This window comes from Chaetodon auriga, chromosome 18 (assembly GCF_051107435.1).
Source record: "Chaetodon auriga isolate fChaAug3 chromosome 18, fChaAug3.hap1, whole genome shotgun sequence".
Taxonomy (NCBI): Eukaryota; Metazoa; Chordata; class Actinopteri; order Chaetodontiformes; family Chaetodontidae; genus Chaetodon; species Chaetodon auriga.
This window is the reverse complement of record NC_135091.1, coordinates 13137093-13201216: the sequence shown is the minus strand read 5'-3', so window position 1 is coordinate 13201216 and position 64124 is coordinate 13137093. Positions and strand designations below refer to the sequence as shown.

Here is a 64124-nt window from a genome sequence, read left to right as displayed (position 1 = left end):
GCATTTCTCCCTCCAGTTCATGCCTTATGGGTCTGATGGCTATCTGCACTCCTACAATAACTAGCAGTGTTATTGGCAAACTGATGGTTTACTTGGAGCCTCTAACCAGTTGTGAGAAGGCCTACAATCTAGTTGTCCTCCCACCTCTCTAGACAAACTTAATGTTGTAATTTTAGCTGTGTATTTTAGGTTTTGGGTTTGTGGGCGCAGGACGGATCACGGTGTGGATCGTTGATAATATCTGTGGAGCGCCAGCGGGCAGATAGGATCAGCCACCCTCAGGGCGATGACGTGTGTGACCATGGTACAGCAGCATTGCAGGATATATCATCAGACCGTGGATCCTCACAGAGGACTATTCAGTATTTGTGCTCACGGGCAGCGCGCCATGACAGTGAGGTACACCATCACCCATCCATGTGGTAATGCTGGTCGTACTTTCAGTCTGCCACATTACCATTCCCGCAAGGCAGTGTGTACCCATGTGCAGGAGAGGGCGATGTGATGATATATAGTGTTAGATGATACACTACAAAATTAGCTATTCTGTAGAAGAATGGTCTGACATTACGGGAATTACTCCGAGTCGATTTCATGCCAAGACTTAAATTAGAGGAGTGATACCAGTCTCATGCCTGAGCTTTAACGATGGAGCTTGAGCCAGGAGGCGATTAGCTTAGCTTAGCATAAAGACTGGAGGGGGAAATGTGTAGCCAGGCTCTGAGTACAGCTTAAAAATGCACCTACCAGTACCTCTAAAGCTCGTTGCTTAAGACGATTGTTTAATACGTACACAAACAGAAATGCAAAAACGACACTTTGTGGTTTTGACTTCCCAGAGAGCACAGAGCTCTGCAGACAGATAAACTATTGTTCACCAAGAAATAGTTACACTACATAACTCCCTCTAAAACCACTAATTAGTGTTAATTAGTGAGCTTTAGAGGTGTTGGCTGGCAGATTTTTTTTCACCTTTGGACACTTTCTCCACTTCCAGCTTAGTTAGTCGTCTTCTGGGTTTAGCTCCATCTGAACGCAGAAAACACAGAGCAGTATCGACCTTCTCTCCAACTCTCAGCAAGACAGAGAAATGTCAAACCCTTTCTTCAAGTCAAGTTTGTTTAAAATGCAGATATGCCCATGATATTAGGCCATTTCGGGCAATGCTGCAAATCGATCACTATGATTTCTTAGCAAACTTAATAGCAAACTTTTTGGACGTGTGATAAATTACATTGATTTTTTTTTCAGGCATTTAAACCATTCTTTAATTCCCAACTAATTATTTAATGTATGAATAGTTTCTCAGTTGGATTTCAAGAGAATGTGACACCATATATCATATCGTGATATGAAATTTTACCTGTGACAGCAGGAGACAGTGTGTGTTTTCGTCTGAGCAAATGAAGACGTGCTGCCATCCAACAAAATCTGTTTAAATAAATGTGAGGAAGGGAGGGAAAAAAGGTTTAATCCTCCCTCACACATTCATCTGCCTTTATCTGCACTAGGAGACACACTTGTTTCAAAGCAGAAAAATCAAGGAGCCAAAGAAGCAAAAGCTCTCAGAAAGAACCAAGTGACCTAACTTTTTTTTTTTTTACATGTACAGTAAGTTCTTCCATGCAGCTCTGAAATGTCATATGTATACAAGGGGCCTTATTCAAACATCCATCTCCACGTGTGGGTGGGCAGGCCGTCAGCGAGCTTGAGGTCACACCCTGCTCGTCCTCGTACTTTTGTGACCTTCCTGTCTCCAGTTCATATATTCCACATTAATAAAGGTCATAAAAAGAAGGAAACTCCGCTGTGTGGCATGCAGTATAAATAGTGTTGACACAACAAATGACTAAAAGGGGCAGTGTTGCTGGGGTATGATGTCAGCCTTGTACCTTCTCGATAAAATCAAGCAGAAATCTCTTCCTTCTCTTCTGAGCTAAAGTGTTTAAATAATAAAAGTAGCATCTGATGATGATGTGGTTAGATAAGAGTGAAGAGAGTGATACTTTTATGTCATCCTCTCAGCTGGATTTTGCATTATTGGATAGTATTTCCAGGGATCTATGTGCTAATGAACCTGTAGTAGCAGGAAAAAGTCATGACAGAAACTTTAACAACCAATCTATGCCAAGGATCAGTCATTAGAGAACAATGAGATCATCAGGGAATCAGTCAAATGGGAGCTGCTCTCTGAGCACTGGCCTGAAGTCAGGATGATCTCATAACAGAGCTGCTTGGAGGCAACTTTATCTCTATTTATGCCAACAAGATGTTTAATGCGGTCATTTATTCAGACCGAGAGTTTAGATCAGCAAATCTCAGCTTTTTTCATTCTACTCTGTGTCCTCAAGTTGATTAAATCACAATAAACACTATTGGGACACTCGGATCACAAACTCAGCTTTTTACTTTAGTTCTTCTTCTTCTTCTTCTTCTTCTTCTTCTTCTTCTTCTTCTTAACTCCTCTGCTCCTTTCTTAAATCCTTCTGGGCCTTCTGGTTCACTACAGGAGTCAGTGTTTGTATGCAGCAATGCTACCACCATGTGGCCAACAGGGGTACATACAATCCTCTTTTTAATTATATATTATTGAAATAAAATGACCCACAGGTGTGATTCAGATCCTTTACTGAAGCGAAAGTGCCAACACGTCCATGCAAAAGTAATCCATTACAAGTAAAAGTCCTGCGTTCGAAAGTATTTTACTGTTGTAGTTCAAACTACCTCATAAACAGCTAGTTTTATCCCAGTGATTCTAACTTCGGGGTCTGGCCCCTCCAAAGGGTCACAATAAATCTAAGGGGCCATGAGATCTTTTTGTGAAATATGGGATGCTCTTTGAGCCTCAGACAATTATTTAAATGAGATCGTCTGAGAGACTCAGAGGGGAAATGAGCTGCCAACAACATCAGCAACCCACGACAAGGGGCCCCGAGTAGATACTGCTCCTCTGTGAGGGTTCAATTCTTTTAGGGTTATTATATTTTTCAAATGTAAAATCTGTATCTATGAAATCAACATAATCTATAGATAAATATAGCGGGGAAAAGGACGGCATTTCTCTGTCAGATGTAATGACTGAAATGTGATCCACACCCGCTGGCCAGTTTATCTGTTCTTTATGGAACAAGAGAAACAGACAGTTGAAGCTACAGACTACTCCTATAAAACCTGCATGTACCCTTATCTTGGGATCAGTATGTCTTGTTGTTATAAGCTGAGAGATAACTGCAGCGTGTGCAAAGATCTGACCTGCTGAAACATAACGCATGTATCATAAAACATGTCCGATATTGTAATCAGCCGTTATCAGTGTCGTGATAACAGAGTGATAAAAGTCTGTATCTCATTCAGTGTAGTATGTCTCTGATCCCGGCTTGTCTTGGGTGTTGCGCAGCTTTCAGTCAGTCTCATCATGAGATATCAGGAATGTAAAGCATGACACCAAAAGAAGAAAATAAACTTCATACAACAGTTTTATTTCATGTTAAATAAGTAAACATGAACGGTGTGTCATCAGTATTTTATATTTTAGGGTATTTCTATTGTGAACTGCCATGCATTAGAGACCATTAATATGCTGCTGCTGTATAAATTATTTCAGTCTTAAAGATCTTCTATCAAAATCGTTCATAAAAACATGGATCGTGTATTTACATGGATAGCTGTATGCAATGACAACATTAGTGTTCATAGCATTCATACGATACATGATCAACTGTACACTTTTAAAATACTGACCGCTAGACGTACTGAGGTACAAACATGTCACAGATTTGTCTTGCAGATTTAGTGAGAGCTTTTAATTTACACTTCCAGACATAAAAAAATATTTCTCACCAGTGAATTTTTAGGCTCAGACGTGTGTATTAAATATCAGATTTAATTCAACATTTTAGCTTTTTTCTCTTTTTTTCTCTTTTTATAAATAGTTAACACAACACTGTACATCTAACTCTTCTTTGAAGGGAAGTGGGTCTAAAGATGTCCAGACTTCCTGTGTGGCTCTATCTCAGTTCAGTACAGTTACAGGATGGGGGTCATGGTCATTTTTATGTTAGTGTGTGTGTCTAAAACTTGGCTTCTCTGACGATGGAAGGTTCAGCCAGGCTCTCACTGGGGCTGTCAGATGGTTCCTATTGATAAAAACAGGCATGTTAAACCAACAGTTTTATGAATTCCGCGTAGAGGTTGTGTTTGTCTGTGGATTTTGGCTTCATCCTAAACAGTCTTTATCAAAAAACAGGGACCTAAAACATATAAACCAAACACGTGTTCAGCTAGACATCACAGGACACTATTTCCTGTCATGTCTTATGTAACTACCGTACATGTCTACAGTCTTTTGTTTCAGCTTAATGATTGACAAGCAAAATACTTTTAATTTGAAGGATACTCTCTGTGATTGGACCAAAATGATCTAAGGAGATATGACACGACATATTTATTGACTTCTTCAAATTCATTCAGTTCTTGATGAAAAATGGCCCATAACCACAGCAAGTCACATCAACAGGCCTTTTTTGCTGCGGACATTTTGACTTGCCACAGTAGAAAGAGCACAGGTGTTACTAATAACATGAACCCTGGCAGTCATTTAATGACAGCGTGACAGTGAGCCAGCATGCACAATTGATTTGCTTCCAGTTCACAGTCCATCAAGGATGAGTGTACAGCGAGGTGGGTAGAAAACACCTTGTCCCAATGTCATGGACATTTTCAGTATTTATAAATCAAACAACTTGCTGGAAACAAGTAAAATGACTGTTTACAGATGAATTTGTCTGTGACTTGCATTTCCAAAAAATGGCATCTAATAGCAGTGATAATGCTAACAGACTACAAAAAAGTTAGCTCTTCAGGTAGCCAGAGATGACCTGTATGTGTCCCAAATCATATCAACACGCAGACAGAAGCCCCCCTCACATCAGTAACATTAAAATAAAAAATGTTGTAGCTGTTTCCTCAAAATATAAGCCACAGGATACATAATCATCTTTCAAAAGCCTGTGATATACACGGGCAAAGCTTCACTCATAATAACACACGTCTACACAGGATCATTGAAAGAGGCTCTGTACACTTGACTGTTTAAAACAATCAGTTCAACCATGTGATTCATTTCCCATCCAAAGCCATCGGTGTGTACAGCTAGAGCCTCTTCATAAAACAGCCCTAAACACACACTAAGAGTGTGAGCTGTCAACAGGAATTTGATTTATTACAAAACAACACATAAACAAGACTAGTTTCAGCAATAAAACTGTTTCACTAGTTTCAAGTTGGTCACCTATCCACACAGACAGCAGTGATCCAGGCACACACATTTTCTTTTTATCATTATGTGGCTACTGTCAAATACATATGAGGTGCATATTCTGTGATGGGGTTAATTATTGCGTGAGCTGATTTAAATTATGTACAGTAGCTGAGTTCAATTCAGTTGGAATTGCTACAGATGGAGAAAATCACATTTTTTCATTTTTTGATTGGCAGAAACAGTGACAGTGGAAGGATGTGCAGCAGGTGTGGGTGATTATCGACAGTGTGTGATTGCTCTGTGCTCCTACCTTTACGCATCTGTGTGTTGAGCTAAGATTTGAGCAGATTTTTTTTTGTGGCAGCAGAAAGGTTTATTGATCAGGCTTGAAAGGGAGGATTCCGCGGCTCGGCGGAGATTAGCACCGTGGCTCCGTAGTCCTGTCTGGACATCTGCCTCTCCGCCTAAAACAACAGCTACTGATCACTTCTCATCAGGCGTTTCAGTCTCCAGTCTGGGATGAAGTTGCTGCAACAGAATCTGCTCTGACAGGCAGTTTTCCAATTCACCCAATGATTTCTTGCTTAAATTTAAGAAAGTGAATCTTGAACTCTCACTATATGTTAGCAGTGAATGTGAGACATTTGACCGCTGATTTCCTGTCAGCATTCATCAGCAACTTCACCAAAGAGCTTGGAGACCCACCCAAGCATCAATAAGGAAGATTTTGTCCATTCAAATATTCTCTTCATGTTGCTAATTTGTCTCTTTGTGCCTTCGTGGTCTTTTCATTCAAACAACCTGTGAAAAGCAACCTGCTACTAAAGGATGGCAAGTTATAAAGCAGTGAACATCGGTACTATGCAGACAAATTCAACAAGTTCTAAGATATTTGTCACTTAATATATTTCTTAACATGCAAGCAGATGCTTACATGGTGTCCACATTTTACAGCATGCAGACACCTTAGATGAAAACAGCACAACATGCAGCAGAGACGGTGAAGCTGTAGGGTCAAATTCAGCAATATGTTACAGAAGATTAGTACAGACATGGAGGCCAATTCAAGACAACAGCAAAAATAGACACAAAGGGAGCAGGGACTAAGTTATTTCTGGAGCAGCACAGGACATACATGTGACTTCGACTGCATGCCTTCCATGCAAACAAATAAAACTCGGGCCTTTTTCACAACACACACTTTGACTTGTCATAGTAGGAAAAGCTCAGTTCTATTCAAATGCCTCGGTCAGCTGTGGCGGTGACAGTACACCAGGACCCTGAAAGTGAAGCAGCTAAATGGAAGTCAGCCGTCATTAATTTAATTATTGACACCTGTGCTTTTCCTGCTGCGACATGTCAAAATGTCCTCTGTGGAAAAGGCCCGTTCCGCATTATACTAGCACCACTACAGTGTGTCCTCAACAAAGCCTAACTTTATTTTCTGAAGCTTTAACACTTACTTCTGCTTTGGCCAACCGGTTTGCATTCTGTCTCCGCAGATCAGACCTTATTAAGCCTGCAGGGGCATACAGACACAGAACAGCAAAAGCATGCATGAAATGATGACACATAACTTGTTTCACAAAGCAACAAAAGAACGAAAATTATTTTAGGTCCATCCTCCTGCTTTAAATACATCTTGAAGGCATATATGCAGATTAATGTTAGGTTTAGTAGCACAGGTGTACGACATGGTGTAATATAGTCGACTGTCCAGTAGATGGCTCCTCTGTACAGACACTTTACGACCATGACCCTGGCTGTACTGAAGTATAGTACACTTTGTATTTCACAAGACTGTGTTGCAACAAATGCAAGAAAATACAGTAATTCAAGCTGGAGTCATGAATCCTCACTGACCCTCAAACTGAAATTATGAAAACAGCTTGACGGCAACTTAATCATTAACCCTCGATTTCCACTCAGGGAGAATGTTTCACAACAAGTTTGAACCTTTCTCACTGAATATATCACAGATTATTACATATTATATAATTTTATGCACTGCATTTTGATGGCAGCTTGAAAAAAGACTCCAGAATATGACAGATCAAAGAAGTGGGATCTCAGTTTCTGTTTTTTTTTTTCTTTTGCAAACTGGCACGATGCCCTCAACAAGAAGTCCACTCATACGTCTAAATGCTGAGTAAGTTAGAAAAGACAGTGAGTCAGTCTGTAATTTATGAGAAGAAAAGTCTTACTAAATAATCTTGCAGTGTTTTCTTAGCATGCATGAGTTTTGTGCTTCAGTGGATAAAGCATTCTTAAAAAGTTATTCATTGCTCATAAACACTTCAATGGACCATGCAAATGGCTCTAAGTGACTTTGCATCGACAGGCTTCTCACCTCTACCACCTGAAAACAAACTACTGTGTCAGAATCCAATGCATTTCTGACAGTGTGTCGATTACCTTCTGAGTGATGCAAAAGTTTCCATTACTCAGTCAATGAACAACAAAATGTTTACCGCTCCACCCTCCGACTTGTTTTTCTAGAAACTTAGCGCTTAATGACAAACAGTCACTTTTGAGTGAGGAGGACGGAGCACAGACATGCCTGTGTTTACGCGCTGTCTTTTCCCAAACTTGAAAAGGATTTCCAAGAAGTCTAAACCCTGAGCAGGAAGCAAATACCTTTTTTTTTTTTTGTAAAGTATATGAAACAATAAAAACACATTTCATTGTGATGGATCATAACAACCCCGACAGAGTCCTCAAAGTTATAATGTGGCCACGGTGTACATAGTTGAAATTCAACATTTTCCCATAGGAACACGAATAAACTCATAACAGAAAGAGTGTCAGACAAAGACAATTCTTCTACACTGCTATATGCGTCATAAAACCAGTAGCTTGCTATGACTCTGTGCAGGATGCGTTTCACAGTCACACGGGTCTTACCTGTCATTATTGTGCCGATGAGAAGAAAGACGCAGAGGAAGATGTTTCCTGCTAGTGTGCCGAAACTGTCGATGATCTTCCCCTGGCAGATGGTGAATATAATGCCAAACACCTGTGCATGCGGAACATGCAATCATTAGGAATACAGCTGGTGCCCCCCCTTCCCCATACACACACACACACAAGCATCCTCACAGCCACAACAACAACAACAACAACAACAACAACAACAACAAAAAGCAAAACATATGTGCTTACCCTCACTTCCATCTCAGGCCTGTAAGAAGCTAAGGCCTGTCAGGAGTGGCATCAGTATACCTGCAGCCTAAAATGCTGCATTCAAGGGACTCCTGCAGTACAGTGGTGCCAGTACCTGCAACTAGCTATCCATTCACGAAGCTCTATCCATTCACGAAGCTCTATCCATTCACGAAGCTCTAACCATTCACGAAGCTCTAACCATTCACGAAGCTCTTTTGCAATCACTGCTTACACAAAGATTGTAAACAGTAGCAGCGTCATATGGCTGCTCGGAAACGCAAATATCAGTACGTCCTACAGGGCTCATGCTGTAAATTGCAGCTTGCATGTTGTAAATTTGGTGAACAGGGCCTCAAGTGTACAAGGAACAAACAAATGGACAGATTGTGCATACTGTTCCTCTTAATTGCATTACTGTCATGTGTTTGAATATATGCTCACAGGTCTTCTTGGAAACCTGCGTTAGTAAGAGAACGTGAATGACTTTCCTTTTTCTGCACAACCAGTATTTGTTGACATTTGTTGTCACGTTATCTTTGCTGACCCTACAGGTCACTGAGCTGTACCTGTGCTGAACAGTTGAGGAGTCCTGACGACGTTCCCTCTGACTCTGGGTACGTCAGTTCGACTGCAAACTCAAAGCCCAGCGGCAGGTAGCCTGTCATGAAGAACCTGAACACACACACATTAAACACTTTTAAGCCACAAACTTTCTAATTTGATCTACATTTCAATAATACAGCGTGGATTTAGCATGTGTGGGATTGGCTCTGTACAGCGATGTGTTTTATCACACAGACCTGGCCTCTCCCTCTTCATAATGCCTCACAAGTGAATGAAAACTTTGAACCCACTAAATGGGAAAGTCCTCTCAGGGATTTAAGACTAACGCCCTCGTCTATGGCTTAATGATGATAAAAAAGGAAAAACAGGTTTGCAAAGCCAAACATTGACACCAGATGATTTTCTCACTCAATAGCAACAAGTCGACCTTCCACTGAAGTGACAACAAGTGAAACTCAATTCTTACATGGCAACAGCAGCAAAACACCTCAGCCTGAGTCAGTCCGCGCTGTATTTCCAGGCACTTTTCTCAGCTGCCAATAAATGTGCTTCGATAACAAGAACACAGAGCAGAACACATGATGCTTTCGTGCTGTTGCTTTCTCTTTACATGGAATCCATAATGTGCATCAATAGTTCGTTCAGGGATCAGCTAATGATGCATAGAAGAATTGAACCTGTTATTAAAAAGAGAATTTTTTAGATACTACAGTGGAGAAAAATGCTTCAGACAGTGGTTGTACACACTGGGGGAAAAAAGGACCTTCATCAGTTGAATACCAGGAATTCCAGCAGGAATGTGACAAATGAAGCTTTCTGGGAGTTTTCCTGACGGTTCAGCCTGAGTCATGTCCATGATGAACACTGTCTCACATGCATGTGTGCCTGTATGGTATATCATGTAGGTGTGCCCTCACAGAACAGGAGAACACAATCTGGAAGACCAATCTGTGCTACTGAAGAGGTGTAATGATTCCACAACAGCCGCGTAAAGGTTAAAACTGAATGTAAGATTTACTGCTGGATCTGGTAAAAGATCTGGTTTAATTCCAAAGGAGGAGAGAAACACACTATATGTACCCTTTTAGATCATTTTCACCTATAAAGTCATCTGTTGAAGATGTGGCCTCTACTATGTTTTTCCTCTCCAGTCATCAGGATGCATGTATACCTCTGCTCCATATACCCTGAGTCCAAATGAGTCAGTGTGTACAAAGGTAAGACCTTACCTCAGGTCCTGCTGTGTGTAGGGTGTACCAGTGAATGCTTATCAAGCCACTGTCTCAAGCTGAATAAACACGGCAGTAAATTATTGTGCGAAGGTCAACAGAAGATTTGCACTTGGAAAAATTATCATAACAGAATTCAGTGGAAGGAGACATTTCTGTATGAGAAATGTGCCAATAGTTAAAGCTTAAAATGTGATATTACTGAACTCACACCAGCTGAGAGTCATACACTCAAGCAAAATCATTGAATTATTTTACCTGTGATTGTTTCACATAGATGTATTTTATTTCATATTTCAATTGTCTTAATTTATCTATCGTGTGTGTCTTTTTTTTATTAGCTAGCTGTAGCACTGCCTTTCGTTCATTAGTGCATCTCTTTGTTGAGGTCTTTTGTAATTGACTTGATGTCAGTGTAAATGAGAGACACCCCTCAATGATCTCTTGAATATAAGTAAAGTTTTGAATGAATGGATAAATGAAAGTACCCAAGAGCTCCAGCGGTGATGAAGACAACCCAGAGGTGTCCCAGACTGAGTGTAGAAGCATAGACTATCATCCCCACCAGAGACATGAAGTAGACCGCCAGGGTCGTCTGCCTGGAAGAGGAGAGAAAAACAAAGCACTGAACGTTACAGTGGTTATTATCGTAAGGTCAGAGTATTGAATGCAACCGTTAGCTGGTGAGCATGGGTGTAAACAGAGAAGTTTTTAAAAAACTGCCTTTTCAGATGTTTTATGATGGAAGGAAATGCATTTGACACGTTTGTTAGACGTCAAGGAAACACTCAAAGTGTTTCGATGAATAACACTGTAAACACAACTTTTGTTTGCTTACAGAAAAACTCCACAGGGCGCCTTTAAAATTCACCAAATAATTACTGATACTTGCTGAACGATGACTGTGAGATGTGTTTGGAGAGAATACACAAAGGCATAATTTCCTTTTTCCTTTTCAGCACTTTGCTGATTAAAAACAAATGTAATTAATAAATCTACAGCATATTAAAGAGTATTTGAAAGAACAATATATCTTAGCAATTTAAATATTACAGAATAGGATTTGTGATAATATCATATGAGAGTAATTCAAATGTGTGGATTCAACAACAACAACAACAAAGCCAGGTGGGGCTGCATGTATGTCACAAACACACTCCCCCATTTGCAAAACAATGAGACGGCTAGGGGGCATGAGTGAAGCCCCTCACATGGTGGACACTGCTGTCACTACACAGCCAGAGGACCCCTGAAGCAGGAGTGAGAGGTCAGAAAGCTCACTGTTAGAGCAGCATGCTGCACCTGGATAAACAGACACAGAGCCCCAACAGCCAACACATAAACACCAAACAAGATCTGCAGACAGATGAGGAGCCGAGTGCCAATAAACAGAAATACAGATCAAACAAAAGCCAATCGGTCATATGATTCCATCTCTGCGCAGCTCTTTCACTTACTTGTAGGTTTTAGTTTTGTCCAGCCAGATGCCGCAGATCAGGGAGCCGACCATGCCCGCAATAACAATGGTGAGGCCAATCCTCCCGGCGTTCACCTCTTCTCCCTGAAGGGTCAAGTGAGACAGGATTAGTGACCTTAGTGACCTGGCATACCACAAAAGGCAGGGCAGGTTCAGAGAAAGCAGACATCATTCCGAACAAGCGATGTGAGTCACATCGATGTTTTCTGCACACCTGCGAGTGATGGACAGTAAAATGAAAAGCTTCAAAAAGCATCTCGTTCCTCCATAGATTCAGTCTACTTGCATGAGATTGTGTTAGTTTGTCCTACAGCAAACTGAAACTCAAGAGTAAAAAAAAAAAAAAAAAATGAAATGAATGAATGATTGAATGAATGAATGAATGCTGTGTCCAGTGAAAACTGGATTCACTGGTGTCAAATCTGTTACCACAGAGCAGTTTATTGATATGTTCTGGGTATTAAAGCTGCCAATATGAGGAGTGTAGTTGCAATGAAAATACAAAACCTGAAGCAGTTTTTAACTCCTGTCATCTCAGGCTGTGGGAGTGTAATAAGGGTTTATGGATAACAGGTATAATTGGAGGTCAACACAGGGGAAGCAGTAAGGAAAACACTCTTTCATACAGCATGTACATATATGCGTATAGAGACACTGCAGGCAGAACTTACAGGGTAATGCTCGATGATCATGCGGTTCAGCAGGGTGCCAACAGCATAGAAACAACCCACGTTCAAACCTGTGAGTTGGGAGATATTGTCAAACACAGTCTGCACACCGCAAAGGCCAAAAATATCTTTCAGGAAACTTTTCACAATGTCAAGGAAGCACTGAGCAAACTTCCTTTAGCAAAACATGAAATATTGCAGTGTGAGCCGTCAAAGGGTTTTGGTCTTCAGTTGTGTCAAATGAACCTAATCGGGCTGGTTTCCTAAACAGAGAGCTGTCTGTCCCAAAGGATTTCTATAAAAGGATAAAAGGTCTGCAACGACCGGACAGAGGTTTTAGGTAAAGTCACAACTCAGACTTAAATATTCCTGCGACTGTTAACAAATTGTTAAGAGAAGAAATCTGAGGGTGCAAAATGTAAAAATAACAATTAATATATTGCTTTATTTTATAATTTTTGGAAACATTGCTGTGTAAATGAGTCTAGACAACTGGACATTCAGGACCAGCAGCAACAGCTAAACAGACAGGAACAGGTGAAGCTGCAGCCTGCAGAATGATCGCAGGTAAACCTGAAACCAAGTGGACTCTGCATAGTTATCTTAACTTATCTTTGGACAAACCAAAGATCACACGCAGGAAGACAGAAGGACAGAGGGACACGCGCTAATAATAGTTAGGTGAATTGTGCCACATAAAGTGAAATGGGGAGGTCAAGCAAGGTGAATGTGTTTCTTAAAATTGCTCACAGCTGTGTCACATAGTTGCTTTCTTTGAAAAATTGAGCAGATGCCATGGAAACTAACTCGATGTCCATGACTGCACCGCTCTCTAAACGCCACATCATTGTTAAACATTGTCAGAGCATAAATAAACTTTGAACTTCCCATATTCAAGCTGTCCCACATCTCTCTGAGCTTTTGAGTAACTGATGACTTGCGTGCATTCAATGATAAGATAAACTTTAGAGGTTCATCTTATCATTGGATCTCAGAGGTTTTCCTCATAGTAACATAGCTATCATCCAGGAGGATCACTGACTGCTGGAGGATATCTGAACATGTTGCGCTGGACATTTTGATCTTAACTGTAACTGCGAATTTAATTTCTTCACTTTCTCAAGCTGCATTTATTAAAACAACCTCTAACATCGAAGTTTTTTTTACAACCATTCCCTGCTTTAAATGAATTTTAAAGCACTGTTTGACATAATCTGCAAAAGGGTTTAATACATAGTACTTTGTAGAATAGTGATGACCAACCATAAGTGATGATGAGGAGGATGAAGGGCCTGTTGCGGAGCAGCCTGAGGATGGAGGCGGTGTAGGAGTACTGCTCTGATGGAATGCTACGAGCCGTGGCCTGGGCCTGAGTCGGAGGAAGTTCAGGACGCTCCTGGAAGACTAACACACAGAGACCAAAATCAGAGTTAGACACAGTCTGTGATGTTTGCTCTAACTTTGTTTCTTTTACTGAAGGGGAACTTTAAGGAGAACACTGGGTCTATTAGGGTTTAATGGGCAAAAGCAGCAGAAGCTACCGATTGGACATTATGTTTCTCCTCTTTACACTTTCCAAATGTCCACTGCATGCATGTCTGAGGGGCGCATTTCATACAGTATTTTCCTGAACAGCTGCAAGGGTTTCATGTGGAATGGGGCACAACCGGGCACAGTCGGACAGGTCCACACACGAACAGCATGCTTAACGCACGTCCACACAGCGCAAGATGTAGATATCCTTAAATTCTCTATTCTGGAGGACAGACAGCCAGACTCTGAGCCAGAGGACGCTCGGTCATCCTTTGGGGTGATAACTGTGATGTGACCTGTTTCAGTCGGTCTTTCTCCTGGGTGAGAGCATGTGCCCTCAGGCCTCATAGGGAAACACAGATGTCTGTCTTTGTGGTTCTTGGAGTAGAGCCAGCCTTCGCTCCCCCAAGCAAAGCTGACTTGAGGGTTTGTGTTCAGTAACCAGTTCTCACTAATCCTGTGAAACGAGCCCGAGATGGCTGCTCTGACAATGCATGAAGAAATGTAAATGGCCTCACTGCATTTTACATAGTTCATTGTTACACAAAGGAAACTCAAAGTTGTGTTTAAATCGTCTTTGGAGTGCCCATACAGACAACTTGTAAAACAATTTGTGCATGCTAATTTTCCCTTAACACCCCCAGGGATTCCCCTTATTCATTCACTCACGTTGGGTCTTAATGCAGACCCTCTTTGTGGTTAACTTGGTTGTGGTTAACCGGCTGACGATCTGTTTAGAGGAAAGCTGCAGCCAAACTTTTTGCACACAGTTTATGCAAATCCTGGGACTTTGTCTGCCCTGCTGACTCACAGGCCTGTAGCAGGGCTACAGATGGCCCAGCCAGCAGGACAACCCTCACACATGGCATCTTGCATGTATGTGTGAGGGAGTGCTCTGTGTGTGAGTATATGTGTCATATCATGAAACTACTGTGGCCAACTGGTGTGAATTATCTTGCTCGAGTAACCGAGAGCAGCTACAGTCACATCCCTTTCCCAGCCCCATCCACTGCATGACAGAAGGCGGAGGAGAGTCTGTGTGCCCTGAGCACAATAAGAGCCCTGATCAAATCTGAAGCATTGATGAGCAAATTGAGAATCTTCCTTTATCTCTAGTATATCTACCTTTTAGGCGGACTGAAAGATATCACTCAGCACAGGATGAAGGGCCACGAGTAGTTCAAAAGGTAAGAAATAAGAAAAGATCTGCTACAATACAATTTACTCAATTTTTCCAATCCTTAGTTTTTTTCTTGTGAAATACTGTTTAGTTTCACCTTTTCATGCATTTAAAATTAATCAAATGAAAAGGTCTGTGTGGGAAAATCCCCCTATGATTAAGGCCACAACTCATAGTCATGTTCAGCGGGATTAGCTTTGAGTGAATAGTTTGACACTGAAAATATAATTATTGTTTGGTTTCTTGACAGAAGTTAGATGAGATACTGTAGATACCTGTCTCATGTCTGTAAAATGTAGCTACAGCCAGGAAGTAGTTAGATTATCTGAGCATAAACACTGGAAATGGGGGGAACAGCTCGCTTGGCTCTGTAAAAAGCTAAAACAAGTGTGCCTCTTAGCATCTCTACAGCTCACCAATTAACACATTTGTTAATACGAAGAAAAACTGACATGAGGTCACTGCGTCTGGCCGATTATAGTCGATCACATGATTCCTGAATAAAACACAGGAGTAACAGTTAGTGAGCTTGGAGGAGCTGGCAGGTGGGTTTTGTGACCTTTGGATAGAGCGAGGCTCACTGTTACCTGTTGTTTCCAGTTTTCATGCTAAGCTTAGATAACCATCTCGCGGCTGTAGCTTCATGCTTACTGCACAGACATGAGAGAGTGGAATCAAACTCGTCTTAGCATATTTCCCAAAATGTTGAACTATTCTTTTAAGGAGTGGTTATAAAAAATGGCAAAACCACTGAAACAAATAAGGAACTGGGCTTATAAACAAATGCACACGGCACCCAACTAGTGGAACGAGCAGAATGAGCTGAAGTCTGCATTTAAAGGTGCTTTATTAACAACAGGAGACTACAGTGAAACACAGCTCGGTCAGTCTGAACGTTGTACTTGCTGCTACTATGGAATGCCTTCACAAGCATCCTTTTGTGCTTCTGAATGCAGAGCGCTTACGAGCGCCCCTGCCTTCCCCCTGGCCTGCAGGACAAGAGCTTTTTCATCCAACTTGTTCCTTCTCTCTGACAAGTACCCAGCCCAGTGTTCTCTACGGAGGTAGCACATACTTACTTCATTGCTTGCTTTTGTATTCTGACTGACCATGTCTGTTGTTGATGTCCCTCCTCTGTATATGACATAGAGTATTTTTCTAGTTTCTCCACAATAAAAATAGAAAAACTGATGTGATTGCTACATGTGAGGTGCTAAATGTGCTATTCATGATGTCACCTTGAGACCATCTACATGGGAAAAGTAGGAAAAAGGCAAAGGCGGTCAAAATGTGTGAGTAGCAGATTCAAAATAGCGACTAAGCATTTTTCCTGACCACTCATATCCTGTCTGTCATGTGAGGTAACGCCACTTCCTTCAACCAGAGATCACAGCTCTTCTATTCCTAATGAATCCAGATCTAGCATTTACGTTACAAAGCAGTATGCTGAAGCGCTTTTGTGTCCATTCCCGTGACATTTCTCCTGACCTTACTTGTACCACAATAGTATCTTTTTGTCAATCTCCCATCCAGGGAAGTTTTTGTGTTGGTGCGAGCATGCAGCTCAGCACTTTTCTCCTCCACTGAATGGTGCTTCTTGTCAGAGAGTAAGTCTGCTGTAAATTAAAACCATCGTCAACTGAATAAGAAAATCCCATTGGCCTGAGTGAAAAAGGCAGAGACATGAAGAAGTCTGAGTGTGTTTCTGAGGGAAAGGAGTTTTTGTGACTGAGGTGATGACACACCTTGAAATTATCCATTTCTCTCACTTGACTGCATCATTGAACACTTGACCTCTTCATCCATTCACAAAAAAAGTCATTGGTTGCACGGTACAGTAAAATCAGTTTTAAACTTGCATTTAAATGCAGTTAATCTACATTTTATGTAAATTCAAAAACTGCCGAAACTGCAAAAAAACATATTAGCCTCCAAGGTGTGTAGCCATGCAGAAAGTTTCAGTTTTATCTGCAGAGGTTTTCTAAAACTTATTTTGAGCTGCACAAAGTATCGAGAAATTACATTAAAAAAATGTACAATGCCACCTCGTTACCCCAGAAACAACATCCATTTTCATCTGCCATCATCATCGCTGCATGACAAATCTTACCAAAGACAACAAGGATGAAGAGCAAAGTAGCCACTCCTGCTGTGATGTAGAACATGATGCTGATGTGGTGAGCCAGCTCGTCCATGTCGTCCACGTTGGGCACCAGGATCGGAGGCACGAGGAACCCGATGGCGATGCCCAGCTGCAAGACAGTGAACACATACGACACAAGTTAAAGATAAAGCTCAGATGTGAATACACTGAGCGCCACATTACTGTTTTCCAAGTCAAATCAAGGTGGCTGAAAAACAGAAAAGTTTTGCTTTTAACGCTGTTTATGGTTTTTTCCTAAAGCTCATCAATACTGACTGAATGGTACCACAACATGTGCATTTAGAAGCTATCATTGCTTGTTTTAACACCATTTAAAGTGTATATTATAGTAATTTAATATTATCTATTGGTTAAAATGTAAATGTAATCACTTTTAAGACTCTTTAAAGGTAAAATGGGAACAGTGTTATCGACAGTACATGACATAAAGCTGGCTCACATCTTGCTTGTTAAATCTAGACTATTAAATTAAACGATTTTAACCACCAACTGATTGTTATTTTCAACCCCACTCTCCTACAACAACACTGAAATTTGAAAATTGAATTATTGTTAAATCGGGCTGCTATATGACGATGATTTAACAGCATCTATGTCATCTGAATAACACAGAACTTCATTCCTGGGAAAGAGCATTTTTACATTTAAACAGCTAAACGGACAAAGTTTAACAAGGAGGTTTCAGCGAGCAGTTGCCACAGCTTTCTCGGGACTCGCACCAGGACACTAGAAGTCTTATGTGTCTCTGGCATCCAGTGCAGCCCTGCATAATATACAGACTGCTGTCAGACAGCCCAGCTATGTGGACCCTGCTGCAGGAGAAGAAATGAAATGGTGACCAATTAGACATTCAGACAAACCTGGTTCCCAAGAACTCCTATGGAACACGCAGTGGAAACCTCTTTATCTCCAAACCACACTGAGGCAAGGTAAGAAGGGATACCGAGGACAAACACGGTGGCTACTGAGCACACAAACTGGCCGAAAAAGGTGACTGGGAACATATTGGGACTGGCACTACCAATTTTTATCCAAGCACCAATGCAGTTAAAGGCTGACCCAACGAGGACAACGTCCCGGATTCCCCTGTTGTCCAGGAGCCACAGGACGGGCAGAATAAGTGGGATGTAAGTGAGCAGGTAGATCATGGACAACCAGTCAATGGCCAGAGAGTCAATGTTGTAGAAGCGCATGAATATGTTGCTAATAATGCCGTACTGAAGCCACATGAAGGAATTGCTGGCTGAGACGGCGCTGAAGAGAAACAGCATGAGCCAGCGACGGTGGTAAAGTTTGGTCCCAGGCTTGGGGGCCCGCTCTGCCTGGTCACCGTTTAAAGCCTCAGCGTCTAACCGTGACCCAATGGAGATGGCTCTGCCTAAAGGTCCTGGACTCCACTGAAGCGAAGCGAGGCCCGGAGCGCGATTCTTTGCAGCCTTGGACCACAGCCACTCCTCAGCATCGAGTTCAGAATTTTCATGGTTGCCTTTCAAGGTATTGTTTTGTGGCATTTTAACCGTCCCGTGGTGGGCCCCTGGAACGTGAGAGGTGAGAGGTCTTCAAATTTCAGAGCTTGCGTCCTGAACAGCTTGCTGTCCTGAGTGCAAACTGCCTGTTGGAGAAAGATGCTTTTCTCAGAGAAGCCAGAGAGTGAGCACAGCTGGAGTTGTCCATGCACAACTCGCTGCACATATCCTCAGCCCCGTCATGTGATGTTAATATAGGAAATCTTCCAATTCGACGTAAACCACTCCTACCAACTCAGACCTTGTTTTACCTCTTTACTTAACTCTACAAATAAACCCGATGAACCCAGAAAACAATTAACAGACATATTTTTCTGTTGAACTTTAATTAAGTCTCTTGTGAAGGCTGACTCATTTGAATGTGGAGGCTTTTTGGTACAACAGGTTAATATTTCCAAGTCTGTTATTGATCACCTACAGATACCTGTACTGTTAAAGATAACACCTAGAACAGGACATTCCTGAAAAGAATGTGATTACATAATTTAGGCTTAAAATGTAGATTTTGCCATAGATTTTTTGTTTGCTTTATGTTTGAAAAATATAACTTTTTTTACTGACTGTGCTTGAAATAGCTACTTTTCATGCCTTTGACGATAAGAGGAAATAAGGGAACATCAACGTGGCAGTCAAGCCTGCAATGTGGTGTCATTGAGATATGACTTGTATTCCATTGAAGGCTGTGATAAGATGAAACACCCTGATAAGAAGGCAGATTGGATGCAATAAAATAAACTATTACAACCAAATTGATGCCTAAGTTGCACAGACGCAAGAAGTCCAGACAAGTCAATTATCAAACGACAGAGAAATGCTGCTGATGTGAGGAAAACAAACTTTGATACCTCCACTGGCTCCTGCAGGTGTCAGCAGGAATAGTGTGATGGAAGGTTTGAAGAGCAAAGCATCAAATACACAAAGGTTGCAAGTTGAAACCAGGCGATCTGTCAGAAAGCTGGCAAATGTTTGCTCTTACTACAGCTCTTGCTGTTGTTTACGCACAGCACATTTTCCACTCTAAGTGATGACTTTTTACTGACATTTACTTGGAGTTGATGCACTGAAAGTTGACTCAAGTGTTGTTTGTTCAGAATCTGAAAGTGTTAAACCGAAGTTGACCTGCACACTCTTATTCTCTTAGTCTCTTATTTGGCTGCTTGTGGATTTTAAAATGCCCTTCTGCTCCTGATTTAGATAAACAGAATGCAACACGAGCACATTAACAGTGTTTTTTTATATATGTGTGTGCACTAAGGCTGTTAAAAGTATTGATACTTTGAGACTTTCTCAATATCACGTGTTTAAAACAACACTCTGTTAATTATATCAAGGGTATTGAAAGTAACAGAGCTTAAAAAAAAAAAGCTGGGATACTATTTATATTATTACAAATGTGTTGGTATGTGTTCAGTGGCTTTCTCCAGACCAGCAATGTGTGTAGGTTTTTAATAAAAAAAAAAACCCAACATCCTATTTTGTGAGACTAGCACTTTTTTCTTCTTGTGGTATCGAGTATTGACTTCTTTATAATAATCTTGAATAGAAGTTCAAAATAATGGTACCATGACATCATTAGTGTGGACATGTGACCATCACTAGTCACAGACAGAGATCCAGCAAACAGTTTCACGGGAAGTGTTCTCTAACTTCTCTAAAAGCTTTGCCAGAAGACCTGAAAGCATCCAAACTCACAACTTATAGACTTACTTTAATCAATGAAGCGCTGACATTATGGTAAAAGTAGATTAATTTTTGCTACTTTTATTATTTCCTGTTCATTTAGAACAGGCTCATCTGCATTCAATTTAAATTCGTCCTTTGTTGATTTACACAATTTTGAATCCTTCATTCGTTTGTGTCTTTTCATACAACTTATTAATACATAATACACCCATTCTATGGTTACTATTGTGGCCATGGCTGAGGGCAAGCAGAGAAAGGTATGTTTAAGAGAGGATGTTTTCTGTAAATATGAGCCTTTTAGGGACACGGAGTCTCATGCACGTGTTTCATGCTGATTAATAATAAGAAGCTTTACGTTTCGTCTGTGTAGAGAGATACAATACCTCCATAAAAGGCCTTATATAAATCAGGCCACATTGAGGTTGTTATTATAGTTGTAAATGTAAATGTCTCTTGCATGCCTATCCACTGTGTATTTACTGCCATTCATTCTGTCACATACTCAGCAGACAGTGTTGTGGCTTTAACGCACAGTAGGTGCACTGAACGCGCGTAATTACGCACACGTGCCAAAGAGATCGAGGGATGTTTTCCATGTATTAACCCAATGCATTTAGTTTAAATAAGTAATCCAGTAGGTAAAGAGCTACCGTGACCTAATTACTGACTAGAGGAAAGTCGGTGCGTCACGGTCTACCTGATTCCCGAAGACTCCGATGGAGCAGGCGGTGGACACTTCCTCTGAACCGAACCACACCGACGCGATCCTCGACGGCATTCCGAGGATGAACACCTGCGCACACGAGCAGGAGAACTGCCCCAGGAAGGTGACTCCGAACAGGTCGGGTCTGGCGCTGGCCACCTTGATCCATGTCCCTGCACAGTTGAGCGCAGTGGCCACCAGCGCGATGATCCGGAGCCCCTTCTTATCCAGCAGCCAGGTCACCGGGAAGATGAAGGGAATGTAAGTCAGCATGTAGATCATGGACATCCAGTCTATGGTGAAGGCGTCCACATTGTAAAACTTCATGAAAATGTTGCTGATGATGCCGTACTGTATCCACTGGTAGGAGTTACACAGTGAATACGAGCTGAACAGGAGGACAATCATCCAGCGCCGCTTGTACAGACGGGTGGGTCGCGGCGCTCCTTGACCGTCCAGCTGACACTGATCGTCGGCGCACTGCGCCACGTCAGCCGCGTCCGGCTTGACATGGTTCTCCAAGTCCGCCTTGGTCTGATCCTCGTTTAGTGTCGCCGCTCCTAACGCTTGTTTCTCGCCCATATTAAACGAGTCTCCTCGGTATACTCATGGAGTTCAAAGTGTTCACTCCACTGTGGCTTAAAATACCGCAAACTAAACTTAAAGTGGCTGAAAGCCCTGTTTCATTGGTGAACACTAAACATTCAGCGCGTCACGGTAACGACAGATAGGCCTATAACATCATGTTTTCAGCTAAAAGGAGAAGTTCAGTCTAAACACATGTTTCAGTCTGATCAGTTCATAAGCAACAGTGGCGGCTCTGCAACTCTCGGGTCCATGAATTCATTTCCTTCCCCGGTTCAGCGGCCGAACTCACGCTCAAAGCTTGTTCGACTTCACTGAGCGACAGATAATTTCATGAATGAATATGATCCTTTCTTTCAGCTCGAGTTTCCCGAGTGTTAACACGTGTGGGTGCGCCGGCGGTGACCCTCCACCCGGACCTAAAAACCGCTTTGGGATATTGAAACGAGTCGGTCAACACAGGACACAGGGCGGAGTTTCATGCGCCGTTCTTTGTGTTCTTAGAACAGCTTGCAGCGCTGGAATATCCCCATGTGATAGTTCGTTATGTTCAGAATTATCTGAGATTTCTTGTCTGATAAGTCTGTTCTGGGATGTGCGAAAAATGTTCTTTATAAATACATTACTACAACTTTTCTTCTTAGTCTAAAAACATTAATAGATCATGTGTTTTGTCCTCTAGCATAATAATAAGTAAATGGTTCCAAGAAGGGTGAATGACATGAAAGCCTCTGTTGTGTTCAAGGACGACAGTTAACCCATACCCAAACAGCACAGAAGGATTATTTTTGTGCTTTATGTGCAGTAACTTCATCTCTCATAGTGGTGAACAGTGCCATCTAGGGACTCCCTCATTGAAGAAATAAGACATGAAGGCGGTTTGTCTCCTGTCCCCAGTTAAAAGCACCAGGTCAGACTTTACACTCTGCATGGAGGCATGAATAAGAACCCTCTGGAGGTCAGAAACGATCACCTAAAAGGCATCACATTTAATAAATATCTTTGCTGGGTCTTCTCACACACCAGCAGTATAACCCGTACACAAGTCAAGACCCCTTTGAATGCCCACTCTTCACTACCAGCCGATTCTTTTTGGTACATCGAGGCCTTTTTTGAGAATCTCGACTTTACATTCTTGTTTGTCCACAATCAAATCTGTCAAAAGCTCCTGAGCATTATCGATCCACATTTACACACTGAAACACACTGAAAAACACAAGAAACTAAAACATGACAGGATGACAGAGGTGCTCCACGTGACACTTAAAATAAGCAATTTACAAAAATACTGTATCGTCTGAGTCACCCGAACATACAGTAGTTGTTTTTTTTTTTGTTCTTGTTCTCTCCAATGTAAACATAGACTGGTTGATAATTCTACTCATTGAGCCGTACATACAGATCACTGAAATAGATCAGGTAAAAGCAAAGAGATGCAGCAGAAGCAAAATAAATAGTTTTGAACACTGCATGTTACAGTTTGGGTGTCGATGCTGGTCAGACATGTTGGCCTGTCATGTTACTCCTTGATCGGTTTGGAACGATGGTTAACATTTATAGACACATCTGCAGTCAGTCTTTCTCTCCATTGAGGTCAGTCATCTGTCCTCAGCACGTCCTCTCAGTAGTCATACAGGTCAGTGCTGGTAGTGTGGTACAGCGATGTGCTGGTGGTGGTAGCTGCTGTGATGAGAAGGGTAGAGGAGGTCGGGGGTCTGAGGAGTCAGGCCGGTGCACAGAGGTTCATGGCTGCTCAGCACGGACGACAGGTACTTGGCCTCCTCGGTCAGCTGCTTCACCTCCTTCCTCAGGGCAGCGTTCTCCTTCTCCAGGTTCTCACTCTCCTGGGAAGCACACAGACGGCAAGTGTGAGCAAACATGTCTTTTATTTGTAATGAAAGTGGTTTTAATGTCAAATTGGAAAGTGATACTCTTCAAATGTTATCAATGAAAAGTCAGATCTGCAGTATTATATCCTGTTTCCACACACGTAGGCCTATATTTATGCACGTTTTAGTATCACAAAGTTTACAGTATTTTGACACTGACTGTTTTGCAAAGCATGATAGTTTTTTAATGTATTTGCTCAATGGGTGGCAAAGGCCGTCTGCTGGTCCACCTGTTTAGTCCAGACTTACTTATTTTGCCATGAAATTTGGTACACGTCCCTGATAGCACAATTTGTAATGACTGTGGTGGTCCTCTGACTTTTTCTCTAGCACCATCAAGAGGTCAAATCTGTCCAACACTACAGTTTATGACCACATACATGCAAAGTGCCATCAGCCTCAGCGGCACTATGCGTTTAGTGCTAATTATCAAATGTTAGCACGCTGAAATGCTAAACAAAGAGGGTGAATTTAATAATCTTACGCTTGATGAGCATTAGCATGTTAGCACTGCCACTGTAGGTATGTTAGCATGCTGGCATTAGTATGGCTCAAAGCACCACTCCACTGTGCAGCCCCATAGAGCTGCTGGCATGGCTGCAGACTCTCTAAACTCATAGCAGCCAGTAGTTTCCAGTCAGTTCAGTAGGTGTCAACACGCAGACAGGCCATTACTTGAGTCTTCCTTCAGACAGCTTGGTGGCATCACGTCACGTCTGCTTTCGACTGCATTATCATTCAACGAAAACTAAATGGAGGCTACACATGACGATCCTCGTGATGAGCTGTCTATCCCCTGCAAGTCTCTGCAAGTCAGTTTTTATATTGTACACAAGCCAAATGAAGACCAGTCGTGCTACGAAAAAAATTCCATATTAAAAAACTTAAAGTGTGGTATTCTGTGGAAAATTGTTGGCAGTAATGAAGGCTAAAATGTACTATTGTTAAAACAGTGGCATGCCAGATGAAATCATCGATTGTTGTTCACCAGAGAATAATATCATAACTTAAGTATTAAAACAAGATTATTTTAATGTCTGATGTTACTTTTAAATCTATTCAACTTGTTTTCATTCCATACTGACATGAATGAAGACCAAAAGTTGATTGGGAATAAGTTAAAACATGAAAAAAGGAAAAATCTAAATCATGTCTCAACTTGCCTTAGCTGCTTTACTGTAACATAGATTTTAAAAAATGCAAAAAAAGCAGTGCATTGTCCTTCAACCTGGATTCACAATATATGAGCTTCACAATACAAACTGCCTGCAGCTCACTGAAAAGTTGCCATTCTAACATTTTGGATGATTTAAGCAGATTTTCCAAAACAAGCTCTTGTGTCTCGTGTCTGTCTTTCATATCATCCACTTTTAGATAACCCAAGTAGAGCAAACTGTACGTCACAATGTTTTTCTCTTTGGTGTGGTAATAGCAGGGGAGAAATATTCCACTTTAACAAAAAGGTCATCACACCATGGCCGAAAGATCATAATACTGAGCTGTGGGTCCTTACTGTCACAGAACCTTTGGGCAAACCCCTTCACTTGCGTCACTTAGCCAAATACAGCCCACTGCTATCAGCGCTTTACAAGAAGTGACTGCCTTTTTCTCCCCTCCTGCCCACGACGTACAATTTCAAGCTCATTTACACAGAAGAAAAAAAAATACTACTGAAGAAACAGGAAATCAGGCACTGTGTCACAGAGAGGGAAAATTCGCCTTCCTGTTTATCTAGTGACACGATGAAAGCAAAACCACAGAACAAACTCTGTGGTCCCCTGGTGTTCTCTGTGACTGTGGCGGGGTTTAAAGAGCTTGATAATATACACCGTAATTCATGGGAATGGACCTCACATATTCGAATCGATTAACGTACTGCTGCCTACAGTGTGGCTTTTCTGAAGGTCAAAATCTCATCAGTTCATCTGATAAAGTTAACAGAAGCAGCTGCTCTGGAAACATCATGGTGTCAGAATACAGCACAAATCTTGGTCTGAATGAGGAAGTCACACAGAAAGTGGATACTGGGTCAGTATCTTGAAACGTGTGTTGGCGGAAGAGGTGACAGCATGTTGAGTTATTGCAGCTTATAAAGATTCAAAAGAATATTACGCAATTACTGGCGAGCCAATATGTGTATAGTCCCTGCTATATGCACGTTTTGGCTAAATGAAGATTTGGAAACACTTAAAAACGTGCAGCCTCTCATTGACAAATCCCTCAACCTGCAAATCCAGATGTTCAGAGGCAGAACGCAGGAAAAGCTCTTTGTGACATTTTAGCTAATTCATAGAATTTAGCGCCAAGTCAAACAAGTAAAAGCTGAAACAACAGAGTGACACTATCACATGAAATGAGCTGCAGAAAAAGAAACGGGGCCACTGAACAAAGCGAGTGGCCTGCATTGTGTTCAGTGCTGCTGTCTCTGGTGCTGGATTCGGCTGCAAAAGGGAGTGATTGCCCACACGTGCTAATTTATTCCTTAAGCCTCTGCAAATACACAGAACAGTGTCCAAGTGTGCGGCCCAGCAGAAGCCATGACACACTCGCCACATGGTCAGGTAGCATTTTTGTAAATATAGTACCAACGGGCTTGAGAGTGCTGCATGGGCACTCGACTGGAAATTGATCAGATGGCACAAACATCATTGCTCTTTTACCTCTATTCACAGCAAAATATTGGGATTGACAAATCCTCTTTTTGAATGAAAATGTAAATTTCACTCCATTACTCAAAACAGTATTTTGCAAAGGTACCCTAGCTAATACCTGCTAAACATGCTTCATATAATCTGATTTGCAAGCAGCATTGCAGTACAATAAAAGGCTAGAAATTTGGCTTGTGTAAAGAGTAACCCTACAACTGTCCCGCTTTGATTATCCTACTACAAACTGCAGCAGATCTACATTTAGTACCATGTAACAGCTCCTTGTAACGTGTCTCAAGAAGCAGCAGTCAGTGTTCAGCTGCGTTGCTGCTGATGTATGCGTATGAGTACAGTGTGTGCTGCAGAGAAAAGTCTCCTCACCAAGTGTAGGCTGTCAGCTTTCTGAGTTTGCCTCATCCTGCTCTTCTGAGCAGCGATCCGGTTCTTCTCCCGCCGCATCACCTTCTTCGCATCATCTGAGGAGCTCTGAGGAAAACACAGATGTCAACAGTTAATGTGTGACATGAAGATCATCTGGCAAACGGAGCGCAGAGAGTCTACTGTACCTGAAAAAGAGAAAAGATCAGACTGTGGTAGTTTATGCCATCGACTCCGGCTGGTGGCTTTATGTGTGAAATGGAGGCGCTGTCTGTTTTAATGACAGTTCGAAAGGAGATGGGCCAAACTTAACACCTAATGTGGAGGGCAGGGTCGGGGAGTGGCTGAGTCATCATTTAGGTACAACGCACACCCTGTTTCATGTCCTGAGCACTCGATTTTCTTGGTATCGTAATAACTAATCTCATTTCAAAATGCTGAGTCAATTGTACATCAAAGAGATAGCAAATAAAATTTTCTAACGTCCGTTAACGCCTTGCTGAAAAACCCAAAACAACAGATGCTGCTGGAAACCGCTTCGTGTGCTGATGAGAGGATAAATGATCCACTTTATCAGCTTGTAACATGCATTCAAAAAGCAGCATTTGAATATTTCATTTCCACGATGCTTCTGAGCAAGAGAAGGAGCAACAATGTGCTAGAGGACTGGCACACGTGAAACTAGTCAGCACTGAGGATGATGAGTCTCACATGCACAGACTCAGTACAGTACGTACTGTATTCGCCACACTGTTTGTTCCTGACAGCTCTCCAATCATTCACAGTTTGAGGACTTGCAAAAACAAAGGATTCCCACTGCTTGGATAAGTGATACATTTTGCAATTCACAAAAGCCTACACTTGAAGCGAGTCATGCCTGCAGCCCATGTGTGCAAGTGAAACACTCTGAGAAACTGTGAAAAGAGCCAGCAACGACAGAAGTAGTGAGCCTTTGATAGGCTGTGCTGCTGCCCACCCAACATGCATCAAGCACTGCATCCAATCAAAGATTTAGGAGAACTATGGAGCATTTAATTTAAAGGATTCGTGTTTGAAATGAACGTCTGAACACATCTACGGACCCCCAGTGAAAATAGGAAGTAACCGTGAAAACTATCAGAAGTATACATGGAAGTGCACACTTACCGGTCTGCTTCCAGGAGATGGGGACTTGTAACTTGTGTCATTGCTGTCAGAGCCCTGAGCCATAGCCAACCGCGGCGTCTGAAACCGTGTGTCTTTGTCCACTTCTGCTTTGTGTTTTTGACTGTGTGTATGTGTGCGGTGTGTGTGAGAGAGAGAAAGAGAGAGAGAGAGAGAGAAAGAGAGAGAGAGAGTCTGTGTAGCAGAACGAGTGCTGAGAAGAATTTGGCTTAATGAGTCTCTTTCTTCCCTCTTTTCTTTCCCTTTCTGTCACTCCTCCTTCTCTTTGACTCTCTCACTCGTGCTCTCTTCCTCTCTCTCTCTCTCTCTCTCTCTCTCTCTCTCTCTTTGACACACACACTGTGAGACTAGCTGTCTGCCTAATTAGCTGTATCTGATGTGGCTTCTGGTAAGAATCTGGGTAAGTTGCATTAGACTGGAAGTCACATGTCTGATGGAAAGTTGAAACACCTAAAGCAATCGTGTAAACTCCAGAAAAATAACATACTGAGGGTTTAAGTTAAAATTTGAATGAATACAGGCGGATACTGGCAGCCTCAGAAAACAAAGTTTCAAGTACTACCAGACTACATGGGGAAAAATAAGAATTTTATGTCGAAGCTAATGTTTAGTAGCCGCACAACCAAAATTTGTGAACCAAAAAAATAATTTTTCTGCTAAAAGACAAGATATTAAACTTGCTGCAACCTTTTTTTTCTCACGTGTGAATGTGTGTCTGTGTGTGTGTGTGTGGGCGTATGTGGGTGTAAGTGTGTTAGAAGGGCATCACGGGCATTCCCTCTTCCTCTTTTTTTAGCTGCACCTATACTACGATGTTTCGACTCGGTCCTCAAGAGACGGCGCATCCTAAAAGTCCACATGGATGACTGGCTCTAGATTTACACATGCTTCGTGGTAATTTCCAGAACTGTACCACGCTCTCTTGCTTTGCGACACACCAGCTGCGAAAAGGTGAAGAAATGTCAAAGGCTTTGAGCATTAAGAAATGTTCAAGGGGCTCCCCAAAAACCCACCTAGAATTCCCTCATTGTCTTTCACTGTAAATGACGATGTGGGGAATCTTCAAGAAAATGTACAGTTTGAGGGGGTTAAATTCACTCAATGTACCCAGTGGTTTAGGGGTATCATGCTGGAAATTAATAAAAATTTTGTGTTTTCACATTATGACTTTAGAAAGCGCTGAAAAAAGAAGTATTAGCATGTGTCTGGCACTCATCACAGCATCAACGTCCAGTGAAAATCTGCGTTAAAGTCAGGGGTGAAGCCGCATAATGTGAGCTCTTGTGTTATTTTCTTGTTTGCCCCCATCACGAGGTAGCATTTGGTGATGCAAGAACAAGATTTTCTTGTGAGAAAAAAAAAAAAAAAAATCAGGACCAAAACAGCTTTGCTTGGCAGAACAGCCCTCCCACACAAAAACATGTTCTACCATCGCAGGAATTTTGAAGAGCTTGGGCAAGGGCAGACATTTCTAATGCGTGGCATTTAACGCTGTCCAAAAGAGTTGAGACTGTAAAGAGAAAAGAGAGAACGCAGAGGAAAGCTGATTAGTCAAATTCTGCTTTAACCAGGACGCAGACACAATACAGTACAAATATAGAAAAACAAAATAAGTCCACAGCTTTGACTTAGTGTGGCCCAGCTTCTGGAATCAGTTTATCTCTAATCCTTAAATGGTGCTAAAGATTTGACACGTCTCTTAAATGTTAAATGGACTGCGATCATTTCAGCTATTTGGACTTTTTTTTTTTAGTGAACTGTGGGTGTGTTTGTGCTCAGTTCCAGCTTGTGATTATTACAACTAAGGCAGTTTTTTTTTTTTTGCACTCTTTAGCGCTTTTTTAGCTCCGGTGCTCAATTGCGCTGAGGAACAGGCTTGATAGCAGTTTATCAAAGGAAATGGACTTCAGGCTTGACACACTTGGTCACAACACAAATCCTGAGCAACATTTAGCAGAAGTGACAGCTGTAGTACAGTTTAAATGAATTTTAACTGCTGCCGTCAACAGCCATCCCTCCTCTTCTTCAGGCCTCGCTTCTACTTGGAAAAACCCCTAAAGGGCCATTGCTTTAGATAGCAAAGTGAGATGCCCTCATTTGTGGTCTCTCTTCCTTGGAAATGACTGTGGGAGGTTTCTAATAAGCACTGAATAATGGAGGGAAAGTGAAGAATCGTGTAGACACTAATGACCGTAAACATAACACTGACATGCGTATTGTGGGTTTAACTACACTGAACTCAATAATATTCACTTCAAAACAAAGGTCATTAATTAGTCATTGTAGCAAGGTGTGAAGTCCAGCGTATTACGCTCACATGAAGTTATTTTAAGCCCTCAGACACTGTTTGCTTCTATTATACACTCATCTTTAACCAATAATCAGACAGTTGAACAGTAACTGTCCCTGAAATAATGTTTTTCTCACCTGTTTGTCATGAAAAAAAAAAAATAAAAGAGTATGCCCGTCTGTTCATCTGGGAAACAACATGGTGGTAAATTCCCACCTTCACGCACTTTCACATTAGGTTTAAAAATACACTTTAGGTCACTCTGCGTTTTCTATTTCCTTAAGACAGGCACATTTCTTCAAGTTATTCCAAAATGTTGTACTGTTTGCATGTTACATTAATCTGGATGTGAGTCAATGGCTCCTCATCCACTGAGAACATCCCTGAGTTGGATCAACAAATAATCCATTTTGTAATCTGTAATTCTGTCACATCTGGATCATCATGTTATGATCTGGTCTGTTTTATTTTGAAGTCTTCCCTCATGTGTCAGATTTTACTTTACTTCCTGTGTTTTCCCACCCTTGTGATTGATTCATGTCTGCTGTGTCTGATTAATTCTGCTCCCCTGTCTTTCTAAATGAGTGTTTCACTTTGTCCTTGTCAGTTCATCCCTTGTATGTGGCCCACCAGTTCCTTGTCAGTTTGTTGAGTATTTCCTGTTTAGTGTATTTCCTAGAGTACCTGTTTGTGGTCCTGCACCTTGTTGTTCCCCAGGAACTTGCTTTTTTTTGTACAGAATGTTTCAAGTTTAATTTACAGACCCTTATAGTCTCCACCTGCAGGACGCCATGAGACGCGGAGAAGCGTTCAGAGAGGCTGGTGCAGTTGCAGGTGTCCAGGTGGAGGCGCTGTAGATCAAGCAGGGCAGCAGGTTAGTGAAGGCTTTTTATGAGAATAAGCGCGGTGATGAAGCTGCTGTGTGATGCAAAGATCTACGGCGTCTGCTACAGCATCTATTCACAGGCGCCTCCCACTGCTGAGCGGCACGGGGGCTTTGACCTGCTTCGACACTGAATTTAGGCCTTGACCACACTTATACAAATATTTTTTCAAACGGATATTGTCCCATCTGTTAAAACAAAAATCTGTCTGCACGACCTTCGTCGTCCATAGACATTGGAACACAATTACGATTCCAAACGCTCAAACAAACACGCCAGACCAGTAGGAAGCGATAAAGTCTCCATCAGTGATAACATGAACAGCATTTTTACAAAAAGGCATTTAAAAAAAAATCTCCTTCTAATGACCTAAAACTCAAGGCCTTAGTGCAGACACCCGAACCTGAACTAACGTGATGTCAATCATGGAGCGCGCTGCAGCGGCTTCTAAAGGGGGGAAATAGCACTGCAGCTGCAGTGATGAAGGCTCATCCTGGATTAATTCTTCCTGCTAAAACTGCGTAATAGCTGATCTGGTCTGGTAATAAATTTGCATGTCTTTCTGTTCGTGCTGAAGCTCTTCTGTGATGTAACTTTACATCAATCTTCTCTCACCAGAGTCAGTCAGTCAAAGTCACCAAGAGACACAAATGAAGCTCTATAGGTAAAGTTCAGTCAGGTGAATGATTCCCCTGCATGCCAGCGGCCTTCACTGCCAGCCTGTCGTCTTGCTTCTGTCTCTCTGAATGTGATTCTCTCTCCGCCTCATGAAGATGTTATGCAGGCTCTTCCACCCCCCCATCACCGCCCAGTCTTTCCAGTGTCACCCGCCTCATCATCCTCATCAGAATATCAGTCAACAGAGTCATCAGCCACCACCACCACCACCACTGTCTGGACTCCATGGAGGGATTCATCTGGCTGCTGCTCAGGGTGATGCCGTTCATTACAGAGTCTCCCTGTGGAGTCTAAACCCCAAAGACTTCCTGATAAGACTTTTTTTTTTTAATCACACATCATCCGTCATAATAAACAATTATCTTCATTCCTGTTTGAACGTCAGTGTCAAATCAAGGTCACTCCATTCATTTGTGACTGTGGACATTATACAATATAAACCCTGAATATTATCACCCCTCAGGTCCTCAGACCTCAGAGAGAAATATTTCACCTTGATGAAAAAAAAAATTCATCAGTTAGATTTACTTAAAGTGTGAGAAGAAGCAACAATCAGTGTGTGGGATTTTTCACACTGCGGTAGCAGGATGGGCCTCTGTGTGTTTTTTTTGCCAACAGACAAAAGAGGAAAGTCTGCACAAGAGGGTTGAAGCACCTCTCTGTCACGCACTTGATGGAAGCCCTCGTAAAGCCAGTTTACCCACATTTTACATATTTTTCTCTCAGTTATTTTAAAGCGCTGTTTACTTGCCACATAACTGCAGAACACTCCACACGACTGTGACCCAAGTGTGACTGAACCTGAGTAAAAAATATTTTACCCTTTTAAAAGGCAGTCCGTGTGCTCACAGTGTGGGAAGACGCGACAATCATCCTGTGTTTTGGCATTTTGGCACCGTTGTGCATATACAAGTCAAGTTAGCGGGCTGGGTCTTTGTGGTTTGTTGCCCTTTTGCAGTGAAAACTGACTAAAAGGAAACACTGAAGGAAAGAAAAGACACTGAAGTTTCTTTTCTGCTCTGCTCCAGGCCGTGCTTTTTTACACCTGAGACACTTTAAAGTTATAGCTGATGTGTTCATCTCTAAGCTAAATAAATAAAACAGCCATGACTTAATGTAAAAACAAAAACAAAAACAAAACCATGTAAACATCAGATTAACTGTTTTCACATGATAATCACACTGAAAAGAAATGTTAAACTCTGGTTCAGCAGCATGAAGACTCTGCAGATACTTGTTGGATCAATGAACCTCAAAGCATGGATTGTAATTTGTGGACGTCCTCTCTGTTTCTGTGTGCGCTTCATTCAAACAGTCGCTTCACTTTCCCTAGAACGAAACTATGGCCACAAGAACACTGATAAAACTGAATGGAAAGTGTGTTTATGAGTAACTCACCAGGAAGCCGTTTAATGTGTGTAGTTTTAGTTTGCCTCCACCTGCAGGACGCCATGAGAAGCGTTCAGAGGGGCTGGCGTAGTTGCAGGTATCCTCCAGGTGGAGGCGCTGTAGAACAAGCAGAACAGAAGATTTGTGAGGGATTTTCACAGGAATAAGAGGATGAAGAAGCGGTGATGAAGCTGCTGTGTGGTATAAAGAAGTAATGTGTCGGTGTGTGTGTTGTGACAGTGGTTTGTTGACGGTAGAAAAAGACTGGGTCCCGCTGTATTACTCAGGCTGCGCTACAGCGTCTATTCACAGGCGCGATCCCACTACTGAGCGGCACGGGGGCTTTGACCTGCTCCGTTTCCGACCTGGGCCGGTGCACCCCTCCTTAGACGACCTGGTGGTCCCGAGCTCCCCCAGGAGCACCATATCGATACCGAACTTAGTGCGGACACCCGATCGGCATAGTCCGCTGCAGCTCAGAGCTCCTGAGCTCAAACGATCCGCCAGCCTCAGCCTCCCGGTAGCTTGGATTACAGGCGCGCGCCACCGCACCCGGCGGTAGAGAGAGGAGCTCATAGTGCTTTTAACTTGGTCAAACGTGACGTCATCATGGAGCGCTCTTCAGCGGCTTCTAGCGGCGGGAAATAAAACTGCAGCTGCGGTGATGAAGGCGGTTTCACCGCTAACTTGACGGAAACGTGCTTTCTTGTTCATAACTGTTTGAATCACATTTCAACGACAGTCTCAGCACATTTTAGTTGAATTCACTGTATCTACTGCATGTACTGTGTTAATCTGCCTGTTTCAACCGTTTACCTGTCTGTTCAGCCCCCTCAGTGCACAGAGCACGTCTGTAAATTAACCACAATATACATACAGATGTTTTCATTTTAACATAAGTGCATAATATAAAATCAGGTAAGAATGTCTTTTGCTTCTTCCACTCTTAAAAACACAAACTAGGACTGGCTGACCTCTTCTTGTGTCCGGGAATTTGTGAAAAGTATATAGTAATTTGAGTTTACTTTAGCAAACAATAAACTGTGTTAACATGGTTAGAATTCTGATTTTGGACAAATACATTTAAGATATTTTCTGCTTGATCACATTGTTCACAAATCGCTTTCCTTCCACATTTTTAATCCAGGTTCAACCACATAAAGCTCCTTGTAACTTTGCATTCAAAAGCTGTATAGAACAAGCACATTATTATTTTAATTTTAGTCCACGTCAAGTTTAGAGAATTCATGGCATCCAGCTGCAGCGTTGAAGGCTTCTCTCCATCTCAAACAGCCAAAAACCTCATTGGATGTGTTTGTAGATGTACTTGTGCATACAGTATGTTCATACAAATGGTTTCATCAGTGTGTGTCAGCATCTCATGGTTTATTAGTGGGAAACATGATATATAAATTGTGTTCCTTTTAATAAAACTGCCAGGTTTATTGTCTGGTTCTACGTTCTTGATCTTGTACCTGATCTTACCCTCTAAATTTAAAAATGATCATCTTTCAGCGGCAAACATCTCTACGAGCCAACATTGTTAAAGAACAAGAGACAAATGATGAGATCAAAGTCACCTGTGGGGTATTTTAATGGTCTGAGAGCATCAGCAAAAACCTGACTGTTCATCTTACAAAACACGTCTCTTAAAAATCAGTCCAAACTATACGTTAAAATTAAATTAGAAAAACAGTCGATTGAGAAAATGAAAGTCCGTGAACATTGACAGTGAACATCTTCCACAGCTTCATGTGTTAACCATCAGCAGACTTCTGTCAGAATCCCTGGACTTCATTAGCTGTGAGAGAAGGACAGACAGCATTCAGTAGATGCAAAGAAACAGGACGACATTTCTTTATTAGGTGCATTTCAACCATAATATATCTTTAGAGTGCATCATAAGTGGATTACACATAAACATATGACATTATTTAAATCAAGGCTTTTATTTCACATCAACAAGGTAAAAAAAACATCATTCACTTTGTGTGACCCCCGTCTGTTCACCTGCTTTGTGTTTTTGTCCATCTCAGGGCGTGTCTTGGAGGCACAGATGTGGTCGGGTGGTAGAAGGTGCATCCAGCTCGCTTACACTGCGCCGCAAAGCGGCATGGCTGCACACAAGAGGAACCACATTTAATAACAAATGACAGAGTGACTTCCAAGTAAAGAACTTCCCATTTAACTCAAAGGGGAACGTGCATGGGCTGCAACTGACAAATACTTCAATTATCGACAAATCTCTTTAGTATCACTTTGAATAATTGATTCTTATTTGGATCTAAATTCTATTATTTCCAGCATTTTATTGAAAACAAACACAACATATTCCTCTTCTTGTCAACACTCTTTCAAACAAGTTGGCAAAGCAAGTACAGCATCTGTTACCTTGGGATGATAAAACGGACAGTCCATCTTCTTGCAGTCTGGGAAGAAGCGACACACACTCGTGGTGGTTTGCACTGGCTGCACTGCTGCGAACACAAAGAGTCGAGTTGGAGATGCGTTTCTCAAAGCTGTGTTTTGGCAGAGCGAGGCTGAACAGAGTGCGCTCATGAGAGAGTACCTGGCCTTTTCGGAGGAGCAGCTGTGCTTCTGCGACTGACGTGAGTGAAGGGACAGTCTGGCTTGCTACACCGGGCGTCGTACTTACAATTAGGATGGACAAAAAGGCATTTATCCCCGAACTTGCAGCTGGGAAAAGTCCTATAGAAAAAAAAAAACAAACCCTCATTTAGAGCATTCTGTGCGGTAAGAACCCCAATGTTCTCCAATTTCTGAACAACAATACTGACTTGCACTGTGTTGTCGGATGATGGTACAAACACTCATCTCCGCTTTTACAGACGGGCCAGAACTTGCATCTCTCCATCACCCTCTGTTTCTTTAAAGGGCCAGCATCCTCCTCCGCCATCTCAACGTCCATCACGTCATCTGTCAGTGGAGTAACAGGGATATGACCAAAAGCCCCAACTCAACAAAATCACAACGCTTCACTCAAACACTGTGCATACGTGTGCAGTATTATCTGACATGAGAGTACAAAGGCATTCTGACAAGACCCCGCACCTTCTAATGCTGTGACTGCTCCCTGTAGTCTGTGAAGGACGCTGACTTTGGGCTCCCTGTTGACATGGATGGTGGCCTCTGTGACTTTTGCGGGTGCTCTCACGCCATCCAGCTCCATCTCATAGTCTGCAAGGTTTCCCAGCGGGCTCGGTACCCCATCTAACGTCACTATGAACTTGGGGCTGGCAGAGTCGCCCCTCTCCTTACTAGCATGAGAGAAAAAAGTGTGACAAATCAACAATGGCGCACACTTAGACCATGTAGATTGACAGATGTGAGTGCACCTCTTGTGTGTGTGTGTGTATGTATGTGTATGTGTGTACCTGGCCTGGACAGTGCGTAGTAAGGCAGACTGGACGTCCTCTCTGACCTGAAGACGCTGCTGGTTTCTGGCTGAAGGTTCTTGAAGTTGCGGCGGACTCACTATGAACGAGCGGGTGTCAAACGTCTTTGTCTCGCTGCCTTCAGTGATCTCAATGCCTAGATCACAAACGCAGACATGTCAGTGTAATGCATCACTGAGGGCGAAAAATTAAGCATCCTCTGGGGACTTTATTATCAGTTACTACTTCGCACCATAGTCACTTTGCTCTCCTCCATCACTGCTCTCTGTGAAGTCCAACTGCAGGCGTGAAGCTAAAGACCTCGCTGAAGCTGGGGAGGAAAATCGTAACATCAAACAGCAAAAAAGAAACAAAACAACACAAAAAAGACTAAAATCTAAGAATCATATCGAAAATCCAATGTCACTTAATCTTGGACATTAGTTTAGGTGATTACTTACATAAAGGCAATTACTTTTTGTGTTACAAGTTTTCTGAAATTGCATGTTTAAATATGTAAATGAGGCATCATCTATTAAACATGATCTAGTTTACATGTCCAGAAGAAGGATCATAACAAAAATAAACAAACGAAGGTGTATTTTGGAAGTTTTCTGTCATAATTCAACTCTGCACGCACCAGGTGTTCTGGAGGGAGGTAGCTCTGTGGAGGTGTAGGCCTGAACCCTGGGGGCCAGGCTGTGGAGGTGCTCCTGGACCAGCTGGATGGCCGCAGTCATCTCTTGACTGCTGGCCAAGCGAGTACGAGGAGCCACAGGAACGGTCTGCCTCTGTGGTACTGGGGGGGGGGGGAGGGGGAGGGGGGGGAAGTCATGTAAGAAAGTGGACAACGACATGTGACACAATTATGATAACACCTTAAAACATACTTGTGGGGTAAGCTGTGGTTTTGGTGATTGAGTCCTGAGCTTCAGATATGGCCTTCAGTATCAGATTCCTGTTGGCCTGCTTGGCTGGAGGGAGAGTAGGTCTGAAACAACAGAAACCAAAGTAATGTTAAAGCCCGGCTACCTGCTGAATGATCATTTCAGAGAGAATATAAGATGAAGTCAGTGGCAGATTGTCTTTCGTTGCTCATATTTAGTGACAGTGAAAGGTTCATGATTACTACTGACATACAAAATAAGACAAATCAGACAATTTGCTACAAAATTTAACAGTGAACGTGATCCTGGTTTGTCCTCTAATTCAACAACGTATAGCACATAATGTTCCCAAATATCATATGAGGTGTTATAACTAACTTGCGCTCTGGTTTGGAGGGTAGGGACACTCTACTGGACAGGCCTCTTCCTCCATAGCCCGCGTCCTCCTCTTCCACATCATCGCTGTCCTCATCTGCCATTCGACTCACTCGCACCACCGAACTCGCCACTGGTGCCTTACGTTTCCGCGACAACTCCTCCTGCTGCACAAAGACGGCAGAACATTATTGGGGATGCTTACCTACACCTTGCTGACACTTTGCCAACAGAAAGCGATGAGCATGTGAGTAAAAGACAGCTTGTGTATTTATGCATCGGTCTCCTCGAATCGTACCTTGCTAGATCCGGTTCTGGAGCTTCTGCTGCTTCTGCTGTGTGAGGATCCTTCTGTGGGTCGACACGTGTCCGCAGAGCCCACTGATGTAAACTTGCTCTGGCCCGGTCTATAGATTTCAGCAGTGGGCCGACCAGCGTTGCCGCATGTTCGACCATGGTTGGTGCCTATTTCTACAGGGTCCTCAGCCATGAGGTCATCGTCCATTTCTGGTTTGATGTCAATAACAGCCTCTGAGGGGAGGGGTTCCATGAGGGGCTTAACAGTGGAGGTAAGTCGAGAGGAACTCTTCTCTATGGCGGCTCTCCTGATAACAAAGTTAAGAGTGGTTTTTACATTTGCAGGCTCTGTGAGCTGTTCAAGACAATGACATAAACAGTGAATGTCAGCACATGAGGACAATAAATAAATAAATCTTTGCACTTGGTACCTGCTCTCATGAGCGGAACTGGACACGCGCGCTTCAGTCCTGTCAGAGCGTGAGCTGGACACTGTCAGCACCTTCGACTCCTCTGCCTTGCCGTCTTCACTTACAGATGATCGGCTCCTCCCAGCCGCAGTACCGCCGTCAGACTGGAGCGGATTTCTGAGGGATGCAGGCTCTGAAACAACCACATAGACAAGGGAGGAGGAAAACATGAGTGATCCACAGGGAGCAGGAAGAAAGGGCTTGAAATTCCCGCAGCAGCTGGTTAAAAAGAGTAGAAAATCATTCAGGCATTCAACACGGTCTCACTTACCAACTGCAACAGATCTTAACTTCTCAAGGACACCCTGTAGCCTGAAATCAGTCAAGGAAACCAAAGTTATAGGAGATAGAGGGGTGCAGGGTACAAAACAATTGGAAATTTAATGGGACAGGACGTGTATTTCTGGGATGGTTTTGATCGTACCAGGCTGTGAATTTAATAGTGTTATTTCCAAGGAAAAGGGAGAGATCGTCAGCCATCTGCTGGGAGGTTTTCTTGTTTGCTACCATCACCATAATATAGTCAGGAAGCTCCTCATCTGAATCAGCAAAGAGACGAAGCACATTCATATAAATATATAAAAGCTGACTGAATTACCAAGCCGCAACAAAATGAGCACTATATTCACTTACCAATGTATGCACCGAGCTCTTGAAGCTTGCCCTTGATAGCAGCCTGAAACAAACCGAAAACACAGTTCAGGTGATATTATCGAACTAATAACAAATCATAGACGGCATGCTGCCTCAACTGATACCATTCATTTCAGCAAAACTAGAGTTAGCTATGAACAGTGTAGCACTAATGTACCGTGGGGCTAACTAAGTTAACTCAGAAATCAAACAAAACGCTGCTACCACATTTGTAAACATGCCTGTTGGATTCCTCGGCCTTGTAAATAAAAACCTTAATACCTTTCTGTTCGACTGGCAAATATAGCGAGGAAGCTAATGCTAGGTAGCAACATCCATGCTATACTACCCTTCACCGAGCTTTAAATCCGCAGTTAATGACAAATATTCAGCCCATAATGTGACTCACTCTTATTTTCTTGCTGATCTCTGCCCCGATCTCCATGTTTGCCATTTAATTCAAATATAAAAGTTATAAAAGAAGCAACCGTTTATCCAGCTACACCGCTAACCACCGGGGACAAAGATGACGTGTGATCACGTGGTCACAAACGTACAGCGTAAAGACATCTTCTTCTGCGTTTCTGGCAGACAAGCGTCACAGTGCTGCCCCCTATAGGTCAGGATTAGATTGCAGTTCGAAGTGATTCGAAGTGATTGAACCTGTTTACCCTTGGAATGTTCCAAACAGGTGTTTTTGGAGCGTTTCGCATCTTTCCCAGTCTTTTCTTGCCCCTGTCCCAACATGTTGCTGCACCAAATTCAGACTAAGCATATATTTACAAAAATCAACGAAGCTGATGAGGTTAAAGATTATGTATATTGTCTCTGTACTGTTTTTAATTGAGCACATATCAAAAAAGGATTAGCAAAGTATCACATACAGTTTAATTAAGGATGTTTTACACAGCATCTCAGCTTTTTCGGGATCAGGATTGATACATCTTTCTTTCTTTACACTATCTTGTATCTTCACACTAAAGTAGCCCTGTGCACTGCACTGTGCAATGATAATATATTGAATGAGACTCTGGAGAGCCATGTTTCTTCATTGACTGAAACAGAAGTTTTATATTCCATTTCAAACATGCAGAAAGGAAAACAGCCATGCCAGTATTATTGGACCATTTCAAAAATGACTGCTGTATCCACCAGATGGTGCAAGAGACCATTAAGAACACACCAGTGCCAGAAAACAAATCCCACCACAGGACATGTCATAGTCCAGTAATGGATGACTCACTCAAATAAACAATGACCCAAACTGATTCAGAAACCCAAATCTGGAATCACTGACAGACCATTCAAACAATGAATTCAACCATTCAGTATTTTGACAAAGAGATACAGACCTGCTGTAACATTACAGCCTTAATTCTGTTAAACTTATATAATCATACATGTTGTACCGCTTCAGTTTTCAATGGGTCACAAAAGAGGCATTCAGGGGGTGCAGGAAAAACACACTGGTGTTCCAAGTTATAATAAAGAAAAGAAAAAGTGTTGGAACCAACCCTGCTCATACTTTAAATCTAATGTTGCATTGTAAAGTACGAGTCTTTGGCTTTCTAATGTCCATCTCTGCATGTTTTCCCTCAGAGATTGTTTCCTGTTTTGCAGCCCCTCAATGCCAACCAACAATGACGGGAAGGATCTTGCTCGCCGTCTAGACAGCATCTCTCTCTCTCTCTCTCTCTCTCTCTCTCTCTCTCTCTCTCTCTCTCTCACACACACACACACACACACACAGACACACACACTCTCTCAGCTGCCACCGTCTGCTCCGTTTCTCTGTCTGCTTTGTTCACACTATCAGTGTTGATGCACAAATCGTTTCATTTTTAGTAACAACTTTGTCTTTTGTCACAAATGTTATGACACTTCTGAAGCTGCAGTCCTTTCTTAATATTCCTCTTGTATACTGTGTCTATAAATTGTTATTATTACCAGTAATACTATCACTGTTGTCACACCTTTTTGACCAAAACATGTATTTTTTCAAATGTATGTGCTTATGGGCACTTGTTTCAACAAAGAGAGCTGCTGGGCAACTTTGCACCCAGACCTGAACCTAATGTTCACTTCAGTAATTTGTCATCCACTTACTGTAGTTTCCATTTACCTTCAAGGGAAAGCAAGAGTGGATTAGAGGGTGTGAATAGGGCAGCATTTTCTATGTGTTTTCAATGCAAATGAATGAGAATCTTGAGTGACCCCAACAGAAACTCTGGGGGAGCAGAAACAAAGTCAACTCAGGCCAGAAAGGTGCTCTATCTCACTGTTGCTCATTGCACTATTGTTTGATTGGCTCAAGGGGGAGGAAGGACCCCATTAACAATAGTACTATAACAGCATCCATTGGCAGAGTCAAAACAGCCCTTGTATTGTACCATCACACATTCTGAGGCATGGTGGAGGTGAATGTTTCTCATGCAGCATCTTGAATGTCTCTCTTTTGTTCTGCATAACTGTGCAGTCTTAGTCTGGTGTGAAGCAGGTGCATACTGTATGTATGTGGAGCATCATACAGGCCACTTACATGTTGTCATCACACCTTATTTTCCTGGTGAAAAATTAGCGAGGTGCAGTGACTGTCGGCAGCCTCTCGCAGTTATTCTTGTCATCACCGTGATGTTGCTATGTTTGCTACTGTCTTGCCTGAAGAGACCTCTACTTTATGGCTCGTCTACACAGGAAGCGTTTCAGCTGCATTTTTCACTCGGAAAAGATACGCTTTGATTTGAATAAATTCAGTTGTCTATAAAGGCCGTAGACATACTCATGTTTCATGCACACACTCAACCTGTATTTTTACCCTCTCAGTCTATTTTCTTATGTTTTACACACATAACTACAGTGATTATGTATTGGAAGACTGAGCACTGCCAAACCGTGGGTGACCTACACTCAGCACTGTGCCTGAACACATCCTGTGTAGACACTGACGTAGCACTGCAGCTGCTACTGCTCAGCTAACGTTCTGATTTTGCGAGGTGGGCTGTGTAGACATTGTGTAAGCCTCAGCTCACCAATGGTATTTTGCAACCCACACTGGAGCTGAAGATGCCGCACAGAGCCTGGGCCTGGATAATCCACAATTTGTCAAGAGATGGTTTGAGCACTTCACTCCCAGTAAAACCACAAACTGTCATTTTCACATCACTTTGAGTGCAGATTGAACAAACAAGATACAGCATGTTAATTAGCGTGCTTTAGAGGTGTTGGTAGGTGGATCTGAACTCTGGACACAGGCCAGCTGTTTCTTCCTGCTTGCAATCTTTATGCTAAGCTAGGCTAACCTTATCTGACATCTAGCTCTGCACTTAATGCAGAGACATGAGAGTGGTGTCGGTTTCCTCATCACATTTGGAAGATGAAATGTTTTGCCAAAATCTTGAACAATTCCTTTAATAATTGCCAGATCACTGAGGAATGCTGTTTGTCTTTTCTACTTAACATCATATATGTCTTGCTGCTATATCATAGTGGATGGAAAATGACAAATGTCTCATGACAACAAAATTAAAGGTGTGGTGTGGAGTTTTTGACCACTGGTGGTGCTTTAGGGACATGTTTTACTGAGTAGGTCCCTGTATTGTGTGCACCTGTGCTTGTTATATGTGCAACAAAGCAAGACAGACTGATGGTGCGACAGTTAACAACTCACAGTAAATTTAACCTGGATGCTCTGATATGTGAGCACAGCAGACAAAATAAGACCGTTTCTTATTTTGCATGCTGCTTTATCTGACTTCTCCACTGTACTAGTTTTTGGTGTCACACTATTTGAAATATTCCAAGTAACAAGCATTTGCATGGACAATTTGCCAACATACCAGTAGTATAACACCAGATAAGAGTGCAGCGTGGAAAAACACTTCTGAGAAATTTGATGTAAAGCCCAACTGCAACTGCAGTTGCCATCTGCACTGTGTGTATGTGACCACAAATCCGCTATCCTGCGGCAGGCGTCGGTCTCCCCCACACCTACACAGAGGACTGTGGTAATTTTACTTCCCTTTTCTGTGAAATTTTGTCATAAACTAAGAGACTTCAGTTGTGAATCAGCTGATAAACTTCCGCGAATTCTTCAACCGCATGTGCCGCAATGACGATAGTCCTGCCACCGAGTCCCCTGACACAGAGACATGGTGGACGGGCTGTCTCCTGTCTCTGAAACCTGTCCACCATTAAGGAAAGTAATACTCCTTTAGAGTCACGTTACAGTCTGGATAAGTCAAGATCCTGCCTTGAGGCTGGAAGCAGGGAAAAGAAAGGATGCAAAGGTAGAAGATTACAGAAAAAAAGGGTTTAACAAAGACGTGCACAGGAAGATAATTCACTGCACCTGCTCTGACAATGACCAGAAACCTAATACAGGCTTTCCTGGACGAAAGACACCTGTATGCATGAAGCCGCTGCAGCTGGGTGTCGACACACAATCACATTTTCACATAGCATAGAGAGGAAGACTTAAATGCATACAGAGTCACACATGGCTGCTCAGATTTTGTGCACAAACACTTAAATAGTGAGACAGAGGTGGTTTCAGAAAAACCTTAGTGGAATTATTAGTTTGCTACAAAGATAAATGCATGCCATCAGCTACAAGAGCAAATAAAGCTTGTGTGCATCAGCCAAGTGTGCAACTATATCTGTTTTCCCTTGAAGTGTCTTGTTTTGCGCAGTAAGTCAGGAAATCCTGAAATGTTGACCGAGGACAAGATTTGACTACAGCCAGGTGCTGAAGGGTTAACCCAGTTTTGATTCAAAGTTTTGAATGGTGAAGCTTTCACTTATTAATCTGGCAAGGAAGTGAAAGCCCACTAAGATTTACAGCTGCTCTAATCACTGTTGCTAAACCCGCTGGAGGTTCAGTGGAGGGACTCGGTGGGTCACTGCAGGCTCTCCAGCACCAGGTCTCCATGAATCCGGGTTACACAGCTGGAAACGTGTTCAAATATCAGCCTTTGTGTTGTGTAGGAGTGCAGGTCAGGGTGTGATTTTGTATTTTACAGCACATTCTTATAATTATACAACCGACAAAGTGTTAACTTTACGAACTCTGAATTGCAGTCTGTAATATGTGAACTTTGTGACATGTGAAATGTGTTATTAATTGGATCTCAGGAGAGTAGCATTGTTTGTGAGGCCTGAATGTTTTGTTTCTGTCTGTATGAACCTTCTTCCTTTTTTTTTTTTTTTTTTTTTACACACCACCCACACAGATTGGGTATGTTTTGGTAGCTTCTTCAAGAGATATATCAGCTGGTTGTTTAGAACAAATCCTCATAGTGACTTCTTTAATATGATTATGGTGTGAGTGTGGAGAAGAAGGGGATTTACAGAGAGCATCACTCTAACACAGCTACGGGTTTTCACTTATTTAAAGGAATAGTTTGACATTTGGGGAAATACATGTGTTTGCTTCATTGCTGAGAGATTGATGAGTGGCTACCTCTCTCATGTCTGGGCACTAAATATGAGGCTTCAGTGTGCAGCTGATTAGCTTAGCTTAGCATAAAAGCTGGAAACAAGGGGAAACAGCTAGCCTGGCTCTGCCCAAATGTGTATAAAACACACATTTTGTGGGCTTTAATGTGGAGCAAGAAAGTGATTTGGCATATTTCCCTGAAAATTGAACTATATCTTATACATTAATGCAAACTAGATGTTTACAGAGCAAACAAACATAGCCTTCTGATTTTCAGATTTTTTTTCCACACAAAAGATCTGTGGTTTATTTTATTGCTTGGTTTGTGTTGACGCTGCAGGCCCAGTAAAATGTGTTACACCACCACTTCTGGAGAGATTATATGTAATGGATCAACACTTATTTGCAGAGAAAGATGCAAGCACATATCTCTACCCAATGCAAAGTCCATCTGACGGAAGGCTGCCAGAAAAGATAGCTAACCATGCAACAGCACTTACAATATAAATGCATTGTTAACATGCAATGTCAGGCAGCACAAGACTACAGAGAGTGAAAATGATTTGCACTGACAAATAGAAATCTCGTGGTTACAGACACAACCCACATCAAGTCTCGAGAAAAGGAAACATCAGGTGCATCTGTTATGTTTATGTGGAAAAACTCTGTGTGAAAATTCTGGTAATTTTAAGAACAGATGTTAATGAGACCTGACGGGAAACTAGACACTGACTATACCACATTTTTACATATCATACACATGTTGTACACACTCAGTTGTTGTTTCTTTCCGCTAGCTCCTCCTGCTAAAAGAAGATAATTAGGTTGCAATCAGACGTGAACGTGGTGGATGACAGTAGTAGTAGGCTACAAGATCCTTTCTGACCTAAATGTGTGGAAAATTGAGGAGCCCTCAGCATGTGATTTTCTCAGTTTTTATTGCTTCTCTAAACATATAAAACAGTTGTTCAAATTTTGCAGCATTTAGGTCTCTGCCTGAAGGGCCCTTCTCTCAGTTAATGCTTAAATTTGCATTTGTAAAGAACTTTGTGACCTTGTTATTCTATGTTTGAGGACCATGCAGTGAACCTGGTCTCAACACAACAAGCCTGACTTGTGCACAGCTACTTGAGCATTATGTTGTAGTCTGAATCAATGGGAAAGACAGGTTTAGTTTGCAGCTACTCAAGACACTTTTCAGCTGAAGCCTGTTAAAAATCTTGGCATGCCTCACCGAGTCGTGTAACAACCTCCGCTGATTGCATTTGCAGCTGGTTGGCTTCAACAAGTGCATTTTCCCATTTGAATAGACAACATATGTGGAGTCTCTTTGTTTGCAAAGAGGTTCAACCACTCATTTTTCTCTATACTGTAGCTTTCAATAACACATTTATTCATCTAAGGGCCTGACATTTGGTCCCACAGTTCCTAATATTTTATAAAATTACACAAAATAAGAGTCTGAAATTACACATCAGAAATTATTCCAATAATATCATCATCTAGTGTAGCAACAGGATTGTTTTTAAAGAGCTACTTTTTTTTTTCAGCAAACATGAAGCCAAAGAGCTTCTTTGACCTTCTTGAACAAAGCCTCCCCCAACACACATTACAAAGCACATCATGCTCAGGCTATTTTAACTAATAATCTTATTATAAAGACAGAATAAGGGAGATAATGCATGCCATTGTGAAAATGAATCTTGGAGAAGGAGCTGACTGATTATGTGGTGGAGCAAGCTGTGCGGCTGTTTGGCTTTAATTAGAGTATTAGCAGGATGCCGAGCCGTGCTTTTCATCAGAGGACCAAAGGAGGGAGAAGTTTGACAATGAGATACCCTGCAGAGCTAGTTTATCACCGATGTTGATAAGACTAATCTCCTCCATGAATGTTGAGATATGATATTCAGTGAAATCTAATAATTAACATGTACTTTTGAATATATCAGGAGACATTATTAATCTCTAAGATAATTATATTTCAGCTCATGGTTAAAGGTTTGGGGTCTGATTATTCTTGGCTGCTGTCAAAGTTCAACATGACCCTTGTGTCTGGTTTGGTAAAAAAAAATTCACTATTATAATTATTCTTGCAGTTTTTCAATTAATGTGTTTAGCATCTTCTGACAGGTTTATTATGTCCTGTAATGTGTGTTTTATTTGCAGCTGATCTTGATGGTGCTGACCTGTAACACTTTGAATACTAACTCACATGGAGATGCACTTACACCCACATGAAGGACTTTTCCCTGCAACAGGAAATATTCATTTAGACAAGTCGTGGGCGTGAAGTTTCTCACTGTGAGTGACTCACTGTGAAACACACACAGACATTTCTGCAAACTTCCAGAACCACTGAGCAAGAAGCCGTTCTTACGAGCATTCAGGCGTTACATGCACACTGAGCAGCACATGGCATCATTTTTGTAGAAAAGGCTGCAAACAACCAGATAATGAGCTATTTCTCTCTCTTCATTAACGTCTCAAAATCCAAAGTTTCGACTGATAACCGCCTTTTCTGCCTGTTTTATGTCAAGTATAATATATTTTAACAACTACTGATGGTTATAACCCATCCATCCATAAAGCCTAAGGAACTATTCGGCTTTCCAGTAAAACAGTTATAGTCATGTTTGTATTTCAGAATGCAGCAGTCATCTTTTCACATGTCTGCTGGGGCTGGGTGGATCTGTACCTGACGTATCAACATAACAGGAAAAAAAGGCTCCATCTCACGTTAGATTATGTTTTTAGGCACTTAAACACACTTCTTAATGTATGCACTCTCTGCTGCTCTGAAGCTGCTGTTTGCATGAGTGCAGTAATCTCCTTGCTAGTTCCAATAAAAGAGATACAGCATAAGCATTATTATTTACGATTATAAACAGGGTTTTTAAAGACCCCCTCCAATGAAAATCAAGTTTTTAACCTTGTTAACGTGTCTGTAACGTGACATATGAGCTAAATAAGCAACAACAGGCATGAGCATTTCCACCTTGTCTACAGGCTCACAGATACAGATTAAGACAGCCTGGATTTCATACAGCACACACCTAAGGAACCAATCCTAACTTGAGGTGTGGCGCTACAGTGAAATGAGGGGTATTGAAGCCCGACGCTGGTCCATCCATTAATCCCGGTGACACAGCGGGTATGAGCCAACAAGTTGGTCAACCTGTAATTGCATTTTTCCTGTGTCTTATCCGCTCACTGTGACCAAACAGTTCTGCAATACGCTAGATAATGTTAGCCAGTGTTAGCCTGCCAAGTTACATTATAATTCATGTCAAACACTGGCATTTTCTATGGCTTGGAGGTGTTTACGAAGAAAGTCAAGGCAAACGTAACTCAAAGCAGGTTGTCAGATAAGCTGCTGAATTTGATGATCTGACAGAAAACTTCACACGACTTTGGGGTTGTTCTCACATCTGGTTTCCAGTTCGAGCATGTGTGGCCGAATTACTCCTGTATTGTTATATTACCATTGTGCAGGGTACAGTAGCTAGAAAAACTGAAAAGAAGCAGAGGTTTGTGTGTTGGAGCCACACATACTAAATGAAGGCAAAGGTGTGGAGCTACATCTAAGCCATTTTAAGGCAGGAAGGGTTTTTCTTTTTTTTTTTCATGGAAAAACTTCTAAATATGTAATTTGGATGAACACAGTTTTTAGGGGTTTAATCAGTGTCAGGAGAGGAACCTTAAACACACATGTGATCAAGTCATTAAAAGAGAAAGTGAAAAGAAAAGCTGAACGGAACAAATGTATTTAGAAGTAGCTTATAAATTATGCACTCACCTAAATTAAGACACATTATTCTCCCCTACATTATAGCACATTAGCCACTTGTAATAATAAAAAGCTTTTACCATACTGGTTACAAGAAGGCACATGACCGTGGAGGGAAAACCCACATGACGCAGTTAAATCAATATTTTCCCACCTTCTTGTGAAACTCAGACAAGCTCATCACCCAGATGAGCTTTATGTATTCATATATTCATTCATAGCTAATAGAGCCTTACAGTAATAGTTTAAGCATGACTGTCTCCTGCAGGCCTCATCATAAGTCTGTGGGCAGTCCACACAGGCCGATGCGGATGGAAGGATGCTGTGAAGGCTGCGATGGCTGGATGTCAATAATACAAACCTCGCTTGTATATTCTGTTGGAGAAATGGTTGTGATGACAGGAGAGTCATTTCAGTAATTACCTAAAGAGCCATTAGAAGAGGTGTGGACTTTTCAGATGGATTTGAACTGATCTGGACTCGCACAGATGTCGCAGACGGCCCAAACAACACATTGGTTGAAATGGTCGTTTTGCCGTCATGGCCTCCAGGTTCGAACTGTGACCTTGTCCTCTCAACTCATCTATCAGCACCATGATTCACACAGCTCCCCACCTGAACCACCACAAACCTCCTGGTAAGGAGAGGAGGAGGGATATGGTGATTAGCTTCTCTGTGATGATTTTCAAGTTCATGTTGTGTTTTGAAAAAAGTTCATTTAGTGCTTTCTTGTTGCATTCTGTTCTCACACTATGATAATTCCCCCAAAAAAAGAAAAGAAAGAAAGAAAAGAAAAAGAAAAAAAACTTTGAATCTAACTTTTCACTCTCTCATTTAAGCCTGTCTTTCAGCACTTCCATTGCCCTTGTACCCCCAAAGGCCTGTAGCTATAATTATCTAGCGAGTGCGCTGTGAATGGGGAGCAGCCTTAGGTTTCCAGATTAATTACCTTTGCGTGAACTTCACTGCTGGTGTTGCTGCATGAATAAAGCTGTCGGACACACTACACCTGACGGCTGGGAGAAGGGAGGCTAACGCGGAGGAGCTGGACTTATCTCAGAGGGTTAAACAAGCTGTGGGAGATTACGGGTGCTAAATGATGAGGAACAGAGTCTGATGACATGGAAGTTTTTTTTTTTTTTCCCCACATGGTGCATCAACACAAAGAAAACACAGGGATGGGTGAATTAATAACTTGCTGTTATGCTGGATTTCTAATCAAATTTGAAGTTGACTCCCAAGATGAAGGTCATGCTTTTAAAAAGTGAGTGAAATGATCATTTCAACAGCAGAAGTTTCACAGTGAACGGTGCATTTCTTTTCATGCAGCCAAATTAACAGACACAACCTCAATTCTGTCTGGACTTTGAATGTTAATCACAGAATAACTTTTTAACTTCTACTCCTGATGACATATTTTAAAAATAGTTCATTAGCTTGCAGCATGTCATCCTCAAACTACACACACCCTTTACAGATGCAACTTCGGTGATTTTTCCTGTCCTATTTTTCATATGTTCTGACATTTTCTGTAATCTTGTTACAAAAGGCCACATACACATAACAACAAGACATAAAGCCACAAGTACGGTCTCCAATGTCCCCCTTACTCCTTTTTCCTGTTCTCATGTTCTGAAAGAAATCCCCCCAGGGACAGTCCCAGAAGTCTTCTTTAGCTTAATCAATTTGAAGGGACTTGAGTGGGGAATTCCTTCATTAACTTATCACAAGAAGCCCATGAGTCTTAAAGACTGTCTGCAATAAAAAGCACGTTTTTAATCTTGTTAACGTGTCCATATGGTGTTGTAAGACATACCATGAGCGAAATAAGCAGTCAACCGTCAAGCATTTCTGCTTTGGAACTGCAGTGGACCGATGGCAACAGATTCAGAAAGCCATACATCACATACCTAAGGAACTAATCAATTTGTGGGATGGGGCTACGGTGAAATGAGGGGTATCGGAGGAGAAGCCAGGTTGGTAGGTATCAGTATTTTGCAAGCCAGGATTCATTATTCATCATCCATTCATTATTTTCAAAATGTTGCCAGAGAAGTCTCCTTTTTTTGGTTGCATAGTTGCAAAAGGAGAAATCAATTAATCAATCAATCCTTCATGGGTCACCAAAGGATCTGAAAGTCTGAGAGCCAAACTGTAACCTGCAGTAGCCTTTTCTGAAGCACTTTGATGCTCTATGCATTTATGCTGGGGACACAGCAAGTGCAAGCCAACTGTTGGTGAACTGGTCAGCAAACACATCCGCAACGTTACATGATGATTCACGTCAAATGTGGACATTTGACGAAGAATTGACGAAGAATGCTACAGCACATGTTAATCAAAACAGTTTGTCAGATAGCTGAGCTGTTGATGAGGTTTGTGTGTTTGACAAGCAGAGTCGAAGCTGCATGCGAGTGGTGGAAGGTTGGGTGGAGATAGAAATATGAACTACTATCTATGTAATTTTGATGAACAGAGATGAATTTTAGAGGTTTAATCAAAGCCTGGAGAGGAACTTGAAAATGGGAAATCTTCCGGCTGGCAGGTCTGAAAAAGGAGTAAACAATTATATTAAGCACCATGAAATCCTTTTTGTCTGTGATTCGTGCGTTCACATGCTGCATGATGTTGATATTCAAGGTGTCTCACAAATAGGCTACGCTAATTCTGCCGCCTTCTGCACGTTTTGTCCAACACTGATAGGGACTTTCAGACGTTCTCGCTCCGAGAACATCAAATACCAACGTTTTGTCACGCCCGGCATCTCATAGAGATGCTCAAGGTACCCTTCAGTGTTTGTATGGGATGCACCATGCTTTCAACTAATGTAAACCCCTTTCCTGGCAATTTTAGTTGCTCAAAACAAGGTGAAATCAGCAGGAGGAGGAGGAGGTTGGGGTAGTTGATGGGTAAAAGACAAGACTGAGGGTCATGTCCTGTTTGAAACCAAAAGTTGCCTCATTTTTAACTTAAGTACATATGTGAACTTATGGAATGTACCTAACTTATGTTACATACATAACAAAATGTATGTGACATATCACAAACGTAGATGTACAACTCTTACCCCAAACCATGACACACACTTACATTCACCAGGTGACCACAAACATGACATAGTGTTGCTCTGTAACTGATGAATGTGTAAACAAACAACTGTTTGCCATGTCAATGTTGCTGCCACCTCCCAAAGGCAAGTTATTGCCAGTTATTGTCAATAACAGTTATTATTATCATTGTTTTTGTGTGCATGTAATTGTGAGTCTTTGTCAATGCTGTTACATGCAGAGTACCTATGTGTGTGTGTGTGTGTGTGTGTGTGTGTGTGTGTGGCTGTGTACGCTTGTGTGTGCGGCCATTATCCTTTGTGTCACGGTGTGAGTTGAAGGTTCAGCGTGAATGCAGTGTGAGAACGCCTCAGGCTGTTCTCTGGGGAATCTAACAACCATCAGGGGTCACCGCTCTGTCGAATCCTGTGACACATTAGCAGGTAATTACAGGCCTCATACTCTGCAGCTGTATGAAACATGCCTGTGCATGTAGGCAAAAACACACAATTAAAAGTGAATTTATCATACTGGTCATGAATAGTGTTGGTAGTCACGTGTGTTGCCTGTGTACAGTCTGATCCACAAATTGCACTATATCGCTCAAAATGGACTTGTCCCCTGTTTAAATGACATAGATCCTTGAGCGGTTTACATGTAATTTGTGTTCTTTGGTAAGAGAGTTAAGAGGAGAAGTGTTGTTTGATAATGCCTTCAAGTTGCACATTCAGTTCTTGTCATGTTTGGCTTTGTCTGCCAAGCCAGCGTGGGATTACTCACTTCACCATATGACCATATTTTGTGTGTTGTCTTGGTTTTCTCTGCCTTTGTCTTCAATCTATTTTAAAAGCGGCCTCGACTTAAGGGGAAAAATGAATTTAAGATAACATAGAATGGGCAATCTGGCATTTGTTCAGTTTAAGACAAAATTTTATCAGCCATCTTTGAATTTATATTAAACGTTTGCAATAAAGTCAGCAGTTGTCCTTCTTCACGTCAATCATTCCTGCAGTGTTGAAAATACAAAACAGAGTGAATTTTCTTCTCACCTCATCCACCCTCTGTTATTTGTGACAGACAGATGGGATCTGGATCAACTTACTGGGGGGATCCACGATGCAGACAAAAGTGAGTCAGAGGAGTCATAGGAAGTCATCACCTCAATCTGGACTCAGTCTGGGAACAACACAATCAGAGAAGTCATTGTATGTCTTCTTCCTATGGAGGAAACAACTGTCAGTAGTTATTCACTGTATTCTAACCTCATCTATCAACACCTGGCCACAGGGCAATAACAAACGAGGGTAGGATGACTAACAATGGCAATGAAAGCAGATTCACATCTGCACCATTTCCTACCTGAACTTTAGTGGAAGAATGAAAGACAGCATTGTGATGGACTGATGGCACATTGCATGCTGGGATTGACACCGACACTCTCCGTGACCCTGAGCAGGTTCCACAGATATGAAAAATGGATGGATGGGAACTAAAGACTCAAGCTGTTATTTTTTTTATGCTGGAATAGAAAACTGTAGAGGCTGCTGCAGCATTGGACACCATTCATCACAATGCTGATCCATTAATCACTCCAGACTGCTATTGCTGTCAGCACTGTGAGTTACATGAAAAGGTCAGACAGTCATCATCACTGACATCTGGAAGGTACCAGCGTGCCTTCATTCATGAGGTCTTGTTATCTCAGAGATATTTAACATCCTCAGTTGAATCCAAAGTTACCAAGAAACCATGACATAGCATAGGTTAGCTTAAAAAAGTTCAACTGATAACCGGCCTCGGAATGGATCTGGTGTCCCTTTGTCGTCTGTTTGTAGTGCAAGTATCGACCAATCACCTAAGCCGTCGTCAGATAGTAGCCGATGGGCTCTGAGATTACTTGTAGGTGTGTGAATAAGCACCTGTTTGCTAATATGTTCAATGTATCAACTTCATAATGGGCTAATATGTCATGTGCTAATATGTGTAATGTGTCTCTGTGTGTGTGATGACTGCTTCACGCGACTGACTCTTATCTTGTGTATATGTGATGTGGTGTCTCGAAAGTTAAGCTGATTACATTTCATTAAGTGCATTAAGGTGCAGGAGTGCATGAACTGCATGTGCAAGGCTGACTATTTCACTTGTGTCACAGCACATCACTTTTTATATGCACAAATAAATAGATAAATAAATAAACAGGGGTGTCTAATTTGTCCTGAGAAAAAGATTTCTGTCATTCATGATGTCAATAAACAGTCAATAAGTCAGCAGGCCTTTCGTCCCTGTGACTGAAATCAATATGAACTGTTGTACTGAGGTTTCCTCTTATCCAGCCACAAAATGTGTCACAGGAGTGAAAGAATCAGCTTTGAGCCCACCGTGTAAATCCGCCCTGACAGGACTGCTGAGATGGCTCTGCGTCCACAGCAACGCTCAGAGAACTGCCTGCCTCGCCGTCCACACAGCAACAAAGCTCACACAGCAGGCCTCGACCAATCAGGACGCTCCAAAGGTGACAGGCCCGGGCCAGGTCTTCCTTTGCTCTCTGTCGCTATGGCTGCCGCATTTTTTTTTGTTTTGTTTTCCTGGGAGCAAAACCTGGGGATAGAGAGAGTGAAGAGTGACAGAGGGATGGAGAGAGAGAGAGAGAGAGAGAGAGAGAGAGAGAGAGAGAGAGAGAGAGAGAGAGAGAAAAGTCCAGTACAGCTTGCATAGGCTAAATATTCACAATGATTCACGCACACTCGAAATATACACATGCACAGTCAAATCTGAATTACAGCAGGTCCTGTGTTTGCTTGCATGAATGTGAAAGTTCCATTTGAGGATGACGTGTGGATCAATGTGTGATTTTCTGTGGGTGGAGTTTGCACCTTTCTTATTTTGCGGTTTGCACTTGCTTAGTCTTTCATATATTTGCGTGTATGTGTCTGTCGGCCTGTCTGCGTTTGTCTAGACATTAGTACCACAAGTGTATATTGTGGGAAATGATAAATTGACTGTATTTTTATCACGTTAGTCTGTGTTGACATACACATGTCATCTGAGTAAACAGCAACCATGTTAAGAGTTTGCACGCTGTCCTAATTGCATAGATACACATCAGAAGCAGCAAAGTTTCCAGTTGCCACCCATTGTTGACTTTATACCTGCAGCAATTACAAAGCAATTAACTAATACTAATATTACAGTTTGCAGTAGTGACAGTCAAATCTGCATTAAACTGGTTCACATCATTGAAATCAGACAAACATGGGCTGCTGTACATGGATTTTCAGTCCTGTTTTCACTAAGTCTTTAATGCACAAGTTCCTTTAATGCATTGAAACATCTTTCAAGTTCAAAAAGTGTAGTGCTGGTGTACTTACGTAATGAATTTTAGTGAGAGGCACTAAAGTAGATGTATAACAAGAGCCTAACAATGACTGTATCTCAATAATGCTTCCACAAAGTAAAAGAAGGCTTTAGATTTCCTAAATGCAGAGCTTACTGTGGGCTTGTACTGCATGTTTAAAAGAGATCAGACCAGTCAGAGCTCTGCACATTGATGCATCCAGCGCACGATACACTTCAAAACCTCCACTTGTGCTGTTTTCGAGTGCCTGGCCGCTGTTTAGACCTAAAACTAATTGTTCTCCAAGTAGTTCTCCTCGGTGTGCTGAGGTAGATAAGGTCTGAGAGTAGTGAAATACCTTTGAAAAGAGACAGCCAGTCACAATGGATTTATTGTGTGTGTATCCTGAGGTGACCTCTATTCTCTCTCGGTGTGTGTATTATTGCTGGAGCCTGTTAGAGTCCATCTGGGTGCTTGGATTTGGTCGCTTCGATCCATGCCAAGAACAATACTCCTTCCTCCTGTGGCCTGGCTATTCTGCTGGCATTGCTTCACTTCTTCACTCTCACATTGAGATTTGGCAGCGCACCCTGACCAATTAAGAGACACTGTCAAAAAAAAAAATCTGAAGCCACGTCAGAGTGATAACCTTTGGCTCTGATGATTAAACTTCTTCAGTCGGATCCGTGGAGAGAACTGGTGTTAATGAAGCCATTTAGATACTTACTCACATTGTCACCTTTTTCCTGCCAGAACTGACTTGTTGACGCATTGTGATTTGTGAATAGACCTGACGTAATAGAAGGTGAGAGAAATACATTTTCCCGCCGAAAAAGTGATCTAAGGTGTCAGGATTGAAAACAGGAAGGAATGTGACACTTGAAGCACACGTCAGGTGGTGGATGAACACAGACATCTCACAGGCTGCAAGACCTGCCTTAACCTCAACCTTCACTGAGGGTGTTTTAGCTTCCTACGTCTTAGTTCACATTTTCATTTTACAAACCCACAACTGGATGTTTAATTCACTGTTTGCTTGGGGGGTGGTGTACTTTTTCGCCTCGCAAAAGTAAAAACACAAGAGTCTTAGTGTAACGGATGGATTAGAAGGTGTGTTTATTTATTTTAACATTATCTGCACACACCCGGATAACTAGTTTACTACCTGCAGCATTACTTCAAGGACCAAGGAGCACAGCTTTGACTACGTTAGCTTGTGAGATTACAGATTAATGTAAAACACATCCATCATGTGTTGTTTCCTCAGTCAGTCCTGGATGCTCAAGTCTTCGTCCTTGAAGTACAGTATGTTTCTTTATGTCCTGTGCATTTATCATCAACTTGTGAGGATGCAACTTGATTGGGACATTCAGCTTTAGCCTTAGCCTTTTAGCATATGTAGTCATCAAGACGTATTTAAGAGCTCTATCGCAGGATTCATTTAAAACGAGCCGGCTGGAAACACTAAAAACTCAGAAGGACACAGAGTTTTCAACCACTAAGTTAACTTAATTAGCTCGTTAGCTGCAGCTGATAAAATCTGCCAGCAACAGTTGTAATTTCAGCAGACCAAATCAATGGTCGCTGGTTAAAACTGAGAGGCTGCTTTTGTCAGCCTCTGAGTCAGATATTAAGGACCCACTGTCTGAAAAATATTATGAATTTCAATGGTATCTCTGCCACTGTTAAGCCACATATGCAAGAACTGAAAGCTTGGGGTCCGGGTCCGGTCTTTGAGGATGGTCAGTTCACACTTCAGTACCATAATCAATCATGGTGGAGGAATGTTTAGAAAGTAATTTGCTCTGTAATGTGAGAGTGAGAATGCAGAGCCCAGTAAGTTAAAACAACCATGCGTGACCACACAACCACACAATAGACTACTTCCCTTCAAAAACACACAATATTGCACATCATCATGTGCACAAGAGTGTTGCTTAACATTAAAGCCTCTTAAAAATTTTTCTAGAGTTCCTCAAACCATGTCACTGCTGAGATGTAAGCAATTCACTTAAAAAGTGTGGTGAATCACATGCAGCCAAACGCAGTCTGGTCTGGAGATAGACATTTTCCTGTGCTGCCCAAGTTCAGACAGTGTGGGTGATGTGTGAGACATGGTGTGCCAAACCATGTCAGCTGTCCTCTGCTGAACCACAGCAAGGACAGCACTCAGTATCAAACAGAAGCTGCACAGTTGGTAGTTTCTGCATAGCATGTGTTTAAATAAAATATTTAATTATCATTCATCATCATTTATAATAGAATTTCTTATAAATTCTCATTGAAAATGACATAATGCCGGGGCGCCCTGGTAGCTCACCTGGTCGAGAGTGTACCATGTACCAAGGGCCGAGTCCTGACTGCAGCGGCCCTGGTTCCATTCCAGCTCAGGCCCTTTGCTGCATGTCATCATGTCATCCCCTCTCCAGCTGTCACTATCTAAACAAACACTTTAAAAATGGCATAATACCCAATTACTTATGGACATTAAAAAAAAAAAACATAGACATAAAAACAAACAACCATTTCCATTGTTGTTTGTTACATGTTAAAACAATAGAATAACTATTCTAACAGCGTAAAGTGCATGAGAGCAGTCGAGGCGAGGAAGGATAAAAGCACGTATAAACTTATGTAAGTTGGATGGAGATAAAAAGATCTGATTTTAGAGATGAAAGGAGTATGACTGAACAACATTCTTCACTTGGGCATCAAAACAGAGATCTGCATCGAACATCATGCCAAGATTTCTTTTCTTGTCAGATCCTTATAAACAAAAGTGCAAAAAGACAGTGCTTATTGGTGAGGCTAAATCGACGCTCTTCTTTGATTAAATTAGTTCGTCTAAAAATACTCTCTGCAGATTAGAATATAATTCTTGCTATGGCACATTTGGCAAGTCAAGTGCTCCACTGGGCTGTAAATTTAGCTCATGTCCCTAAGCTGGCAAATCGTCTTTTCACTCAGCTGAGACAGCCTAACAAAACATCACAACGCAGCGTGCTTTCTGTTTTCCCACGGCCGTCTGTCCTCAACAGTTGGCCCTGACAGTTAGCGAGACAGGTGCACATCTTTCACTATGCTGTGCATTCAGTGTCAGCGCTGCTCCACCATATTGACCTTGACTCAGGCACAGGGCGGACCTCTCTGTTTGCATTTAAAGGCCCGAACATTAAATTGACTTATATTTACATTGGAAAATTACAGGAGTCAGCGCGAGCCTATGGTTACACCAGTCTGTTTGGACAGAGTCTGCGTGTGGAGGCGTTCACTCACTGTCACTGTGTGTTTTGTCTGGATCTTCAGTTCTGCTCTAAAGGATAAATATAACAAGGATTATTGAGCCTGTTCCTGTGTGCACTATAACTCCATAGATTAATGAGGTTAGGTGTTACTCTATGTTCAGACATTTGCAGCTGAAACACATTACAGAGCGCAAATCAAATTATCATCCGCCATTGCCTGCTATTTGAAATAAAAAACAAAACACATGCTAGGAGGGCAGCTGTGCCTAGCAAAGCTCAGCTGCTGTGGCTTGGTGCTTCTGGCTGGAAAATCGAATCCTGTCCTATTTTTTTTTTTCTCCTGTTGTGTTGCAGTGATGCAAGTAGCCCATCAGGGCCCAAACCTGAAGCAAAACAAAGCATTTTTGAAATTCAAGTGATACTTGGACACTTTGACTTGCGTTTTGCAGTGTGTTTCCACTGCAAATGTCTGCATGTAGGGTTAGAGGACACTGTGTATACGCACACTGGAAACAATCCAATTTGGCATTGGCGGGTCTACAAGTCCAGAGGGCAGATTTTGCAACTGCACAAATAGAAAATGTACCATGAGCCAAATGGAGCAAACACCATCCTCTACTGTCCCACCAGAACAAACTTTACAACAGACTCACAAACACATCTTCACCTTGGCAGCGCACACACTGTTTAGGAAAGTGAGGCTCCTCCACTGGGAAGGAATGAAGCTGCAGCACCATCCCATCCCAAACCCCCTGCCCAACCTGCCCTCCAACTGCAGGTTTTAACCTTTGGTGTTCACATTGCTGACTTTTCGACCTCTGCTGAAGTTTGCCTTGACCCCCTGCACAAGTGCACAATGCCCCTGGCTTGGGCCGGATCGCATGCCGCAAATACCTGGAGCGTGGGTTTACTTATGGAGTAAGGTGCGCCGGCAGAGCAGCAGCTGCTGTGTAAAGCTGCTCGTTATGAGCCTGTGATACTTTCACATACCAAACTATCAGTGAGTGTGGATATGAGAAGTGGCACACTCAGGGGAGTGACACAGATATGGGTGTAACTGATGTGTGAATGTGTCTCGTGTGTGTGTGTGCGCGTGTTTATGATACATAAAACATAGCTGAGTGTAAGCAATCTGCAGTGCATATAGATGCATGAGATTCTTAATAAGATATGCACTGCATGTGCACAAGGGGCATGTTAGTTCATGTATCGCTATGCTATTTACTTATAGCTCCCGAAACATTGCTGACACAACTCAAGTCCAATGGTTGTCAAATGTTTACATGTTGTGTAACCATAGCAGATATTGGCGGACGCATGCCACTGTACCGGTAACAGTGGGAGATGAGATTATGTTAGAAGTGTGTGTCCGAACATGTTTGTACAATACACCCTCCTCCACATGCTGCGGCAACTTAAGATAAGGCCGGGGGCGGGGTCTGTGTAGCATTAGTCGAAAACACAGATGGAGATATGATGTCTTAATGAGACGGGCAGTGCAGGGGGAGAACGACGGTGATAGCATTACGACACGGCCCTCTCAGCCACTTCAACCCCTCGTCTGAAAGGAAGCCTGAGAGAAAACAATAAGGGATGTTTCCTTGCCACATAGAGCAGTATAATGCGGGCGGTGATAAGAGCGATAACAACCTCCCTGCCATGCTGTGCTATTCTGGGAGGAGTGGGCTCTGGAAAAACAGGATATCTCCCTTTGTTTTGGTTTGGTGTTAGCTGTTTTGTGTGCGTGCAGAACACATTTTTAATCTTTTTCATCTGTCTCACCGACAATTTTTTTTCCCTTTTTTTTGCATTAGTGATAGTGATGGGCTGTGTCATACAGTCATAATTCTTAGCGGACATTTTTCACCATGTCTGCAGATTGGGATGTGGGTCAGAGGGTCACAGGAGTCAAGCATGGGGTTACAGCTGGTGCTCTCCATGTCCACACAGTGAAACTCCACTCCTCACAGTCTCATAAGTGCGCTGCGGAAAACACGGACAGAATCAGAATGTGGATGCAATTTATAAAAATCAGGGTTTTCCCGAGCATCATGAGCATTTTTTCACAGTGTCCAAGACAAATGAACATGTAAAAAACTACGCTGCTATGTTTTACATACAAACAAAAATGAGTTGGGTTTATACAAAGCCTTGATGGAAATTGAAGGAGTAGGTTGAAATTTTAGGACATTATACGCTGAGGTAATTGCTGTCTTACCAAGACTTAACAGAAGATCTATACCACTCTCGTGACTGTGTGTTGAGGTTGGAGCTACTGCCACGAGATGATTAGCTTATCTTAGCATAAACAGCTAGCCTAAAAATCTGCTAACCTACACCTCTAAAGCTCAGTTATTAACATCTCATCTGTTTAATCCTTACACAAACAAAAATGTAAATGTGTCAACGACTTGTACATGTTACCAGTAAATTTTGCCTGGACTTATTGGATATAGACACAATTTATTTAAAGAAACAGTCCCATGTGGTGGTTGTTTGTCAGTTGCTGTGTGTAGAGGTGCTGATGATCATTACCTGCACATAAAGACCTCTACAGAACGGTGTCGAGTTGAGCAAAAAAATGAGTTTGGTTCTAGTGTTTCAAACTTGAGGTCCTCAGCATACTTCTTTCATAACGCAGACAGACCACACAGTCGTGGCACCACGATGTTCCCTGACATTATCACAAATCACATCAGTTATTTGGTTTCAGCCCATTTTGAGGTTTCATTTCTGTAATGTGTTATTATGTGTTTTTATCATCACGGCATATTTCTTCTCTTCTTTTTGCACCTCCTTCTTTGTGTTGCTCTCTCGCTCTCACTCTCACTCTCTCACTCTCTCTCTCTGTGGAGTTATCTGTCAAGGGGGGGGGGGGCTCCACCACCCCACCCTGCACTAATCCATCCCTCTCGCTCTTTAACACACACACTGGCAGCATTGAAAGGATTTGTTTTTGTACGTTCCCTCCATCGTGCTCCCTCCATCTCTCATCTCGGGTTACGGTGACTCTATGTTTTCCTGTCAGCTTTGTAAAAGAGAAAAAATCCCAGCTGAGACTTTGGCGTGGATGGGGAGACACAGCTGGTGCCCCCAAACCCCAAAGTGTTTCCCTCAGCTGACAGTGAACTTATAACCTGCCGCAGCCTTTTTATTTGAGCTGCAGAATTAAAGTTTAAGTGCTTTTTAAATGTGACTCATGAATACAGTCTGGTGACAGTCTTATAAGAAGGTTGTTTATACGTTTAGCACAATAGCTTTGCAGAATTTGGCAGCTGCTGCCACCTGATTCTCATATTTTTTGACTGTATAGATTGCAGAGATCATGTTATCTAAACAAGGCCCAATGCTGTACATACTAAGTGACTGTAGTTTTATGTGGTTACACTGTAAATACTTCAAGAAAGCAGAGCACAGGGACAGTCAAATAATGAAGCATGATGGCTTTGGCCTAGTCGCTGGCACTTAAAGCTGATATACGCCCAAGAAGATGATGTGTCCTGTGATGAACTGCTGCCTTCTCCGAGGGCTTTTCTCGCCTGTCAGCAAATGCACGCTGGGATAGATTCCTGCCTGCAACACTTAAGCGAAACTCAGTAATTTGTTGAGTCTCATCTCAGCAGCTCTGTTATGGAGATTAGAGAAAAACAGACTCCCGCAAGAATTATGAGCATCTTCAGCTTTCCAAAAACCTTATATTCAACAGAAATAATCTGGAAGACCTGTCTTTGAGGAGAAAGTAGCCCCCTGGAAGTCACTGTAGCTGTTCAGAAAACTGAACGGGAGGTGCCTTGCCAGTTGAAGCACACTATAATTTTGTATGTCAGACTTTCCTCAGCCTTCTGCATTTCGTGGCCCAAACACCATGCACAAGTGCTAATGTGCACCAAGCAGAGAAAAGTGTGTGAAAGCCCTCTGCCCTTCGTTTTTTCCAATGTTGGAATTGGATGAGCTGCATCCAACAATTTCTGCAACTTAACTTTGAAACCATCAATCTTTCAGACAAACCAGCTTCACACAGTGATTGGCCAGGTGGAGCTGTGAAGATAAGTTGTGGTTTGAGCTTCTCTTTTTTTTGGTCTTTACACAACTACTTCTTTCACTTTTCTATGGTGGCCAGTAAGGATCAATGTGCTGCAAAAGTGCAAAACATGTCATTGGGAGAAAGATGCTGCATCTTCAGAAACAATGCCGATTCAAAATCACGTGCGAACATAATACATAATACAAATACAACAACGGAAATGTGCTGCAAATGAAAAAACGTGCTGCAGAGAGCCAAAACAAATACATTAAAAGCAACCACGCTGCAAATACAGAAAGAACGCAATCCAAAACACACAAAACTCTGAAAACAAATGCAAAGGAAAAATGCTGCAGTTCCAGACAACACAAGAGCTCCAGGCCTGTCTTTGATGCAGGGAGAAAAGAGGACTAAAGAAGAAACAAGACGAAAAGGTACACACTCTTTTTCACATTTGGCCTTACTTTTACAATTTCATAACAAAACAACAGCAAGCAGCCTCTTTCCTCCACTTTTCTTGCCACATCTCCTGAGTTGAAAATCTAGCTGTTCCACTTAGCGCTCCCCTTAGAGACCTGGAGCGCTTGTGTTGTATTGTCTGGAAATGCAGCATTTTGTGCAACACTTAGGTAGACTTTGGGGTAGCGAAGCATTGTCATCCCCATTTTGAACCATAATCACTTTTATTATTTTTCAATATATTCAAGCTTGTAATTTGACCTAATGGCTGAAATTCATTGTTTTACAGACATTTATAATGATTGTGTATGACTAAAACTTATTTTTTGAGGGGTCATGCGACTTGATGTGGCTGTAAGCTAACATTGTCTCACGTCCCAGTGGTGTTCCTTTGGTTTCTTCTTTGTAATTATTTCTGTGGGATGCACACAAGCTACAAGCTACATTAAACGCCACACACTAACATAATCAAACCTGCAGGCGTGCATAGATACTCCAAGAAGTGCATTCAGTATGTAGTGCAGGTTTCTACAACAGCTACAGGGATTTCCAGGGGACTGCTCTCTGTGTTTGCGCTCAGACTCAAAGAAAAGTGCTGACAGAGGGATTTTGTTTTGTTGTCAGTTTTTTTTTAAGCTGTAGAAGGCTCACACTTCTTGCCCCTATCAACTCTAACACTGTTCCACCAGGATGTCCCTTTAACAAGAATGAGCAGATTAATATATGAAGGAGCTTTTTTACATTTCATTTCACAGTCCTTACGACTGTGGCAGGCTCATAACAAGCGCCGACACTCTCAAGATGTTATGCCGTGCCATAAGCGTCTCTGTGCTAGGACAGTCTCCAAGGACAGTGATGTCACCTCTCCAAGTGTTAGATAAGAGCCAGGAAAGTCCCCTGTGCGTGACTGTCCGAGCTCATTTAAGAAACTGGTTAAGTGAGGTGTCTTATCAGGAAAAGTCCTCCTGCTCCTGTTTGTGGTCATCTTTTGAATGTATGCAAACACACACACGATCACGCCGCTTGCCGCTTCCTTGCACAGAAATTTGCTCACATATTGCTTTTTAGAGCCCCACCTCTTTCTAAACCACTGTGTGTAAACAGAACAGAAATCTGAGTCACTGTGGCAGTGGCTTCATGTCTCTCATATCTGTGTATTTTCAATGCAGAGATGAGTGTGATCATTAGCAACCACAGCATGGGCCCAACACGGCGTTCCACACGAAAACCTCACCACCCACAACTTTCAACCAGATGAGGAAGGCTGTGGCATTTGCATTTGCAGATATCCTTTTATGCAGAAAATATTTTAAAAAGGTGAGTGTTGGGTACGTGACTGTCTCTTCTGTCTTTTAATCTTTGAAGACATCATAATGTTTCTTGTATCTACTTCTGACTTCTGAATTGTGTGTGTGTGTGTGTGTGTGTGTGTGTGTGTGTGTGTGTGTGTGTGTGTGTGCCAGCAGCTGGATGTCATTGCTCATGTCAGCGTGTGCTCTGCTCAGCTCCCCTTTTGGCCTTTGGAAAGCGTCTGTGGAGCCAACGGCTGTTTCCGTGCGCATGGCTGTGCAACCAGAGGTTTTAATGTTCTCCACACAAAATTAAGCCTGGGCCAAAATGGACAAGCTCCCCATCACTCAATGTCGTGACAGGCAGGGTAATTTTTTAATAAGGCCTGCT

General features: G+C 42.1%; 3 protein-coding genes across 8 annotated transcripts; all 3 read right to left on the bottom strand.

Annotated features, from left to right (window-relative positions):
- Positions 1-3459: 3459 nt before the first annotated feature.
- Positions 3460-22175, bottom strand: flvcr2b (FLVCR choline and putative heme transporter 2b). 4 transcript variants are annotated; one of them, XR_013078551.1, is made up of 11 exons: positions 21147-22175; positions 17187-17328; positions 13627-13767; positions 12367-12434; positions 11676-11779; positions 10707-10817; positions 8992-9097; positions 8165-8276; positions 6724-6779; positions 5571-5724; positions 3460-4136 (listed from the first exon to the last, which is right to left on the bottom strand). XR_013078551.1 is itself a non-coding variant. In XM_076757101.1 (10 exons), exons 1-10 carry the CDS (start codon positions 21732-21734, stop codon positions 4071-4073), a joined length of 1494 nt encoding a protein of 497 aa, XP_076613216.1. In that variant the 5' UTR covers positions 21735-22170; the 3' UTR covers positions 3460-4070. The 4 variants fall into 4 exon arrangements, 2 of the variants coding, with proteins under 2 accessions (XP_076613216.1, XP_076613215.1); XR_013078550.1 differs by lacking the exon at positions 21147-22175 and adding an exon at positions 18101-18832 and having other exon boundaries at positions 3461-4136; XM_076757101.1 differs by lacking the exon at positions 5571-5724 and having other exon boundaries at positions 21147-22170.
- Positions 22176-23058: 883 nt separating this feature from the next.
- Positions 23059-28214, bottom strand: batf (basic leucine zipper transcription factor, ATF-like). Its single transcript, XM_076755635.1, has 3 exons — positions 27799-28214; positions 26656-26760; positions 23059-23581 (listed from the first exon to the last, which is right to left on the bottom strand). Exons 1-3 carry the CDS (start codon positions 27859-27861, stop codon positions 23375-23377), a joined length of 375 nt encoding a protein of 124 aa, XP_076611750.1. The 5' UTR covers positions 27862-28214; the 3' UTR covers positions 23059-23374.
- A 6413-nt stretch (positions 28215-34627) lies between these two features.
- Positions 34628-39661, bottom strand: zc3h14 (zinc finger CCCH-type containing 14). Of its 3 annotated transcripts, none has more exons than XM_076757030.1 (17): positions 39524-39661; positions 39115-39157; positions 38906-39020; positions 38753-38793; positions 38443-38614; positions 38013-38319; positions 37718-37881; positions 37343-37443; positions 37093-37251; positions 36706-36783; positions 36453-36609; positions 36130-36335; positions 35856-35994; positions 35627-35766; positions 35449-35534; positions 35068-35174; positions 34628-34858 (listed from the first exon to the last, which is right to left on the bottom strand). In XM_076757030.1, the coding sequence occupies exons 1-17, from the start codon at positions 39566-39568 to the stop codon at positions 34855-34857; spliced, it is 2064 nt and encodes a 687-aa protein (XP_076613145.1). In that variant the 5' UTR covers positions 39569-39661; the 3' UTR covers positions 34628-34854. The 3 variants fall into 3 exon arrangements, with proteins under 3 accessions (XP_076613145.1, XP_076613148.1, XP_076613146.1); XM_076757033.1 differs by having other exon boundaries at positions 35449-35531; XM_076757031.1 differs by having other exon boundaries at positions 37718-37878.
- Between the last annotated feature and the right edge of the window lie 24463 nt (positions 39662-64124).

What these genes read in the sequence shown, in the direction of transcription:
- batf (XM_076755635.1), bottom strand. Translation starts at nt 27,861, where the DNA reads ATGGCTCAGGGCTCTGACAGCAATGACACAAGTTACAAGTCCCCATCT. An exon ending in CATCTCCTGGAAGCAGACCG is followed by an intron (nt 26,761 to 27,798) that starts GTAAGTGTGCAC and finishes TGTTTTCCTCAG; the next exon opens with AGCTCCTCAGATGATGCGAA. An exon ending in AAGCTGACAGCCTACACTTG is followed by an intron (nt 23,582 to 26,655) that starts GTGAGGAGACTT and finishes TGTGCTTCCCAG; the next exon opens with GAGAGTGAGAACCTGGAGAA.
- zc3h14 (XM_076757030.1), bottom strand. Translation starts at nt 39,568, where the DNA reads ATGGCAAACATGGAGATCGGGGCAGAGATCAGCAAGAAAATAAGA. An exon ending in TGCTCCTCCGAAAAGGCCAG is followed by an intron (nt 35,535 to 35,626) that starts GTACTCTCTCAT and finishes TTGTGTTCGCAG; the next exon opens with CAGTGCAGCCAGTGCAAACC. An exon ending in GTCCGTTTTATCATCCCAAG is followed by an intron (nt 35,175 to 35,448) that starts GTAACAGATGCT and finishes TCTTGTGTGCAG; the next exon opens with CCATGCCGCTTTGCGGCGCA.
- flvcr2b (XM_076757100.1), bottom strand. Translation starts at nt 18,751, where the DNA reads ATGCCACAAAACAATACCTTGAAAGGCAACCATGAAAATTCTGAACTC. An exon ending in CCTCCTCATCATCACTTATG is followed by an intron (nt 12,435 to 13,626) that starts GTTGGTCATCAC and finishes CCCAACTCACAG; the next exon opens with GTTTGAACGTGGGTTGTTTC. An exon ending in TCCTCAACTGTTCAGCACAG is followed by an intron (nt 8,277 to 8,991) that starts GTACAGCTCAGT and finishes CCGCATGCACAG; the next exon opens with GTGTTTGGCATTATATTCAC.